Source organism: Miscanthus floridulus, chromosome 6 (assembly GCF_019320115.1).
Source record: "Miscanthus floridulus cultivar M001 chromosome 6, ASM1932011v1, whole genome shotgun sequence".
In the NCBI taxonomy this organism is placed as follows: domain Eukaryota; kingdom Viridiplantae; phylum Streptophyta; class Magnoliopsida; order Poales; family Poaceae; genus Miscanthus; species Miscanthus floridulus.
In genome coordinates, this window is record NC_089585.1 from 106368987 (window position 1) to 106439500 (window position 70514).

The following is a 70514-nucleotide window of genomic DNA, read 5'->3' on the forward strand; positions in this document are numbered from 1 at the left end:
TCCATCTCAAGCCTCTACATGTGAAGGGCCATATCAATGGCACACCAGTCTATAGCATGTTAGTGGATAGTGGGGCGATAGTGAACTTGATGTCGTACCCACTTTACAAGAAGCTCGGTGGCACTGATGAGGAGCTAGTCAAGACCAACATGATGATCAGCGGTGTCAAAGGAGGTGCTCCCATTCCGGCCAGAGGAGTTGCTAACATGGAGCTCACCATTGGAAACAAGACTTTGGCCACGACGTTCTTCGTCACCGATGTGCAAGGTAGCTATAACTTGATACTTGGGCATGATTGGATCCATGCCAATCGTTGCGTGCCATCTAGCTTGCACCAATTTCTCATCCAATGGGTGGGAGATGCCATTGAGGTTGTGCATTCAGATTCATCGGCTGATGTTGCTGTAGCCGATGCTCCTACACTCGGGGGGCATGATGCTATTGCTTGCTTATCTGGTAGAGGTCTTTCTAGTTTTAAATTTATTAGTGTTACCAGGCAAGGTTTTGTTCCTGTGTCCTTGAAGCCAATTGATAATCGGCTCAATATCATCATGTAATCATTATTATAATGGATGCTAACATTGAATGGTTAAAACATCGTGTTGAACAGTATCAGGCTAATAAGACCGATGCCTATGAGCCTATTGATGATTTTGATGAGCTCAATAAGTTGGGCCAAGGTTTTACGTCGGCCGACCCTTTGGAACAAGTTGATATTGGGGATGGCTCTATGCCCTGGCCGATGTTTATTAATCAAAATTTGGAAGCCGATTACAAAGTTGAGTTAATCGCGCTTCTCAAGGAATATGTTGATTGTTTTGCATGGGATTATATATAGAGATGCCTGGATTGAGCCGAGAGCTTGTTGAGCATCGGCTCCCTATTAAGAAAGGATTCAGGCCTTTCAAGCAAAAATCCTATCGATTTAATTCTACAATTTATGATAGGATTAAAGAAGAGATTAATCAACTGTTGCAAGCGGGGTTTATACAGCCATGCAGGTATGTAGAGTGGGTCTCTAATATTGTGCCTGTTGAGAAGAAGGATTCTAGAAAGATCAGAGTATGTATTGATTTTAGAGATCTGAATAGAGCTACTCCGAAAGATGAGTATCCTATGCCTATAGCCGATATGCTTATCAATGATGCTTCAGGACATCGGGTTATTAGCTTTCTTGATGGTAATGCCAGTTATAATCAGATTTTCATGGCTGAGGAAGATATGTCTAAGACGACCTTCATATGTCCTGGGTTTGTTGGTCTTTTGAGTGGGTTGTGATGACATTTGGGCTAAAGAATGCAGGTGCTACTTATCAAAGAGCTATGAATTTGATTTTTCATGATTTAATTGGGGTGATTATGGAGGTGTACATTGATGATATTGTGATCAAATCGGCCGCCCATAAATCTCATTTGGCCAATTTGCGTCTTGCTTTTGAGAGGATGCGCCGCTATGGATTGAAGATGAACCCACTCAAATGTGTTTTTGGGGTATCGGCTGGAAAGTTTTTAGGCTTCATAATTCATGATAAGGGCATAGAGGTTGATCCTAAGAGGATAGAGAAGATCAAGAAAGTTAAGGCACCTGCGTGCAAGAAGGACTTGCAAAAGTTCTTGGGAAAAGTGAACTACTTGAGAAGATTTATTGCTAACTTGTCCAGGAAAATTATTCCTTTCACCCCTGTATTGAAGCTGAAGGATGAATCTGAATTCACTTGGGGGCAAAACAACAAGAGGCATTTGAAAAGATAAAGGAATATTTGTCAACACCACTGGTTCTTCGTGCACCTAGGAGAGGAGTTCCTTTCAAGTTATATATTGCTGCCGAAGAGAAGGTAATCGGGGTTGTTTTGACTCAAGAAGACAAAAGTAAAGAATATGTGATTGCTTATCTTGGTTGCCGTCTTTTTTATCCCGAGACAAGATATGCCCATATAGAAAAATTATGCTTATCACTGTACTATGCTTGTACTAAGATGAGACATTATCTTTTGTCTAGTACATGTGTTGTTGCTTGCCAGGCCGATGTGATAAACCACATGTTATATCGGCCAATTCTTCGTGGAAGGATAGGCAAATGGGCATACGCACTAATAGAATATGACTTGACTTTTGAACCATTGAAAACATTAAGAGATCAAGTTCTTGCTGATTTTATTGTTGAGCATGGTATTGATTTGGATGATGAAGTCAATTACCTTACTTTTACTCCATGGAAATTATACTTTGATGGATCGGTTTGTAAAGATGGCCAAGGTGTTGGTATTATTCTTATTTCTTCTAATGGTATTGAAATTGGAATGTCAAGCCGATTAGATTTCTCTTGTACCAACAATCAAACCGAATATGAAGCTCTATTATTCGGGTTGATCATGTTGCGGTCCATGGAAGTAAAACATGTTGAAGCTTATGGTGATTCTTTGCTGATAGTACAACAAGTTGCTGGTGAATTTCAATGTTTAGAAGGATCACTGAGAGCTTGTCTTGATGCTTGCCTTGATGTTATTGATTATTTTGCCAAATTTCAAATTCGGCATATTCCGAGACTTGAAAATCAAAAGGCCAACATGTTAGCTCATCAAGCATCTGGCTATGATGTCAGTGGACATAATTTCCATATTCAAGAACAGTCGATGCATGAAGATTTCAATTTTTCCTATGTAGGTACAGACCAGTCAGCTCAGCCGACTGCCCTAGTTGGCCAAGCCGACATCTCTAAATCGGCTAAGCCTATCGGCCTAGTTGGTTTAGTCGACTCCCCTGTGACCAGCCCGGTCAATTCACCTGAGAAGCTATCAAATCAGCCCGATATAACTTTTAGTGATGTTGGGGCTGATTTAGAAGATTGGAGGACTCCCTTGTTGAGATATCTACGTGATTCAAGTGCCAAAATTGATAAAAGTGTTCGGTGGAGCGCTTTCAAATATGTATTGCATGATGATGAGCTCTATCGAAGAACCACCGAAGATTTTCTACTTAAGTGCTTGGGATTAGATCAGGCAATAGTGGCTATGGGAGAAGTCCATGAAGGCATCTGTGGTAGGTATCAATCGACCCCGAAGATGAAGTGGTTATTGCGTAGAGTCGGTTTCTATTGGCCTACTATGATGGCCGATTGTTTTCGCTACTATAAAAGTTGCGAAGAGTGCCAGAAGTTTAGAAATATTTAGCTTGTGCCTGCTGTTGTGATTCATCCTATCATCAAACCATGGCCTTTTCATGGTTGGGGGTTAGACTTCATTGGCCAAATATATCCCCCATCTTCGAAGGGACACCGATTCATGTTAGTTGCTACATATTACTTTACTAAATGGACCGAAGGAGTTCCTTTGAAGAATATGACACACAAGAAAGTAATTGAGTTCATTACTGAGCATATTATTCATAGATTCGGCATCCCTCAAACATTAACTATAGATCAAGGGACATCGTTTGTGTCTAAAGAGGTGAGGGAATTTGCTGAATTATATAAGATCAAGTTCTTAATTCATATCCATACTATGCTCAAGCCAATGGCCAAGCTGAGTCTAGTAATAAGACTTTGATCAAGCTCATCAAAAAGAAAATTGAGGAGAATCCAAGGAGATGGCATGAAGTTTTGTCTGAGGCTCTATGGGCACATCACATTTCAAGGCATGGTGCTATAAAGGTTACTCCTTTTGAGTTAGTATATGGCCAAGAGGCCATGTTGCCTATCGAAGTGAATTTGGATGCATACAAGCTTGCTAAACAAAATGATTTATCAGCTGTTGTGTATCATGATTTGATGATGGATAATATCGATGAGGTGACTGATGTGAGATTAAAAGCTCTCAAGGAAATAGAGAAAGATAAAGCTCGAGTTGCCAAAGCATACAACAAGAAAGTCAGGAGTAAATCCTTTCAAGTGGGAGAATTGGTGTGGAAAACCATACTACCAATTGGATCGAAGAGCAATCAGTTTGGCAAGTGGTCACCGAATTGGGAAGGTCCTTACAAAGTGGTCAAAGTTATATTCAGAAATTCATATGTGCTAGAGACATTGCAAGGTGAATGTCTCACGAGCATTCAATGGGAGGTACTTAAAAAAGGTACTTTTCAAGTGTTTGACAAGAAGCCTAAGTGCTCACCAAACAATGGCCGATACATGTATCGCCCTTAGAAAAAATGGCCGATGTATACATCGCCTTAGCCACTGAGCAACAGATGAAATGAGAATCGTTGCTGTTTGGTTTTAATTTATTTGATTAAGTGTTTTTAGGTTTATACATCATTCACCTGAAAACAGGGGGGCATATGTTGACAACAAAAAATGTTCATTTTATGAAGTTGTCAAAATATGAAACAGACTTCGCCATTACATTCCTCTCATCGAGACGGTCAAAAAACATATATGGAATATCTAATTCAGAGTCCGGATGAAAAAGTTATGCCCTTAGAAAGATGCCTCGTTGTCAGGAGTTCCGACCTAAGTCGGGACTTCCGACTGTCGGAAGTTCTGATGGGTGTCGGGACTTCTGGGAAGCCTAAAAAATTTGCCCGAGTGTCTGAGGTTATCCCTACATCGGGAGTTCCGACAAAAGTCGGAAGTTCCGACTGTCGGGAGTTCCGACCCAAGTTGAGACTTCCGACATACCTGACAGAAAATCCTGTCCGGATCTGGCCTTTTGGATTCCGATCTGAACTATTCCAAACTCATGGGAAACTTAGAAAATAAGGCTTGGAGAGGTTTTCTATTGGGATAAGACCACCCCCCTCTATATATATGAGAGGATCATGGCCGATTGAGATCCCATCTATCCAATCGCCACACAAATCAATCTATCAACTCCTTATGCCCTAATTCCCCTCTCTCAACCCCTTTTGCTGTTCGTTGAGTTTCCCGGCGAGATTCAGCAACATCCTAGGTGGCCTTGCTGGTCCTAGGAGATCCTCCACGTGCTCCTCCCTGACGGGTCTTCCCGGGAGAGGTTCGGGAGCTTTTCTAGCCAAGAACAGGCTCTACATTGGTCTCATCGGTCTTCAGATTGGTTTGATCAATTACGTCGCGTTCTTGCTGCGTTGTAGGTTGTGTGCAATCTTTTTGGGCGTCCAAGGCCCTACTGGTGTGTTGGTTTGGGGTCATCCTCAACGTCAACAAGTTGCCGCCGCTGCTGCCGCCAAAAGTACAACGAACAAACTTTTTATACCAAACTACAGAACTACATCCCTTGACTCGCAATATATCCCTTCCAACTCAGTGGCGGAGCTTGAAGGAGATTCAAGAGGGGGCCAACAATATTCATGTTATCTCTAGTGGGTAAATCTCTAAGACTCCCTAAGAGTTAACCATAAACATCATTAAGAAAAAAATCAATTGCCAAGGGGGGCCATGACCCACTTTGGCCTCCATGTAGCTCCGCTAGTGTTTCCAAGATCACGGAAGCGTAGAAGCAGCAGCTGTGACTCTTTCTTCTATCTCGAATCACTATAGTGACAACAATTGCTGCTTATTTCTGTAGCTGAACACCTTGATTAGAGTAGAGCTATATAGATTTTCTCAAATATAGTCTACTTAAAACTTTTGTCGTCCTTAAAAAAGGTTCTATGCTGCAAAGTGAATGGACACGTCGACTGAAGTGTTTCAGCCAAAAAATGAAAATTATACTTGGGTCATGCTAAATTTCTATAAAATCCACATGATTTAAATATCATATAGAGCAAGTATAATGAGTGATGAGTGGCTATAGCCACGTTACATGACATATTTTGCCTACATGGAGGAAAGAGACAAAAAAAAGAGATAACCCTGCGGCTCTCTCTATTCAGAAATATAACACATATATTGAGTAGGAGAAAGATAAATTTTGTAAGTTTTAACCGACATATAGTCAAATTTTATGCAAAGGACACAAAATCTTGCACTAATAGATTTGGATTCCATGTGTCTTTGAGGTGTTGATTTTTTATCGGTTAACAACATGTTGTAAGATAAACTAAGGGCCAAATTTATTTTGTACGACTTTTTCCTAGTTAGAATATGTCATTCATTCCTCTAGCGTGGTGGGGGACGTGGCGACCTCAGCCTAGGCTCTAGTTGCCAGACTCATCACCCACCCTTAGCCATCATCCTCTTTGAATACTATTGTGTTGGCTTTCTTCTGCCCTTTCTACTTCAAAATATCCATCGAGAAACTGATGTTGGTTGCTAGGCGTCAATATGATCCGATTTCCTCATCGGGAATGATAAGTCCTCTAGCTTGAAATCCCTTGTCTTCGCCGACTCTTTCTAAACCTAGAACAACTTACCTAAGGAGGAGACTGTAGGAACCAAGATTTAGATAGCAGGAACAAGGATTGGATAGCCTAGAGTTGGCCAAAAGATTCCACACTCTCTTCGTTCTTATGGATTTTGACTCCCTCCTGATGTCCATTGTTAACCCGGGATAGAGCCCCACGAGTCAGATTTTGCGCTCCATCTCTCTGCCAGTGGGGGAGCCGAGGATCCCCAGTAACCCTCAGACCCAGGCACTAGGGCTGAGTCGACAGCCACAGAGGATCCGACCAAGGTGGTGGCGGGTCAAGCTCCAGCACCATCGCCCGCTCTCGGAGTTCTCAGGTCATGGCGGCAGATTCTTCTAACAAGGTATGAAGGTGCGCAAGGGTGTGGATGCCTTTAGTGAAGCCGAGGAGTCCTTATCACCGATGGACACAAAAGGCCACAGCTCGCACACCGCCTCCATTGGGTGGACACTTCCTTCTTCAATTATGGCAAAGGCAAAGCCACATGCCCAAAATTTTACAAATTTTAACCAACAAATAGTCAAATTTTATGCAAAGGACATAATAACTTGCACTAATAGATTTGTATTTAAAGTGTCTTTTAGTTGTTTTTTATCGATTGACAAGATAAATTAATGGTCAAATTTATTTTGTACAACTTTTTTCTAGTCAGAATACATCTTTGCATTCCTAGATATACGGAGTCATTTTATGAGTGATAATTAATACTAGCTCTAGATGGCATGTCCACGTTAATCAAAAGCTGGCTAATACAATAATGCTCAGATGGTCAACTGGTTTCAGCATAAGAAAATCACAAGTAATCGTATGGCCTCATTTTACGATAGGGGATTATTCGTTTCCTATAGGAATTTGGTCCCGTTCGGCTTGCTGAATCTTGACTGAAAGTGACTGAAAAATACTGTTCTGGTTGAAAAAACAAGCTGAATAGTACCGATTTTGGGATAAGCCGAACGGGGCCTTTAAGGTTTCGATGAATTTCCATCACCGAAGAAAAGAAAGAAATCATGGTTATATATCTTAAGACAAGTTTGGTAGAGCTACACACTTCTTTGATTTTGTGATGGAGTGATTTTGGTTAAAAACAGAGCGAGGAGCAAGGGAAAAGTTATTCTGAAGTGTTTCTGGTGGAGAAAATGCTCATGTCAGATTCTCAAGCACACGAATAGGGCGCGTACAGTTGGCCGGAATTTCGATGAGCAAAGTTTACATAGTGTCAGATTCTCTACTGTAGCATTTCGTTTGTATTTGATAATAATTATCTAATCGTTGACTAATTAGGCTCAAAATGTTTGTCTCACAAAGTATAACTAAACTGTGCAATTAGTTTTTAATTTCATCTACTTTTAATATTCCATACATATATCACAAATTTAATGTGACTGAGAAATTTTTTTTTGCATAGTGCTAAAGTTGGCAACTATCCGAGGGCTAGACTGCTCTTTTACCCCACGAAATTTGTGCTGGGCTAATCGGCAGGAGTGTAGCACTAGTACGTGCTAGTAGCAGTAGAACTAGCTGGTCGTACTACAGACCTACAGTGAGTCCAGTACACTGTTGATGATTAATATAGTTGTGCATTTGCGTGGGCCGGCCCACCGTGCTCGCCTCCTCCCTCATCCTCATATATTGCTCTCCCGTTGCGCCTTCCTCTTTCGTCGGCTCGGCTCCCGCTCGGGCGCCTTTCCCCAGAGATTCCAAAGCCACCCCCAAAATCCATCCAGCCATCAGTCGATCGCGTCTCCTCTGCGAGCATTGGACTGTTCCGGGGGCCGCGCTGGAAAGCGGCTTCTGATTGGGTCGGCGATGAGGGGCGGCGCCGCCCCGGGCCACCAGCGATGGAGCGGCTCGGCGGGGACGACGCCGCGGTCGCTCAGCACGGGCTCCTCGCCGCGGGGCTCCACACGCAGCTCCGACGACGGGGAGGAGCTGGTCGAGGTCACGCTCGACCTGCAGGAGGACGACACCATCATTCTGCGGAGCGTCGAGCCGGCCGCGGCGGGGGCCACCACCGGGCTGCCGCTGGGCGCGCGCGGGGACCATGCGGGCGGCGCGTCGTCGTCGTCGCGGTCCCGGTCGCCGTCGATCAGGCGGACCTCGTCGCACCGGCTGCTGCAGTTCTCGCAGGAGCTCAAGGCGGAGGCCATGTCCATCGCGCGCCAGTTCTCGCAGGACCTCACCAAGCGCTTCGGCCGCACCCAGAGCCGCGCGGAAGGGCAGGGGCATCAGCAGCAGCAGCCGTCGTCAGGCATCGAGTCGGCCCTCGCTGCCCGCGCCGCGAGGCGGCAGCGCGCGCAGCTCGACCGCACGCGCTTCGGCGCGCACAAGGCGCTCCGCGGCCTCCGCTTCATCAGCAGCAACAAGGCCAACAACGCCTGGATGGAGGTGCAGGCCAACTTCGACCGCCTCGCCTGCGACGGTTTCCTCTCCCGCTCCGACTTCGCGGAATGCATTGGTACCACCACGCCGCGCTGCCTCCCCTCGACTTTCTCCCCCATTTCCCTTCGCCGTTGAAACATTGGGAGCTGCACGTGCACGTGCAGGGATGACGGAATCGAAAGAGTTCGCGCTCGAGCTGTTTGACACATTGAGCCGCCGCCGTCAGATGCAGGTCGACAAAATCAACAAGGAGGAGCTGCGCGAGATCTGGCAGCAGATCACGGACAACAGCTTCGATTCCCGCCTCCAGATCTTCTTCGACATGTATACCATCCCGCTACCATGCCCACCATTACGCCACTCTTAGCTAGCTACTTTGAGACTCGTCTATTGTTTTCAATAACCGTATTGATTTTGCCATTTTTTAATTAGGGTGGATAAGAACGCGGACGGCCGGATTGGGGAGGAGGAGGTGAAAGAGGTAAGCAACAAACACCCATGCCCATGGCTGTGCTTGGAGTTGGTGGTGCTGCACTACAAGCAGTTTCTTTCCTTTTCTTTCGTCCATTCTTTTTCTGATTTGCTATTTGGGGATATCAAACTCGGATCATTTAGGCGTCCTTTGACGGCAAGAGTTTTATATTTGGTCCATTGAGCTGTCTAATTTCTCGGCACTGCCACAGCAATATCTGTTTTTGTTCTCCGAATAGGTAGCGCATCCATATCGCAGACCTTACGGATTACTATTGTTTCTTAATTATTTTTGAGTGGTGGAGAAATCTTAGTTAACCTGTGATAATCCGACAAGAGGAGGGTTTTGCAGGAAATCCTCGCAGGGTTGAAGGGTGTACGCGAAAAGTATTTGCGTCTAATCGTAGTCGGTGAGCGAAACCGGCGTGGAAAGCATCACGCCATTACCCACTCCTACCTGCTAGTTTTAGGACACTCGTTTTTTTCTTAGCCTTCAGGAGAGGGGCACCCTTCTTTCTAGAACGTGTGAGGGCATTCCAGTAAATTTTCAGTGGATGGCAGTCTGCAGTCTAGCGGCAGTAGGTAAGGGGCATTTCCGACAGGCCAGCTAATCTTTTTTTCTTGCATCCGCTGAAGCAATGCGTTGAATGGTGACTTGGTGAGCTAAGTAGCTTTTGAAAGGCATGTGGGTGCCTTTCGACGATGTCACTGTTAGGAACTGAATCAGCCATATGCTGTTATGGGTTACTTTCCAGTGGTTTGGTAAAATATGAGATCACGCTGAGTTTGCGCTCCATGCCTCCAACACTGTACTAACTGGTGTTTATCTTTCCACTGTTCCAGATTATCATGTTAAGTGCATCTGCCAACAAGCTGTCCAGGCTTAAGGAGCAAGCTGAAGAGTATGCCGCCCTGATCATGGAGGAGCTTGATCCTGAAGGACTTGGCTACATTGAGGTAAGCTAACATTGTTAGCAATCAATCACACGATTATGCAGTGAAACAGTTTGACTCTTGACCACATGTTTATTGCCAGCAACAGTGGTGACAATAGTTAGGTGAAAGAAGTGTCAGTATTTGGTTAGCCTCATAGAGGATTTTGGCAGCTAGTTCACGTACATGTTGATCAGTGCACACTGCACCTTGAGAAGTAGCTGACTGCGGCTTTGTCTCTTATGACACGATAGTGGATTAGTACCAAGCATTATAAGACTTGTCTTTGATTATCTAAACTTCATTTTCTATCGCATTACTAGGCGCTACCGCATTATAACCAGCCAAAGAGGCTGCCCATTACTGTGGTAGCAATAAAATTTTGCCCCTGGAAATGTTAGTGTCTGAGTACATGCAGTTAATCTACTGTTCGATACAAAAAAACAAATGGGAAGTGGTACCCAATAAAATCCTTTTTCCCATCATCATTTATGTCGAAGTTGGTGAGCAGCTATGGATCAGCTTGCATGCATTTCTTATGTTTCATTCATTTGCCGTGTTCAATGTCATCCTTGCTGCTCACAGTTCACAGCTTGTTGCCCCCACCACGTCCTCATGGCCATTGACCTCCTTTTCTTTTAAAGAGTGCTGTAATCTGTCTACTTCCTCAGTCCCCAAAAGACTTCAACTCTCTTGAGGAGTCAAACAGTTTTAGTTAACATTTAAGCTACCAAAAAAGTATCATTATATAATTATAGAATATATTTTCATAGAAAACCTGTTTAGAGGCATAAATGTTGATACTATTTTCCATGCATAAACTTAATTAGACTTAAGAAAATTTGACTTGTTCTAAACCTAGAATTGCATTGTTTTTCGAACAGTGGTAGTATAGTAAAAATAATAGTAATACGCTCCAAAGGAAGCGGTCAAAACAATTCATCAGTGCTCCATGATTGTTTCATATATTGAAAGGCACAAGGTTTGGCATGCTGATTTCAGCAGATTAGCCGCCACAACGGGCTAATTATGAGAGTCAATTGTGGTGTTTCTATCCTTCTCCCCCCTTTCCTTGACATAGTATGGGAGTGTACTGTCTGCTGGGCCATGATGCTCTCATTGGGCATTGGCCTTTTTGGTTTCTGTGGTACGTGTCATGTTAGACCACATTCATAGTGGGCAGGGGTAGACCAGTCTTGGTCATCCTTTGCACCAGGTGATTCAAGTCCAATCCACACTTTCTCTAGACATAATAATTATTTAAATGGGCATCACAAAAAACTTTGGATATCGTGGTCACATGAGCCATGTGCAGCACCAGGTACTGCTAGTGTAAACGTTACAACCAAAGAGGGCTACAGTGATATAATTGCTTTTATGTTCTGTAGAAGAAAAAGAGAATGAGTACAACACGTACACCCCCTCCCTAGAAGAACTAGAACGTATGCGCCACTGCTCAAGAGTGGATGGCCACAACACACAGGTCCACACGAACTTTGTTTACTAGACTTGTTAGGTTTAGTCCCACATTGGTAATTGATGGTGGAGGAGCACAACATATAAGGTAGGGCAACCCCCACGTGTCTTTCGGGTTGTAGCTCTCAGAGCTTGGGTTTCTTGTGGGCTTCGGTGTCCTAGGCCTGAAGAGCCCATGGTCGAAAAACCTAGAAAATCTCAAGGGTCATATGGTGACACTGACAGGGGAGCCTGTTAACATATCGGAGGGTCACATGGGCTGTGTGTGATATGAGTGTTGGACTAAGGGGCCTGGAGCTCCTTGGCCCTGCAGCACACCACAAAACGCCATCTTTCTCGACTGCCAGAGCATTCAGAGAGATGCTATTAAAAACACACATCATGATGTTTTGCTAGTTCCCAAGCAATAAGAATAATAGGTCAATTAGGGCCTTGTTTATTTCAGCTATAGATTCTGGAATGCAGCTTGTGTAACTTGGATTGTGAAAACCTAGATTATGGAAAGCTTGAGGGTCCAAAAAGCAAAAGCTAATGGCTGTTTGGCAACCGAGATCCAAGGCGGGTTGGATTGCTTTTTGTGGATGCCAAAAGTATGTAATGTCCTCAATCTTTTTGGGTGGCGTGTTTGTCCTTTTGTGAAAAGTTTGCAGCTCATTTATAAAAAAATTATTGGAATCCATAAATGATAATGTGCAATCAAAATACATTATTCATACAAACTTGAACTTTTGTCCATACAAACTTGCATCAGCTGAGTGGGACGTGGTGAGTGAGCGACCTGGATAAAGAGGCAAATTGCGAGGGCATGCCACATGCAGGAGGAGGTGTGTGGGGGTTGGGGTGAGGTCCGGTTGCAAAGGTGGGAAAAACTCTTGTGAAGTCTAGATAAGTGCATGAATGTTTTATTTCACAAGGCAACTTACTCTGAATGACTATACCATGTCCTCCTCTTGGCATTTTATAGGTGTTCCTGAATATTTGAGCATATTTTTCTTAGCCCAGAAGCATCTCCATGAATCTGAAGTATTTGCTGGATCAAATTCAATTCCTCCTCCCTTTGGCAGAAGGAAGAGAATTACATCATTAGCATACAGAGATACCCTAAGTTGCACACCTCGCACTGGTAGTCGCTGTAATAATCCTGCCGCACTGGCTGAGTGTTTCAAGGAATTCAATACAATACATCCATGAATAGGATGAACTACATAGGTGAAAGGGAGTCACCCTTCCAGTGGCCAATGCGATGTTGGATTTCTTCACCTATTTCCCCATTGGATTTCTTTGTATTATACTTTAGTACACTCACTTTATGGTACGCCTTTTATAAATCCTAGTGGTGTGTGTTGGTGTGGCTTTGTATGGGATCTATTCCCATTTTTTCTCTTAATATAATGATACCAGTTGTCATGTGGGGACGCACATATGCCAGGAATAGAAGGGCCCGGGATGCCAGGCGTGCAGCAGCGTGCCAGGGCAGCAGCGCTGACGTGGTCACCCTGGCAGGCGCCAGCCAGGGGTCGGTTTAGGTAATAGCTAGAATAAAGGAAAGAGATCCTATAATTTAGGAATGATTTGTTAGAGTCTATCAAGGCTATAGCCTATAAGAGTCCTTGTAATCCATCATTGGAGGATAAGCAAGTTATTATTCATCTAATCTCTCTCGCTCTCCTCCAACCAAGCCTAGCCGGCCGAGGGGAAAAACCTCAGCCCTAGACGACAACGGCAGGAGACTACGAACTCCGTAGTCGAGGGCCAGCTACCCTAGGGCACGACGCCCTTGACAACCTGGTATCACGATCCCGGCGATCCTCGCCTACACGCTCCACCCCGCCAGTCCCACCCCCAGCCGCCGCGCCGTCCTTCGTCTCGCCGCCGCCGCCGCTTCACGCTGATTCCGGCCATCCAGATCCACCTCCAGCCGACGTCATGGGTGAACAGCCCAACGCCGCCCTTCAGGCCACCCTGGACGCGTTAGCCGCCACCCTGAAGTCGCTCCAGACCTCCGTCGACGCCAATTCCCGGGCGATCCAGCGCCTAAGCGAGGAGCGTTCCTCGGGGTCGTCCTCTTCCAAGAACGGGACTGGCGAACATCATCAGGATCGACCGCCGCGGTTCCAGAAGCTTGACTTTCCGCGCTATGATGGCAAGTCCGATCCGCTGATCTTCATCAATAGGTGCGAGTCCTACTTCCACCAGCAGCGGATCATGGAGGAAGAGAAGGTGTGGATGGCTTCCTACAACCTGGAAGAGGGCGCCCAGATGTGGTACATCCAGGTCCAGGAAGACGAGGGCATCCCCTCGTGGCGCCGCTTCAAGGACCTTCTCCATCTCCGCTATGGGCCACCGCTGCGCTCCAACCCCCTCCACGAGTTGGCCTCATGCAACCGCACCGGCACCGTCGCGGACTACCAGGACCGCTTCCAAGCGCTCCTCCCCCGGGCTGGCCACCTCGACGAGGAACAGCGCGACCAGCTCTTCGTCAAGCGCGCCAAGTGCGCCTTCGGCGTCGCCTCTGTCGCGTACCTCGGCCACGTCATCTCGGAGGCAGGCGTCGCCATGGACCCAGCCAAGGTGCAGGCCATTCACGACTGGCCAGTACCTCGCTCGGCGCGGGCGGTGCGGGGCTTCCTCGGCTTGGCGGGGTACTACCGCAAATTCGTCCACAACTACGGCACTATCGCTGCGCCACTCACAACCCTCCTCAAAAAGGACAGTTTCTCCTAGAATGAGGAGGCGGCCGCGGCGTTCGAAGCGCTCAAGACCGCGGTCACCACGGGTCCGGTCCTCGCCATGCCGGACTTCGCCAAGATGTTCGTCGTCGAGTGCGACGCCTCGTCGCACGGGTTCGGCGCGGTGCTCGTTCAGGACAGCCACCCGGTGGCGTTCTTCAGCTGCCCCGTCGCGTCCCGCCATCGCGCCCTCGCTGCTTATGAGCGGGAGCTCATCGGCCTCGTCCACGCCGTTCGACACTGGCGTTCGTACCTGTGGGGCCGCCGCTTCCTCGTCAAGACGGACCATTACAGCCTCAAGTACTTGCTCGATCAGCGGCTCGTGACCATCCCCCAACACCACTGGGTGGGGAAGCTTTTGGGTTTTGACTTCTCCGTCGAGTACAAGCCCGGGACGGCGAACGCGGTGGCCGACGCTCTCTCGCGCCGCGACACGGAGGACGAAGGGTCCATACTGGCCCTGTCCGCCCCTCACTTCGACTTCATCACACGTCTCCGCCAGGCACAGCTCACCGACCCGGCCCTCGTCGCTATCCAGGACGAAGTGCGCGCGGGCTCCCGCAGGGCACCGTGGACGGTCGTCGACAACATGGTGCAGTTCGCTGGCCACCTGTACATTCCCCCGGCGCCCCCCTCCTTCAGGAGATCGTGGCCGCTGTCCATGAGGATGGACATGAAGGAGTGCGCACGCTGCACAGACTGCGCCGCGACTTTCATTTTCCTAACATGAAGCAGTTCGTGCAGGATTTTGTGCGTGCGTGCGCCACTTGTCAGAGGTACAAGTCGGAGCACTTACATCCAGCTGGGCTCCTCCTGCCGCTGCTCGTGCCGCAGGGGGTCTGGACGGACATTGCCCTTGATTTCGTCGAAGCTCTGCCTCGTGTTCGGGGCAAGTCGGTCATCCTGACGGTGGTGGACAGATTCAGCAAGTACTGCCACTTCATTCCCTTGGCGCATCCGTACTCCGCCGAGTCCGTCGCACAAGCATTCTTCGCCGACATCGTCCGTCTACACGGCGTTCCCCAGTCCATGGTGTCTGACCGTGATCCAGTCTTCACCTCAACTTTCTGGCGTGAGCTCATGCGTTTGATGGGCACCAAGCTACACATGACAAACGCCTTCCACCCCCAGTCGGATGGGCAGTCGGAGGCCGCCAACCGTGTCATCATCATGTACCTGCGCTGCCTTACGGGGGATCGACCGCGCCAGTGGCTGCGATGGCTTCCGTGGGCGGAGTTCGTCTTCAACACCGCTTACCAGACGTCGCTGCGGGACACACCGTTCCGCGTTGTCTACGGCCGTGACCCACCATCTATCCGGTCTTATGAACCGGGGGACACGCGCGTGGCCGCCGTCGCCAAGAGCATGGAGGAGCGCGAGGAGTTCCTGGCGGATATTCGTTATCGCCTTGAACAGGCTTAGGCACTACAGAAGAAGCACTATGACAAGACGCACCGCGACGTGTCGTATCAGGTCGGCGACTGGGTTCTGCTCCGCCTACGCCAGCGCGCGGCTGCGTCACTACCCCAGGCGGTCACCGGCAAGCTCAAGCCTCGGTACTACGGTCCCTACCGCGTCACGACGCTCATCAATGAGGTTGCCGTCCGCCTGGCTCTTCCTCCGGGAGCCTGTCTCCATGATGTCTTCCACATCGGCCTCCTCAGGAAGTTCAACGGACAGCCACCGGATGCCCCACCGCCTTTGCCGCCCATTCACCATGGTGCTGCCGCTCCAGAGCCGGAACGCGCCGTCCAGTCGCGTCTGGCACGAGGTGTGCGCCAGGTCCTCGTGCAGTGGAATGGGGAGTCGCCTGCCTTGGCTACGTGGGAAAACGTGGAGCCGTTCGTTGCCAAATATCCGGCCTTCCAGCTCGAGGACGAGCTGCCCCTCGAGGGGGGGAGAGATGTCATGTGGGGACGTACATATGCCAGGAATAGAAGGGCTCGGGATGCCAGGCGTGCAGCAGCGTGCCAGGGCAGCAGCGCCGACGCGGTCACCTTGGCAGTCGCCAGCCAGGGGTCGGTTTAGGTAATAGCTAGAATAAAGGAAAGAGATCCTATAATTTAGGAATAATTTGTTAGAGTCTGTCAAGGCTATAGCCTATAAGAGTCCTTGTAATCCATCATTGGAGGATAAGCAAGTTATTATTCATCTAATCTCTCTCTCGCTCTCCTCCAACCAAGCCTAGCCGGCCGAGGGGAAAAACCTCAGCCCTAGACGACAACGGCAGGAGACTACGAACTCCGTAGTCGAGGGCCAGCTACCCTAGGGCACGACGCCCTTGACACCAGTTCTCCTGTTTGAGGAAAAAATATTTCTTTTGTAAATGCCATTTTTTTATTGACGTGATGTGCTAAAATATTCATACAGTACAGTAAGGCCACTTCAATTTTTGGTGTCTTTCAAGGGAAAAGTCCCTTAATAACTTGTGTAGATGTTTCTTTTCCATAATTGTGCGTTTACTTCCTTTTGAAGAATTATTTTAATTCTATGTACACATAATCTTTTGGGATACATTATGGATTTGCTTTTATTCATATAAATCTTGTTTCTCTAGAGCACGAGTTGTTCAGCTGATGAGGGCATTTTTTCTGTTTTATAATATAGAACACTTTATTTAACTTGTACTCCTGTAGTAGTTACATCAGCCTTAGTTGTCTCCAGATGTGCGCTTAGCAGCTTTTTATTATAAATGCATGATATTCCTTCTTGACCACTTGTATGAAACAATGGCCTATTATTTGTTAAAAGAGTATTATTTTTATTAATCTAGAGTATTATTTTTATTAATCTAACCCATTACTGTTAATGAAGATGTTAGCCATAGAATCAAAGCAGGGTGGATAAAGTGGCGCCAAGCATTTGGTGTCCTATGTGACAAAAGGGTACCACAAAAGCTGAAAGGCAAGTTTTATAGGACGGCGATTAGACCTGCTATGTTGTATGGTGCAGAATGTTGGCCTACGAAAAGACCACATGTTCAACAGATAAGTGTCGCGGAAATGCGTATGCTGCGTTGGATTTGCGGTCATACAAGAAGGGATCGAGTTCGGAACGATGATATACGTGATAGATTAGGGGGAGCACCAATTGAAGAAAAGCTTGTCCAACACCGGTTGAGATGGTTTGGACATGTCCAACGGAGACCTCTAGAGGCACCGGTGCGTAGTGAAATCCTAAGCCAGGATAGTAACGTGAAGAGAGGCAGAGGAAGACCGAAGTTGACTTGGGTAGAGGCAATAAAAGGAGACTTGAAAGGATAGAATATACCCAAAAACTTAGCCTTAGATAGGAGTGCTTGGAAAACATCTATTCACGTGCCTGAACCTTGATTGCTTCTGCTGGGTTTCAAATCTAGCCTACCCCAACTTGTTTGGGACTTAAAGGCTTTGTTGTTGTTGTTGTAACCCATTACTATTAAAGTAGCCTTTATTTTTTTCCTAAAGAATGTGTGGGTTTTATTGGTATTGCAGTTGTGGCAGTTGGAGACCCTTCTGTTGCAGAAGGATACCTACATGAACTACAGTCAGGCGCTAAGTTACACAAGCCAAGCACTAAGTCAGAACCTAGCAGGCTTAAGGAAAAAGAGTCCAATTCGCAAGATAAGTACTACGTTGAGTTACTACTTGGAGGATAATTGGAAACGCCTATGGGTACTTGCATTATGGATTGGAATAATGGCCGGACTGTTCACTTGGAAGTTCATGCAGTATCGCAACAGGTATGTCTTTAATGTGATGGGCTACTGCGTGACCACTGCAAAAGGTGCTGCTGAAACCCTGAAGCTGAACATGGCAATTATCCTCCTCCCAGTATGCCGTAACACCATTACTTGGTTGAGAAATACAAGGGCTGCACGGGCATTACCATTTGATGATAATATAAACTTCCACAAGGTTAGTCATTAGTTTGTCAGGGCCTCTTTTTATCCTGCCAATATAGTTTCAGAGTTTCATGTTAATGAGTTAATTTGTACCTAAATCAGTTAATTTAGGACTGAAAGGAAGTAAATGGGCATTTGCATCATCTGTTCATGTTGATGCAGGATATTCAACTTTATTTTCACGTACTTAACCTTATTTTTCTAAAAAAAAGGATCATGTACTTAGTGAGTCTGAATATAGGTGTTTTTTTTAGCTGAAAATACAGCAGGGGATTCCCCCACCGTAGAAGTCTGAATATAGGTGTTTGCCCTTCTTGTACCTTTTATTCTATGTGTGTACTTATTGTACTAATTCATTGTGAGCCAAATAAATTTATTCAGTTTATCTGAAAAAAAGTATGTTCAGTTACTCATGTCCAGTGGGATGCTTAATTCTGTAACAGTTTATTTATGAATTATATGCAGAGCATAACAATTATGCAAAACACAAAATGTATTCTGGTTGATGAAGTGATCCATCCTCTCTGTACAGAAACACATCTAGTATTTCCTTTTTTTTTTGCCTTCAATGATAAAATATGCTTGCTCATCTCCAACTACCAAAGAATAGCTTTATCATAGTAGAAGATGGCCTATACTTAGTGGCTACAGGGATTTGAATTACATGGAAAGTTACTCACTAGATGCAGCATATGAAATATGAGACTTTGACTAAGAAAACTAACAAAATAATTTGTTTTATTGTTTTAATGGGCAGACTATTGCAGCAGCAATCGTTGTTGGTATAATCCTCCATGCAGGGAACCACCTTGTGTGTGATTTTCCACGGCTTATACATTCATCAAATGAGAAGTACGCTCCTCTGGGCCAGTACTTCGGTGAAACAAAGCCAACATACTTTACATTGGTCAAAGGAGTGGAAGGCATCACTGGTGTAATTATGGTTATCTGTATGGTTATTGCTTTCACTTTAGCAACACGATGGTTCCGCCGTAGCCTAGTGAAGCTTCCAAAACCATTTGACAAACTGACTGGCTTCAATGCCTTCTGGTACTCTCATCACTTATTCATAATTGTGTATTTGGCTCTCATTGTTCATGGCCAGTTCCTGTACCTCATTCATGTCTGGTACCGAAAAACGGTGAGTTTTTTTTTTATTTGTTTTCATTCTTTGCACATGAAATAATCAAAGTTTGAGCCCTAAGGTTCTTGTATTTTGTTACTGATGCAGACATGGATGTATCTGGCAGTGCCTGTTTGCTTGTATGTAGGGGAGAGGGTGCTGAGGTTCTTCAGGTCTGGCAGTTATTCTGTCAGGCTATTGAAGGTCGATAAAAAAGACATGAGAAACTTGAGCATTCATTTTCTGTGGACCTACTAATGTAGTTATTGTTATTTTTCCTTTCAGGTGGCCATATATCCTGGTAATGTGTTGACACTGCAAATGTCCAAGCCTCCTGCTTTCCGGTACAAGAGTGGGCAATATATGTTTGTTCAATGTCCAGCAGTGTCACCCTTTGAGTGGTAATTTGTACTTGTAGCAATAAATTTTGATTGAATTATGCCCTTGCTTGGATAGAAACTACCAACTTTCATGAACGCTTCATAAATAGTCTCGATGAAGCCCATTGAGCACTGAGCATTTCCATTGTCTTCATAGGCATCCTTTCTCAATTACTTCAGCGCCTGGGGACGATTATCTCAGCATTCATGTTCGACAACTTGGTGACTGGACACGAGAGCTCAAGAGGGTTTTCGCAGCAGCTTGTGAACCCCCAGTGGGTGGTAAAAGTGGCCTTCTTAGAGCAGATGAGACAACCAAGAAAGTGTATGAGCCCTCAATCATAAAGGCTTGATTTTGTGTGTAATAGGTCTTTAATAAATTACATGTTATAATGTTTGTCTTTTGATAATGCAGCTTACCAAAACTTCTGATTGATGGACCTTATGGTTCTCCTGCTCAGGATTACAGCAAGTATGATGTTCTTCTACTTGTTGGATTAGGAATTGGTGCAACTCCTTTTATCAGCATACTGAAAGATCTTCTTAACAATATCATAAGGATGGAGGAAGAGGAGGTAATTTACTATCTTCTGCATCTTCACTTTGTCACCATCGGACCTTCCTAATCCCATTAGTGAAATAACAGATCACATATAAAAAATATTCTTTCGGCATTTTGCAAACAACAATTCTGTTTTATGTGTGTGTGCTCGTGTTGGCAGGATGCTTCCACTGATCTTTATCCTCCAGTTGGTCCGAATAAGCCGCACATTGATCTGAGCACACTTATGACAGTCACATCAAGACCAAAGAGGGTTCTAAGGACCACAAACGCCTACTTTTATTGGGTTACACGTGAGCAAGGTTCTTTTGATTGGTTCAAGGGAGTCATGAATGAGATTGCTGAACTGGACCAAAGGGTACACCAATTGACCACTTGTTTTGTTCGAATTGCATTTTTTAATTGTCAGAATTAATATGTTCCCTTAAGTGGGTTTTACTTACAGTTTGCCTTTGCTCCATTCTAGAATATCATTGAGATGCACAACTACCTCACGAGTGTTTATGAGGAAGGGGATGCTCGGTCAGCGCTCATCACCATGCTTCAAGCTTTGAACCACGCAAAGAATGGCGTTGACATTGTCTCTGGAACTAAAGTAAGTAGAGCAATTAACAGCTCCACTCTCAGTTAAGTCAGTAATGTTAGAATGCTGAGTTTTCTACCTGTCATCTGTTAGCATAAATGATTAAAACAGTGTACAATCACCTTTTAAGGTATAAGCTAATACTCCCATCATCATCCGTATGCTGATTATGCAGGTCCGGACACACTTTGCAAGACCAAATTGGAAAAAAGTCCTGTCTAAAATTGCCTCCAAGCATCCATATGCCAAGATAGGTTAGTCTACATACTACATTGCCAGATATTCTGGTTAAGCTTCTCAGTTTTCTTTTATAGAGTCATGCACATATTTATGAATGACTTTTATGTCCTTTATCAAAACTTCATCTGTGTTAAACACACCGCTGCATAAAGATGCAGATGCATTAACAATTTATAGCAATTAAGCTTTGGCCTGCATGATTGAGCGAAACAGTGAGAATAACCAGCTCAGTTTTATTTAGAATTCCATTTCCATGAACAAACTTTACAAGGGTGTGTGGGGTGCATTGTAATCAAGCTATTTCTATATTAATTAATGGCAATATTAGTATAATGGCACAGTTATCGTGTGTGTTCCAGAAAAGAAAATAAATTATGTACCTTCTATACATTTTTTATTTTTTTTAAATGATTTGGTTGCACGCAGGTGTATTCTACTGTGGAGCTCCAGTTCTTGCACAAGAACTAAACAAACTGTGCCACGAATTCAATGGGAAAAGCACAACGAAATTTGAGTTCCACAAGGAGCATTTCTGAATTCCAGTAAATACTTGGTGGGCAGAAAGGATATATTATGTATGTGTACAGCATTTTTGTCTTTGGTATATTCATCTGGAGTTCTGGACGAAGGACAGCTGACGCCCTGCACTTTTTGCTAACTGCTCCTAAATGAACCACAGCACAAAGGAGGGGAATTTTTGTGTACATGTACATGTGATGTCCAATCTTCCATCTGCAGATTGGGCCCCCAATGTCCAGTGGAACTGTGAAGAGATTCCTCCCAGGTGGTCACCAATGTACAGAGCACACACGAAGAAGTTTGAGTAGTTGGGATTGTCGGTAGCATGGTATTCGTATAGGGCATATGAGGGATATACCACTGGTCACAACTCACAAGGCTATTTAATTGTATATTTTTCATGCAGCTGATGCCCTGCACTTTCTGCTGGTGCCCAAGGCGGCAAGGCCAGAAGCATTTTTTTTCCTATTTGTACCCGCATACAGAAAAAAGCAAAACAAAAAAGAGGTGAAAGGGAAAATAGCATTTTAGCACACTTCTGCGTCCCTCGGTTTATTTGTCCCTGAGGTGCTACGAGGGAGGAGAAAAAGTTGAAGAGAAAGCAAAACTGACCATTCTAACACACTTGTATGGTATAATAAACTAATAGTATTTTGAGGGTTGCTTAAACTTTAGACAACATTTTAGACTATCTATTTAGAGCCTCAGGAGCTAAAGTTTAATGGCTAAACTTTAGATTATATATGCAACAAAAGGATAAACTAAATTTACTGACATCTGCGCCAGATGATTTTTTTTGAAAAAAATTAAAATATGTAGTTGCCAAACTAAGTATTTAAATTAAATTTCAATTGCACCATTGTGTTTCTTACTATAACTCTTTCAAAATAAGATTAACACTTGGATATATTTAGATAAAATTTCATTGAAGATCATTTTTCTCATTGTTAAGCAAGACAATTTTCTAGATTCAGGAATTAACGTTTCGCCTTCATAAGGAAAATGTTATAGGTTCAAAAGAACAATATTCTAGATTTAGAATAACATGTAAATACTATTCCATAATACTCGTGTCTAGTATTTGAAAATGAGAAGATTTCATGCCTAATGAGAATATTTAAATTATACCATCAAAGGTCCCATGGATACTAGGCAAACATTTTAAAATATATTGTAGAACATCTCATAGACGCTGTGTGAACAATTGAAAATACATTGTGGAACATCCCATATAGAGTAATAGTAACCAACAACAAAACATACACCATAGAACATCTCACGGGTACTCTTGGAATATTGAAAATACACCACATACGGAACATGATATACTTTGGAAAAATCCAGTATATCATGGAACATCTCAAACCATAAGTGAACAATCCAGAATACCCATCGTTAAACATTTCAAGAATACTATAATGATAATTTAGAATGTTGTCTAACAAATAATATGAGAATAATCTTATTATGCTATAGAAAAAAAATGTTCAAGTGAATATCACCACAAGACCATGGAGAGAAAAATAATGCTATAAAATATATAGGAAAAATAGAAAAAATAAACAAGAAAAAACAAAAAATACATATATCAGAGGAAACAAATACAATATGAAATACAAAAAGGAAATTATAAGAAAGAAAAATACATTTTAAAATAATGATAAAAGGTGAATAAGTAAAAGAAAAAAATAAATATACCACAGAACATGTTATGGGTGAAAGGTCCTAATATGGCTAGAGGGGGGGTGAATAGCCTATTTAAAAATCTACAAATCAACTAGAGCAATTTGATTAGTATGACAAATAGCGTAATGCAAACTTGCTCTAGCTCTACAAGGGTTGCAAGCCACCTATCCAACAATTCTAGTTGCAATGAATACTTAGGCACACAAACTTGCTATGTTATTACTCACTAAGAGCTCTCAACCTTGCTACTCTAAAGAGCTCAACTAGATGAATGTAAATAATAAAGCAAGCTCTCAATTCTAATTACACTAAAGAGCTTGTATCAACTAGTTTGCAAGAATGTAAATGAGTGAGTAGAGTGATTATACCGACGTGTAGGGGATGAACCAATCACAAGATGAATATATAGCCAATCATCGGGAGAATGCCAAAGAAGAGAGACAATCGATTTTCTCCCGAGGTTCACGTGCTTGCCAACACGCTACGTCCCCGTTGTGTCGACCAACACTTGGTGGTTCGGCGGCTAAGAGGTGTTCCACAAACCTCGTCCACACGATTGGACACCGCAAGAACCGACCCACAAGTGAGGTAACTCAATGACACGAGCAATTTACTAGAGTTACCTTTCGGTACTCCGCCGGAGAAGGTACAACTCCCCTTACAATCACCGGAGACGGCCACGAACAATCACCAACTCGTGCCGATCCTTCACCGCTGCTCCAACCGTCTAGGTGGTGGCAACCACCAAGAGAAACAAGCGAAATCCGCAGCGCAACACGAATACCAAGTGCCTCTAGATGCAATCACTCAAGCAATGCACTTGGATTCTCTCCCAATCTCACAATGATGATGGATCAATGATGGAGATGAGTGGGAGGGCTTTGGCTAAACTCACAAGGATGCTATGTCAATGAAAATGTGCAAGAGATGTCCTTTGAGCCGGCCATGGGGCTATAAATAGAGCCCCCATCAAATAGAGCCGTTATACCCCTTCACTGGGCAAAACGCGCTCTGACCGGACGCTCCGGTCATACTGACCGGACGCTGGCCCTCAGCGTCCGGTCGCCCGATGGACGCCACGCGTCACCGGCTTCAAACGCTGTTCATCAGATTTCAACGGCTACGAAGCTGACCGGACGCTCCGGTCAAAACTGACCGGACGCTGAAGCCCCAGCGTCCGGTCGTTTCCAGTAAGCTCCCTGAGCCATGTTTTTTCGACCGGACGCGTCCGGTCCACCTTGACCGGACGCAGACCAGCGTCCGGTGCTCAACCCTAGCGACTGTGCCGTCTGACAGCTCGACCGGACGCAGCCCTTCAGCGTCCGGTCGCTGAGTGACCCAGCGTCCGGTCAGTAGACCGACGCCAGCATCATTTCGATCAACTCCATTTCAACTCTAACTTCTTCACCCTTGCTTAAGTGTGCCAACCACCAAGAATTTTGCATCCGGCGCAATAGAAAAAAGATATTTCATTTTTCTAAAAGCGCCGAATCCCGCCTCGCAAGCTCGGCGGGAGGGAGAGAGGGACCCAAACCCATCTCAACGCTGCAAACACCTTGCGCACATGTGTTAGCATATTTTCACAAATATTTTCAAGGGTGTTAGCACTCCACTAGATCCTAAATGCATATGCAATGAGTTAGAGCATCTAGTGGCACTTTGATAACCGCATTCCGATACGAGTTTCACTCCTCTTAATAGTACGGCTATCTATCCTAAATGTGATCACACTCACTAAGTGTCTTGATCACTAAAACAAAATGGCTCCTACATTTTATACCTTTGCCTTGAGCCTTTTGTTTTTCTCTTTCTTCTTTTCCAAGTTCAAGCATTTGATCATCACCATGCTATCACCATTGTCATGATCTTCGTCATTGCTTCATCACTTGGAGTAGTGCTACCTATCTCATAATCACTTTGATAAACTAGGTTAGCACTTAGGGTTTCATCAATTAACCAAAACCAAACTAGAGCTTTCAATGGGCACCGATGGTACCATGTGAACAGTAAAAATATATCATGGACAACCTAAAATATATTATAAAATATCTCACGGGCATTGGGTAGTTTGTGAATGACCAATAAAAAAATATATTGTAAAACATTCTATGGATATACTATGTAAAAGATGCAAAATATACTATGGAACATTTCATGCGTCCTATCCTATGGATACTACATAAAGAACAAAAATATTCATGAAGCATCTTACAAATACAACAAGTACAGAAATAAAAAATAAAAATTGAAAGGAAAATAAAAAATAAAAAACTTGTACCAAAGGAAAAATAGAAACAAAGATAGGATAAAAGAAATAGAGAAAAAAAGGAAATTCTTGTAATGGCCTAAAACACACATTCGAGACGGCCTTTTTAACTAAACAATTGGGGCCTACTTTCGTAGAAGAAATAAATTGGATCCAACAGTTAGGTCAAATTAAGGGTCTTTTTAGCATGGCTCGCTCTGAGATCTATGGTGGGTTGTAGCTTCTAGACTATATATACTTATATTTTATCTAAACTATAAAAGAAATAAATTATATAAATGCACTTAATATATCTACATCTCTATATCTAGGATTTCACTAGAGCTCCACATATCCAGTTCTAAGAAATTGGGGTAAAGCTTTGCTAAACAGGGCTTAACATGGGAGAAATCGAGCCCACTGGTCGATTGTGATCACCCACCAGCCACCACCCATCATGGTTGAATTAGAATGGGCTGACTATTTCCATGGACTGTTTTTTTTATGCTACACATGGGTTGAGTTAGACTAGGACGACTGTTTCATAGGCTGTTTTCACTTGGAATAAGTCCAATTTACATTACTCAACTATCGCGGTCGTCCAATTTTTCTCTATGATGGTGCTTTTGCTAATATAACGTCGTGTTAGAGGGGTAAACCAGTCTAAGTTGAAAGTTGAGGAAGGTAAATTTTTTTTCCAAAAATATCCAAAAAATAATAAAAATAAGTTTTCAAAAATTTATCTAAATATTTTTACAAGGAAAACAATGAAATTAAAAATCCTAAAAAACTGGTTTAATCTTAGAAAATTCATAGGAAATTTGTTCCCTGCCATTGCTCCCGGAGAGGACGAGAACTAGAGGAGCGGGTGCGTTTATGCCAAAGTCAAATGGGTGGGAGGTGATGGCGGGGTGGTAGGAGAATAATGCTACTGTTGATGATGATGAGGAGGAGGACGAGGTGGTGTTGGTGGTGGTGGAGGAGGAGGAGGAGGAGGAGTGCCCGGCACCATAGATCTACGAGGAGGACAATGGACAAACTAGGAAGAGGAAGAGGCATTTGGAGGCAATGGCTTTCTTTCTTCGTTTGTTCAACAACCTCGAGAAAGGTGCGAGCAGATGGAAAGGTGGAGTGCTCGTGTAGTCATGCGGAGAGCTGCAAGGGTGATCTGCTGCAAGGGTGATTTTTTTTATCGCAGACCTGTTTTCCAAGCTCGGCAATAAATACAAAGACTCTAGTGCCACTAGGTGTTGAGTAGTGATGAAAAGTGCGCGATGAAGGCTTTTAGAGGGCAGTGATTCCCGCGCGAATGAAGCTTTAGTTACATGAGCCTAGTTGAGTCAAGATTGAGTCCCTCCATAAGCTTTGGCTAGATCTCGGGCTTGAGTTGGCTAGATCTCGGGCTTGAGTTGTGCTCGAGCTTGAGGTACCAGGCTTGCTCAAACTTTGGCTCGTTTACACACTCAAGGCAAAAGGTTTTATTTCTCGAACTATTTTGCCAAAATTTCACTGTTAATCGTTGATTTTTTCCCCAAATGCTCAAACCTAATTTTCAATCTTCATGAATTCTACTCTCTTGTATCAACATCCAGCTCTTATGAGTTGAGGTGTATGTATTTGCCTCTTTGGTACAAGAGTCTACAATGCTGTTGAAAAATAGTTACACTCCTTTGGTATTCCTTTTGTTTCATTTATATACGAATGTATTGTGCGTCCTTTTTTTTTTATCTTTGCGAGGACATTAATTCGTTAACTGAATGATCGCACCGTCAGCCGCTAAACCCGTTCCGAAACACAGCAACAAAGCGGCGCCATCTAGAAAGCTCCTCGCGTCTTGCTCATACAAAGCTCTCGTATTTCGTCATCCATAGCGTCAGCATCTTTTGGCCTCTTCTTAGTTTTTTTTTTTTTTAAACAAGCCTCTTCTTAGTTGTTGCCTAGCAGGTCACGGAGACCTCGTATTTCGTCATCCATAGCGTAAGCATCCTTAGTCTCCGTTCGCTGGTCTAAAAATCTGAAAAAAAATTATTCCAGCTAAATTATTATAAGAAAAAAGTATTATTTTAATTTAAAAAAAGAAGTCAAACAAATAGAATATAGGGTAAGCCGGGCCTTAGCCGTGCAGCCAGCCCCACCCGCAAGCCGCAAAGACGCCGACACCTGCAGCGTCACGGCTGACGTTGGTGCTCCCGCACACACAAGTGCCTGATGTTTCACGGAGTATAGCGTACGGTGCGTGCTGCGCGGTGATTCGTTCAATGACTTCACCCTCGAGAAGCAACGTATCCTCTCCTTTCGTGCACTATCCTATCCACCGCGCGACCATTGCCCAGACATCATGAATTGGTCCATCCAGGGCGACCCTACCAATACATCATACATGACATCCGCGCCGGGCCATTTTATACGCCATGGTCTGCGTCGCGAATTCCAGATTCCAAGGGACATACATTTCATTCACCAATCCAGCGCTCTCGAGCACACGTACCTGCGTAGGTCCGTCCGCGAGTGTGCCATAGCGGCGGCGGCGGCAGCAGCAGCAGCAGGGAGTTCTGAGTTCTGAGGTGCGAGTCGTCCAGCGATGAACAAGCAGAAGAGCGTGGTTCTGTACCCGGGCCTCGGCGTCGGCCACCTGACGCCGATGGTCGAGCTGGCCAAACTGTTTACCCAGCACGGCGTCGCCGTCACAGTCGCGCTCGCCGAGCCGCCCACCAAGTCCTCCGACTTCTCCGCAGCGGCCGCCCGCGCCGCGGCCTCCAATCCGTCCGTGAACTTCCACGTCCTGCCGCCGCCTGACCCCGCTGATTCCAGTTCCAGCTCGGATGACACGCATTCGGACCGCGTCGTCCAGATGTTCGGCTACCTCAAGGCCATGAACGCGCCGCTGCGCGACCTCCTCCGCTCGCTGCCAGCCGTCGACGCGCTCGTCGTCGACATGTTCTGCGGCGACGCGCTCGGCGTCGCTGCCGAGCTCAACCTGCCCGTCTACTACTTCTACGCCTCGGCCGCCAGCTCGTTGGCCGTCTTCCTCAACCTGCCTCGCATGATGGCCACGGGTTTCCAGCTGGAGACCACCGGCGACGACTCCGTCCTCTCTCTCCCTGGCGCTCCTCCGTTCAAAGCTTCGGAACTGCCCGAACTGATTCTGAATGGCAGCCAGTCAGGAAAAGCCGTCCTCCGCATGCTCTACCTGTTCCCAGAGGCCAGCGGGATTCTCGTCAACACCTTCGAGTCGCTGGAGACGCAGGCTGTGCGCGCTCTGAGGGACGGCCTGTGCGTTCCCGACCGTTCCACGCCGCCGGTGTACTGCATCGGGCCGCTGGTTTCGGGAGGCGGAGACAAGGAGCACGAGTGCCTCCGGTGGCTGGACATGCAGCCAGACAACAGCGTCGTGTTTCTCTCCTTTGGGAGCTTGGGCACGTTCCCAAAGAAGCAACTTGAGGAGATGGCTATTGGGCTCGAGAAGTCAGGGCAGAGGTTTCTATGGGTAGTGCGGAGCCCACGAAACAACCCTGGGTACGCGTTGAGTCAGCCACTCCCGGAGCCGGACCTCGAGGCCCTCCTTCCAGAGGGGTTCTTGGAGAGGACCAAGGACAGAGGGCTTGTGCTCAAGTCTTGGGCACCACAAGTGGATGTGCTACGCCATAAAGCGACGGGCGCATTTGTTACGCACTGTGGGTGGAACTCGACACTGGAGGGCATCATGGCAGGGTTGCCCCTGCTGTGCTGGCCACTGTATGCGGAGCAGAGGATGAACAAGGTGTTTATTGTGGAAGATATGAAGATCGGGGTGGAAATGAACGGCTATGATGAAGAAATGGTGAAGGCGGAGGAGGTGGAGACGAAGGTTAAGTGGGTGATGGAGTCTCAAGGTGGGCGAGCACTCCGAGAGAGACTGGCGGAGGTAAAAGATAGAGCAGTCAAGGCACTCAAAGAAGGCGGCTCATCTTATGCTGCTTTTGTCGATTTCTTGAAGGATATCGATAGCATGGCTCATCTTCATCCTAAGGGAGGCTCATCTTAGGACACGACATGTTTAATTCTTCGAAGATTTCAAGGCTCACAATTACACGACACTGTATCCTATCTTATAGGTCATACATGTATTTTTTTTTTGTTTCACATATTCTCTCCCATGTCATCTGTGTGACCCACTAGTCACTGGTTTTTGTACGTCTACATGAGGCCGTATTTTTTGCAATTTAATTCTTTTTTGTCAAAATTTCATATTTATACCCTTGGACGTAAAAACCTCATCTTTAGATCCTGAGCTCGGCGCCATGGTTGATGTGGCTGGTGATGTGACGCTGACATGGCTAGAGGTCGGCGCCATGATTCATGTTGGAGCACTCAGCCCTTGACATCGGTGGAGCACTTAGAACCTAGGTCGCTGCCCATCCCTAAGCACCACGAAGCTGTCGAAGCCAAGGCCAATGGTGAAGATGGGGCTGCTCTTGGCCTCGATGGAGAACATGCGCGGAGGGGGATTCTAGTCAAGGTCCCGATGTTAGAACGCTATGGTGGTGTTGTAGCAGTGCATCAACTTATCGGTCCTACTGTTAGTCCTGATTTCTTTTACGGCTTATGAAGTTGATTAGAATATTCAAATATGACTAATCGACTCTCGTCACCATTTGGCATAGTATGCTTGTTATTTTTATATCTCAATCTCTAGACCTCCGATCAGCGTGATTTCAGTTGTGATAGTCCATAAGTTTTATATATTTTAATGTCACAAAGTTTGAGGTCAGTCCAAGTTACGGTTTTTGTAGACATCAGTTATAGTGGAGATGTAGTGTTCTATCCAGAACTCAAAATGTGAGCTAATTAGATTTTATGTAGAGGGAAGTGTTAAAAAATATTTTTAGCTTAATCATTTACTTCCCTCTGATTGCGTGCCTATCCTTATGCGAATTCATCCTACGGGATGTTAATTCATTGCTACCTCTGGATCCAAGCACCGATTTTACTACTGCTAGTCATGATTTCAATGGAAGATCATCGCATCGAAGAAAATTCAAGCATCGACAACTGGACAGTAAAAGATGGTTTGTCTTCTCCGCATCTATACAACATGCTCGGATGCTTCAACTCGGAGCTTGTTTGATATAAGAGCTAATAGGTGGACTATTTTTTTAACCAAATGTCCAACTCAGAGCGTTATTATGTTGCTTCCACCATATTTTTTTTAAATTCATATATATAATGTACCTGAAATGAATGTGCGACCACAAAAAAGTGGTAGCGATGGACTACTATCCATCTGTTTTTTTTTTCTTTTATTTATACTCTGTGATGCTTATAGTGCAAGCATAGCCAACCTCCTCGGACTACCATTCAAACTTCGGACAAGTGTTCTATCGCCTTCAGCTGGTGGATATATCTAGGAAGCATCGACCATCTCCCGTGCCCAGGGCCACTGCTTAGGAGTTCAATTAGGACTCAGACACTCAGTTCCTTGATCTGTAAGCTAGGTGAGTCTTGCCTTTCGTTCTCAAACCGCAAAACTCTGTACGCTAGGTGAGTCTTGCCTTTCGTTCTCAAAAACTGCAAAACTCAGCACTGGCAGTTTGTCGAGCAGATCGAGGCAATTTCCACCGTTCGACAGCTCTCAGGGGTACTGAGTGATGGTCAATAGGTCAATTGCTTCGCCGGCAAGGCTGCGCAGCTATATACAATTGAGCCCCGCAGGCACCCATTTTGCACAGCATCTCCGAAGCCACACCACAGCACAGTGCCCCATTCGTTTGTCACGGCTGAAAGTAGGGTTGGCTGATTTACTGTAAGAGAAAAATATCGTTCCATAATTGAAAAGGTACGGCTTATAAGCCGAGCGAATTGCCTCCAATAATTGACCGACCAGCGCGCCGGCCGCTGACATGGACAGCGTAGTATCCGCGAAGCAGACCGTCGTTCTGTACCCCGGCGGCGGCGCCGGGCACGTCGGGCCGATGACGCAGCTCGCCAAGGTCTTCCTCCACCACGGCTACGACGTCACCATGGTGCTCCTGGAGCCGCCCTTCACGTCGATCGCCTCCGGCGCCAGCTTCATCGAGGGCCTCGCCGCCTCCAACCCGTCCATAACCTTCCACCTCCTCCCGCCGATCCCGCCCCCTGACTTCGCCAGCGCCACGAAGCACCCTTTCCTCCTCATGCTGGAGCTGCTGCGCCAGTACAACGACAAGCTCGAGAGCTTCCTCCGCTCCATCCCCCGGGAGCGCCTGCACTCCCTCGTCATCGACATGTTCTGCACCGAGGCCATCGACGTGGCCGCAAAGGTGGGCGTCCCCGTCTACACGTTCTTCGCGGCGAACGCTGGAGCTCTGGCCGTCCTAACCCAGACGGCGGCGCTGCTTGCCGGTCGGCAAACGGGCCTGAAGGAGCTTGGGGACACGCCCATCGAGTTCCTTGGCGTCCCGCCGATGCCGGCGTCCCATATCATCAGGGAGATGCTCGAGGACCCGGAGGACGAGGTGTGCAAGACCATGACGAAGATCTGGAAGCGCAACACGGACACCCGGGGAGTCCTGATCAACACCTTCTACTCACTGGAGGGCTGGGCCCTGCAGGCGTTCAGCGACCCGCTGTGCGTCCCCGGCAAAGTGTTGCCTCCTGTTTACTCCATCGGGCCGTTGGTTGGCGAGGGCGGGACACACAGAGAGGAAGCGGAGAGGCACGAGTGCCTCACCTGGCTCGACGCACAGCCGGAGCGCAGCGTCGTGTTCCTCTGCTGGGGGAGCAGGGGCTTGCTGTCCGGGGAGCAGCTCAAGCAGATCGCCGCTGGCCTAGACCAGTCCGGGCAGCGGTTCCTCTGGGTGGTGCGCACGCCGGCCAGCGACCCGAAACGACGCTGGGAGCCACGCCCGGAGCCGGACCTTGACACCCTCCTGCCGGAGGGGTTCTTGGAGCGGACCAGGGACCGCGGCCTCGTCATCAAGTCGTGGGCACCGCAGGTGGATGTGCTCAACAACCCCGCTATTGGCGCGTTTGTCACCCACTGCGGGTGGAACTCGACGCTTGAGGCCATCGCAGCGGGGGTGCCGATGCTGTGCTGGCCACTGGACGCAGAGCAGAAGATCAACAAGGTACTTATGACCGAGGCCATGGGCATCGGGCTGGAGCTGGAGGGGTACAACACAGGTTTCATCAAGGCTGAGGAGATCGAGACCAAGGTGAGGCTTGTGTTGGAGTCCGAGGAGGGGAGGGAGATTAGGACGCGAGCAGCAGAGCTGAAGAAAGAAGCACACGAGGCGTTGGAATACGGGGGATCGTCACAGGCGGCATTTCTCCAATTCTTGTCAGATGTTAAGAATATTAGTGAGCAGCTCCGGGAATGACGAATCTTTAGCCACTTTTGGTGTTTGTCCAGCCTTTTGTCATTCCTAGTGTACTCACTACTCCAACAAAGAACATTTTGTGCCTTTTCTTAAGAAGCATAACCATCATATAAGCTGATGCATTGCTTATTGGGTAACAAAACAGCAGTGCATATTACTACCTAATCTTCTTCGAATTACTTCTCTGCGTCATAGTTGGCTTCTCTGGACCAATGGTCATCCAGCATCTCATCACTATCGATCGAAGAATAGTCCATATGTTCAGTGCCTTCACCGGACAGGAACTTTTGTTCCATCGCATCTGTGAGACTGAATTTCTCCAGCTGATCCTGCATTTCTTCAGAGGATAACATTTGGCTGATAGTCCTAGCTGCAGAGTCTTCCCCATTGGTGCAGCCTCATTTGCAGCCAGCTGCCATTATGTTCAATTGCAACAAACTCATCTCCTGCAACTGCAAGGGAAGTGCATCAAAAGGAAGAATCACACTTTGATAAAGTTCAACCAAAATTTTGAGGCACTCTTGACGTCCTTGTAGGTGAAATAACAAATGGCTCAAGCAAGATGACATAGAGCCATAGAGGTCCCAAAACTAAAATGGAGCACACCTCAAATATGTGGTTTTCATTGTGAACTACATCGAGTCTCTACATCACCGATATGTGGTTTTAATTGTGAACTACCCTGACGAAAATGCGTCGATCAATCCCTGTAACACTGATATGTTCACTTGTAAAACAGAGTCGAGGGAATTTATGTACCGCGAAAAATTTGTGCAGCGCTAACTGGACGAGGGAAACACAGACAGACTTAAGTGTACCATTTGACTTCAAAATGACAATTTACAACACTTGGCAAAATATTGATTCAATCTTTTCCTAAGGAAGCATTAGTTTCAAAATGAATGACCGTACATCCATTCCAGGAACTGACAGCAAGCAGGGTTTCACGAGCATGTACTGCCTAAGTTACCATCTTCCAGATAGGCGCAACAAAACTTTACACGAACGAGCAAGCTAGTAGGAGTACTAACTTTAGAGCTATGAGCAATTGAGAGACGGAGAGACCACTAACAGTTCCTTACAAACGATCTAGAGAACATGAAGGCCATCAGTCTGAAATACAGACCAGGTAACAACAAAACAAGTTCTGTGGACAATGTGGATCCTGTCTGATTTTGTTTATAAAAAATGGACCGATAGATGTTTCTGCTGATAGTGATCAAGCTCAGTAATTTCAAGGATCTGGTTACTACTAGAGAAACTGCAAGTTGTTTGCTTGTTTGGCAAGGAGAAAGAAAAAGACCGAGGAGCTAGCTGATTGGTTGCAAATTCCTGTCTTCTAGAAGTCGAAGAACACACTGGAGACTTGACAGCGCAAGCTTGATCAAAATATGAAGAAAACAAAACAGAGTGTGCTAATCATACGAGCATAAGTAAGCAGGATGACAAGAGCGAGTGGGTGGAATGGTATAAAAATTAATTTCACAACGACAAAAGCTCGTGCTTGATCTTCAGCATCTACTTAAAAATTGCAAAATTTTTAGAGGTCCATGTCCTTTGTTTTGGATCGAAATAAAATAGCTTAACCGAAAGCTCAATTATAGATTCCTAAAAAATTACTTTAAAATTTTAAAATGCTATGAGACCCCAAAATCCAAATCCAAGAAAATAGGTCATGTTTGATATTTAGCATCTGAATGAAAATTTTCAAGATTTTTGGAGGTTCCTAGGTCCTTCGCTTTGAATTGACAAAAAAAAAAGGTCTAGAACAGTCACGCCAAGCAAGACGACGTCACTAAGCCTATGTCACGTCAGCAACAAACGTAGAAAGTGTTCACGGTGTTGTCATCGTTGTGTATATACTTACCCCTGTTCTTCATTTTTTCTCGCACAACAAATTAGCATCAGCATCCGCAGCAGTCACGTTAATAGTTGTTGTATGATGGTATTTATTTATACCGCATGTCTCTTGGCTTGACAAAAAGATTAGTTTGGCACATGATGTTATTAAAATATTAGTTTTTAAGTGAGATTACAAATTGCATAATGAACTTTTTCAGCTTTGGATTTATATCATTTAAGGTCCCCTTTGGATTGTAGGAAAAATTTCTATTTCCTATGCTTTTCCTGTAAAATGAACTAATTCATGTGGAATTTCTCTATAATTCCTGCTTCATTCCTGCATTCCAAAATAGGTCCAAAAGTGTAATGGAGTTGCAAATTGGGCATAGCTCGGTTGGTTAAATTCGAAACTATTTGGGTTCAAGTCATGCGAGCATGGACTTTGATCGTGAATTGGGTCACTATAGTTTTAGCCAAATAGTACTAAACAGTTCTTATGTACACTTATAAATAGTCAAATACACTTGCCCCTCTATCTTTGTCTTTAGATGTAAGAGTCTTGGCTTTCGTTGTCAAAACTACAAATGCCAGAACTCCAGGTCCACGGATATACTTCATCCGTTCTAAATTATAAATCGCTTTGATTTTTTTTTGTTCATCTATTTTGCTATGCATCTAGACATATTACTATCTAGTAAAATAGATGTAAAAAAAGTCAAAACGGCTTATAATTTGGAACGAAAGGAGTATTATTTTAACGCAAGTAGCCAAGCAGAACTCAACTTCCACTTCTACACTGCCTGCCGCCTGCCACAGATCGAGGAAATCTCAAGGTCAAAGTAGATTCCCAAATCCTAATCCAGATTTCCATCTCCATCCGTGGAGCAGCTAGCAATCTCATCCTGTCCAGCAAGAATAAATTAGTCAGCTACTTCGCCGTCAGTGCAGTGAGCAGCTATAGAAAAAAGTGACACCGAAGCTAGCAAAGCCATCTCCACAGCAGCTCTGACCTCTGAGGCCACGGCAGCAAACAGCAGTTCCTGTCTTATCTTCCTTCCCTGGTTGACCAGCCGTGCGCCCGTGCCTCAGAGATGGACGACGGATCCGTGAAGCAGATCGCCGTTCTGTACCCCGTCGGCGGCGTCGGGCACATCGGACCGATGACGCAGCTCGCCAAGGTCTTCCTCCACCACGGCTACGATGTCACCATGGTGCTCATCGAGCCGCCCATCAAGTCGACCGACTCCGGCGCCGGCTTCATCGAGCGTGTCGCCGCCTCCAACCCGTCCATCACCTTCCACGTCCTGCCGCTGATCCCTCCCCCGGACTTGGCCAGCTCCACCAAGCACCCTTTCCTCCTCATACTGGAGCTGATGCGTTGGTACAACGAGGAGCTCGAGAGCTTCCTCCGCTCCATCCCCCGGGAGCGCCTGCACTCCCTCGTCATCGACCTGTTCTGCACCCACGCCATCGACGTGGCGACGAAGGAGGGCGTCCCTGTCTACAAGTTCTTCGCCTCAGGCGCCGGGACTCTGGCGATCTTCACCCAGTTGCCGGCGCTGCTTGCCGGCAGACAGACGGGCCTCAAAGAACTTGGGGACACGCCCCTCGAGTTCCTTGGGGTCCCGTCCATGCCGGCGTCCCATCTCGTCACGTCGCTGCTGGAGAGTCCGGAGGACGAGCTGTGCAGGACCATGATGAAGATCTTGGAGCGCAATGCGGACACCCACGGCGTTCTGGTCAACACGTTCGAGTCGCTGGAGAGCCGGGCCCTGCCGGCGTTGAGGGATCCCCTATGCGTTCCCGGCCAGGTGCTGCCTCCAGTTTACTCCGTCGGGCCGTTGGTTGGCACGGGCGGGACGACGGACAAGCAGGAAGGAGGTTCTAGGCACGAATGCCTCGCGTGGCTCGACGCGCAGCCAGAGCGCAGCGTGGTGTTCCTCTGCTGGGGGAGCAAGGGCGCCCTCCCCAAGGAGCAGCTCGAGGAGATCGCCGATGGCCTGGAAAGATGTGGGCAACGGTTCCTATGGGTCGTGCGCACGCCGGCAGGCAGCGACGGCCCCAAAAGATACTGGGAGCAGCGTGGCGAGGCGGATCTGGACGCGCTCTTGCCGGAGGGGTTCTTGGAGCGGACCAAGGGCCGTGGCCTCGTCGTCACGTCATGGGCACCGCAGGTGGATGTGCTCAACCACCCCGCTACGGGCGTATTCGTCACCCACTGCGGGTGGAACTCGACGCTGGAGGCGATCGCAGCGGGGGTGCCGATGCTGTGTTGGCCATTGGCGGGCGCGGAGCAGAGGATGAACAAGGTGTTTATAACCGACGACATGGGCGTCGGGGTGGAGATGGAGGGCTACATGACAGGTTTCATCAAGGCTGAAGAAATAGAGGGGAAGGTGAGGCAAGTATTAGAGGCCGGAGAAGGGACGAGGCTTAGGAAACGAGCACTGCAGCTGAAGAAAGAAACGGAGGAAGCGCTGGAGGACGGTGGCTCGTCGCAGGCGGCATTTCTCCGATTCTTGTCAGATGTTGCAAATCTTAGAGAGTAGCTTCGGAAGCAATGTATTCGCTCGTCACATCACCGGTCGACACCGCCACAAAATAGAATGTCCATTGTCATGGCGAGCGACGCCTAATTTTAGATCAAAGGCATTCATCCAGCTTTATCAAAAACGTAACAAGCGCCAACGATCCGAGAACTGGGTTACCAGTTTTACAGAATTCGCACCAAAAAGAGTTTAACAGCCCTCAACATTCACCCTTACTGCTAACTCAACAACCTAATGCTATGTTCGACTACCATTATAAGCCAGCTTATAAGTCGTTTTATCAGTCATGGTATAGTATTTTTCTCTCCCAACAAATCAGCCGTACAAATCAGCACAAGCGGCTTATAGACCAGCCAAACAGAGCCTAAGCTTCTAAGCAACTAACAATCCATTAAACCACCACCCAAAAGAAGATTACAGCAAACGGAAAGCATAGACTCATGAAGCTCGGTGCGCGTTTGCCGCGATCAGGCTAATCATTTTCTCTGTCATCGAACTCAGCTTCGGTTTCACCGGGGACTCCATGTCTTGATCAACATCAGCGTTTTGTATACTGTCATCACCTTCTTGTTGAAGACCTGATCATTACGAGTTTTCCAGATGGTCCATAAAGCACCTGCACATATGAATAAGATGACCTTTTGATTTTTTTCTTCTTCTACATTTATCAACAAACTCTATAAGGAAGTCTTCACAGTTGGTTGGCGACTTCTGCCACCAAAAGGTATTTCTCAAGAATGACCACAAAACTACAGCAATGGGGACATTGAAATAAGGATTATTTGGATCCGTGCCATTACAATTTTTGAAGTTTGAAGAAACACCACTACAATTCACCTATTCGGAAATATACCATTATAATTAAGGATGTTTGGATTCTCGCCATTATAATTTTCCAACTTTTGAAAAACGTCATTACAATTCATCTTATTGGATATTTGCTATTACTATTTTGCTTCCCCTCACCCTTGCCCTCTTTCTACGTCTGGAGCGTAGCTAGGCCCACCTACAGGTGCCGTATTTCCGTATGGGCCCGTATTGCCCCTATACGAGAGGATAAGGCTAAGCAGCACGCCCCGTTCTTCTCTGACGCCCCCGTTCTTCTCTCGCACTCTTCCTCATTCTTCCTCCTTCTCTGTCGCACGCCCGCGCCACCTGCCATTGCCGTCGTCGCCTTCTGTGCATCTCGCCGTCGACGCCCGCACCACCTGCCATTGCCGCAGATGAGTGGAAGCCAGGTTAGTGGAGCGGCGGCGGTCGGCTCTAGCTCGGCGGACTGGGGGATCTAGAGCCCGCCGCTGCACCCACTCGTAGAGTGCCCGGATTGTCGAGTTCAGTTGGTACGAATCAAAAGCAAACAACGTGCCACTTATGGTCAGACCTTCGTCAAGTTCCCAAACAATATCAAAATAAGTCAATTTGTGTTCAATTTGGAGTTTCTTAGTTGTTTTTCATGCGGCTAGGGTTTTGTGGGATGCAGGGTGACCCAACAACATGTGGCATCATAATGTCCAAGGCGCAGTACGATGCATTCTTAAGCAACTCAGAGCAGCAGCAGCAGAATCGATCGAAGAAGGTGAGCCATTTGAGTTCAGGAGAAGGTGGACATGGGTCCGTCAACCTCATTTTGGACCTGAAGCTAGAACTCAATGAAATGAAGCAGAAACTTACAGATTTGTGACTGATCCTTCGATGGTGAAGGCGCAAGTTCAGACGATCAAGATGGATTATGTTGTTATAGCAGCAGTCTGTGTAGGTGTAGCCATTGGTTGTCTTATGAGCAAACTTTGAAAGTAGTGAATTGTATGCAATGTAGCTTCTGTTGGTCTTAGCAAGTAGGAGATGAAATAAAAAAAAGGAAAGCATGAACTTTTGGGGGATAACTCACCTAACAGTACATGAATGTCTGAATAATGCTATGGCGCCACCTGCAAGTGCCCAGTATGGAATCTGGCAACATGATCAAGTGCCTAGCAAAGCATATTGACAGCATGAATTCACAGGCATACTGAAAATGACAACAACATACTAACAATAGTAATGACAATAGCATTTCAGCTTGTTCAAGTACTCAAGCATTACAGGCATTTAGTAATTCAACATCTAGAAAATAGACCACTAACAGTACATCCAGTTCAAAGGCCATGACATGCATCCAATATCTAAACTAAGCATTACAGGCGTCCAGAAATTCATCAATTCAGCTTGTTCTAGTTTTCAAGCGTTACAGGTAACCTGAAATTCATAGGCCATCAAAGGCACCTGACAACCTTTTCCAACTAACCATTACATAACAAAAGCATTTCACCAAATAGCTTCACATCCACCGTTAGGTTCACTGTCCATCATCAGCAAATAGGTCCTTCAGGCTTCTGACAACCTTTGGTGGAGGAGCAGCTACATCCTTCTTCTGTTTCTTCTTCAAGGGTGTTTTTTTTTCTTTGGAGTTTTCTTTTTCTTAGTTGCCTTCTTTTTATTCCCCTTGGATGGTCCAGCATCATCAGCTGTGCAATCTGTCCTCTTCCTGTACATGCATTTTCCCCCAGTAAATAATAGTAAATAATTCAAAGTAAAGATAACCATAATTCAACTAAAATGCAAATAACAGTAAATAATTCAAAGTAAAGCTAACCTTTTCTTTGTTGTAGCAGTTTCACCATCCTCTCCAACCATATCAAGCTTGCATGTCTTAGAGAAGTGTCCAAAACCTCCACACCGTTTGCATCTCACTTTCTTTTTGTTGGCATTTTTCTCTAGATAATCCCTTTGCCTTTGCACCTTTGGCTGACCTGGTGGTCTTCCCAGCAAAGGTGGGTAAACCTTGAACCCAAGATTAACCTTTGGCCACTGGGATCTGTCTGTCATTGGTTCAACTCTGCCTTCATAGGTAGCTCTGAACCGTGCAACTGAGTAATACTCATGCACAAAGTCAGCTATCTACATACCTCTGTTAGAAAGTATCCATGCCAAAGCATGCTTGCATGGCTTGCCAATTATTTGCCACTCCCTGCATGAACACTTCTTGTTTTTTAGATCCACTGTGTTCCTCCTATGCTTGTTCCATTCATCGATCAAGATCACTTCTGCAAAGTCCTCATCACTGACTGTAACCTTGACCACCTTTAGATTGTTGCTTATAAGATTCAGTTCCTTCATAACACTTGGTAGGATTCCATCTCCCCATTGCTGTGCAATCTTCTTTCTGATGTACCTTTTCTCCATTATGAGCTCCCTTATCCTATCAACTAGCTCATGGATATGAAGTCCTTTCAAGTGCTTGATCTGAGCATTAAAACTCTCAGACACATTATTAGTCAAATAGTCACATTTGCTTTCCTTAGAGAAGCCACTTCTGTACCATATCCTAGCATGATGTTGTTCAAGGTAGTCAATTGTAGCTGGAGCAAACTAAAAAATTCTCTTCATATGCCACCTGAACATATATTTAGTGTAGCTCCTGGCTGTAGGGTATAGATGGTCAGTAAAAACATCCCCTGAGTAGTGTTTCATGAAGTTGCTGTACATGTGCCTCATGCACTCCCTATTTTCAGCTTGTGGAAAAACAGCCCTTACTGCTTTCTCTAAACCTTTACAAGCATCTAAACATAAGACTAGTCCTAGTGGGTCTCCTATGACTTTGTGCAAATTTTCTAGGAACCACTTCCAGTTATCCTTAGTCTCTGAGTCAAATACAACATATGCTATATGGTACAACCAGTTATGCCCATCAACACCAGTTGCTGAAGCCAAATGTACAGTGTACTTTCCATGCAAAAAAAGATGCATCTACTCCTATGAAGGGTCTACAACCAGCAAGGAATCCATCAATGCATGGCTTCAAAGCAACAAAACCCTCTTGAACCTATTCTTTTTACCAATCTTCTCTAACTCTATTTCTACATGACTTCCAGGTGAACTTTGTTGTAGTTGAGCAGCCCAATTGAAAAGAAGTTGGAAGCTTTCCTCATACTTACCATGAATTTGATCCAAGGTTACCTTCAATCCAAACCAATCTTTTGAGTACTTCAGCTTTATTCCAAAGTCACCCTCCAGTTTGTCTTTTGCATCCTTTGCTCTCTTTATTGGATTCTTCTTAACCCAATCTCCAAGCCTATCTGCACACCAGCCCTGACTAGCCATTTTCCCTTCTCTAAGCTTGGTGGTAGGACAATTGTGCTCTGCATGAAGCTTTTTGATCTATAGAAAGGCAGATAGAAATTTATTCCAAATATGTGCATGCTGCAATAATTAAACACAACATAGAAAAAAATACAATATGTACCTGTACTGTTTTCTTGTCAAAAATGGTGGAAGCATGAATTCTCCAAGGGCCACCCTCAGCAGCATACTTTGCTATGAATCTTGTCTTGTCTGCCTTGTAACCAATAGCAAACTCAAATCCAGTCTTCACTGCATAGTGCCTTATTGCTTTTCTAAATGCAATGATACCAGGAAACAACTCCCCCTTCACTATTTTGGGATTCTCAGGATCATGCAGTACATGGACCTCCAAAGGGTTAGCATCATCCACCTCTACCTCAACATGGACAAAAATATCAGATGGTGCAGCAGAAGCATAAGTGTTAGCATTGTCACCATCAACTCTAGAGAATGCGCACCGGTGGCTAGGGTGTACAGTCGTCGGCGCTGACCTCCAATCGCCGTAGCCCGACACCAATCGCCACCCGTTGGATACAGTCGCACTGCTAGGGTTCGTCATAGGAGAATGAGGAAGAACACAGGGAGGAAGAGAGAAGAACGGGGGAGGCAGCTTCACTTTCCTTATCCACATGGCCAGGGGCAATACACAAATACATGACGTGCAAGTGGGCCTAGGAACACGCCGGACATAGAAAAGGGCAAGGGTGAGGGAGAAGCAGAATAGTAATGGCAAATATCCAATAAGGTGAATTGTAATGCCGTTTTTCAAAAGTTGAAAAATTGTAATGGCGAGAATCCAAAAATCCCAAATAATTATTTCGTTCTTCGAAGTATGCCATTATGTATGTTTTGGACACGGTTGGACCCATTTGCATGCCAACCTATTTTCGTATTGCCCAGAATACCCCTCTACCCCCTCTCTCTACAACACTGATGCATGACCCCACATGTCATCTTCTTCATCTTTTTCCCCATCTTCCCTGGCCACGGCCATCGCACGCTGCTGCCCCGCCGCCACGCCTCCATATTCATCCTGCTACTCCTCATCGGATGCTGCTACTAGGGTGCTTTCAGCACCAGGACGGTCACGGAGGATGGAGGGCGTCCTTTTTTCTTCCCTAACGTTGTTGGGATAGCACGCGGCTTCGCACGACAGCGCGGTGACAGCTTTGGCGATGCGAGTTAGTGGCGCAGCGCAGTAGTCGATCAGGCCGCAAACGCAACGGGCGTGACGGCAACGGCAACGCCTAACAGCAGTCGATCAGGCGAGCGCGATGGCAACGGGCGCCGATGCCGCAGCCTCGTCGCGGTAACCCAGTGGCAGTGCGGCGGTGAGGTCGAACGAGTCCCTTCTAGCTGGACGAGACAAATTTCCACGTAGCCCAATGATCACCGGCACGATAGCACATCGTTTGCACATCAGCACGCCTAGCCCCGCACATCATTTCTTGCGGCTAGCTCCACCATGATAGACGTTGAAGGATCGGGTGCGCTTCTGCTACGAGGGTCGAGTCACCGGGATGGGGTGGGGTACTCATGGCACGACCCCATCTTGGCAACGACATGATTCTACTCGAGCCTGCTCGGTATCCAGCTAGAAAACCGAAGTAGACCGACGTCGTCGCAAGCCTCGCCATGCGGTTCTTCAACCCGCTCATGCCAACCGATGCGCTACCGCTCTGTAAGGATCCACTCTAAGCTAGAGTCATCTGTCGGCGCCGAGGCCAACGGTAGTGTTCGACCGGATGCTCCACTGCCTCGACGTGTTTCAAACAACGCCTCATGTGTGCCGGCCCATAGCCGCTGTGGTCCAACGAATCCGCGATGGAGGCAGAGAGGAGGAAGAAAATGACAAGTGGAGCCCACATGTTAGTGAGGACGAGAGAGTAGGGTAGATGGGTATTTTGGGCAATACGGAAATGCAAATGGGCCCAATCATGTTTAAAGCGTCCATAATGGTATATTTTAGAGAATAGAAGAATTATAATGGCACTTCTCCAAATAGGTGAATTGTAGTGGTGTTTCTCCAAACTTCAAAAATTATAATGACACTGATCCAAATAATCCTTGAAATAAAATATGGTAAGTGGTTTCAGTCTTGTCACAAGTAGCGCACTCCTCTGGCCTCGACCATTGCTTTTTCTTCGGCTGAACAACAGACTAGATTCTATCATGCGCCGCCATCCACAACAACAACAATAACAAAGCCTTTAAGTCCCAAACAAGTTGGGATAGGCTAGAGTTGAAACCCAGCAGAAGTAATCAAGGTTCAGGCACGTGAATAGCTGTTTTCCAAGCACTCCTATCTAAGGCTAAGTCTTTGGGTATATTCTATCCTTTCAAGTCTCCTTTTATTGCCTCTACCTAAGTCAACTTCGGTCTTTCTCTGTCTCTCTTCACGTTACTATCCTGGCTTAGGATTCCACTACGCACCGGTGCCTCTGGAGGTCTCTGTTAGACATGTCCAAACCATCTCAATCGGTGTTGGACAAGCTTTTCTTCAATTGGTGCTACCCCTAATCTATCACGTATATCATCATTTCGAACTCGATCCCTTCTTGTATGACCGCAAATCCAACGCAACATACGTATTTTCGCGACACTTATCTATTGAACATGTTGTCTTTTCATAGGCCAACATTTTACACCATACAACATAGCAGGTCTAATTATCGTCCTATAAAACTTACCTTTTAGCTTCCATGGTACCCTTTTGTCACATAGGACACTAGATGCTTGACGCCACTTCATCCACCCTGCTTTGATTCTATGGCTAACATCTTCATTAATATCCCCGTCTCTATGTAGCATTGATCCTAAATATCAAAAAGTATCCTTCCTAGGCACTACTTGACTTTCCAAACTAATATCTTCCTCCTCCCGAGTAGTAGTGCCGAAGTCACATCTCATATACTCAGTTTTAGTTCTACTGAGTCTAAAACCTTTGGACTCCAAAGTCTCCCACCATAACTCTAGTTTCTGATTCACTCATGTCCGACTTTCATCAACTAGCACTACATCGTTCGTGAAAAGCATACACCAAGGGATGTCCCCTTGTATGTCCCTTGTGACCTCATCCATCACTAAGGCAAATAGATAAGGACTCAAAGTTGACCCTTGATATAGTCCTATCCTAATTGAGAAGTCATCCGTGTCTCCATCACTTGTTCGAACACTAGTCACAACATTGTTGTACATGTCCTTAATGAGACCGATGTATTTCATTGGGACTTTATGTTTGTCCAAAGCCCACCGCATAACATTCCTTGGTATTTTATTATAAGCCTTCTTCCAGTCAATAAAAACCATGTGTAGGTCCTTCTTCTTCTCCCTATACCGCTCCATAACTTGTCTTATTAAGAAAATGGCTTTCATGGTTGACCTTCCGGCCATGAAACCAAATTGGTTCATAGAGACCCGCGTTACCGCTCTCAAGCGATGCTCGACAACTCTCTCCTATAGCTTCATAGTATGGCTCATCAACTTAATTCCCTGGTAACTAGTACAACTTTAAATATACCCTTTATTCTTGTAGATCGGTACCAATAAACTTCTTCTCCACTTGTCAGGCATCTTGTTCGATCAAAAAATATGGTTAAACAGCTTGGTTAGCCATACTATAGCTATGTCCTCAAGGCATCTCTACATCTCGATTGGGATACCATCCGGTCCCATGGCCTTACCTCCTTTCATCCTTTTCAACGCCTCTTTGACCCCAGATTCTTGGATTTTCCGCACAAAGCGCCTATTGGTGTCATCAAAAGAGTCATCCAACTGAAAGGTTGTGTCTGTATTCTCACCATTGAACAATTTGTCAAAATACTCTTGCCATCAATGTCAGATCTCATCCTCCTTCACCAAGAGATGCTCCCTTTCATCCTTAATGCACTTAATTTGGTTGAAGCCCCTTGTCTTTCTCTCACGAACCCACCGCCATCCAAATGAAAATTTTCACTTTTAGAGGAATGTTACATTTCCACATTGTCAACATTCGACTATCTCTAACACCCCATGTAGTCATGGCTTTGTATAGGGATCTTGTTGAATACTCTCTAGATGGTTCTAATGCCGAGGAAACTTTGTCTCTACCTTCCCAGCAGTGTTTGGAGTTGAACCCATTCTGCAGTGTGTTGCTCATTGAATAAGATTTTTAAACTATGAAAAATATGTCTAAACTTATTAAAATTTTGAGAGAAGTCCTAGGGATATATTGGGACCTATAAACCTAGATAAAGTATTTAGAGGTCATGAAAAATATATCTAGAAGCTTCCAAGAATTATATTTAACTCTAGCAGTGGAAAGAATATCCAGGAAAATCTCAAAAAGAAAATATAAAACATTCTAATCAATATCTAAATGTGTTTCCAAAACTTTGCAAAACAAAAACATGAGATGCAGCTAATACAAATGCATTCAACATTAATCTAGGTTTTCATGTTAGTCGTATCTCATGTTTTATTGTGAAAAGTTTTAAACACACATTTAAACATTGATTAAATTATTTTTGGGGGATTGTTAAGTTTTTTGAATATTTTTCTCTTTTGTATAGATAAATCTAATTTTTGGAAGCCTCTAGATATATTTTCATGATTTTTAAATATTTTGTTTGGGTTTCTTGTTTCTCGTTCTATCTCTAAGATTTTTCTCGAATGCTTTAGAAGTTTAAGAGCATCTCCAAGTGTACCCAATATTTTCTTCCAAAAAACAGAGAGTTTTACAACTCCTAAAACAAGTATTGGAAGGAATAAAGAAGGCCATCTCCAAAAATTTCTAATAATCCAGTCCTAAAATATAGAAGATAATTTTACATCAAGAATCATATACTATTTCTAAATTATTCTAACCACTTTTATATATTATTTTTCTTTTGTACATTTGTATCAGGAACTCTTTCCTACTCTTTATTCTTTCCACGCCCTTTCACCTTTAGATTGGTCGACAAACACGCGCGGGGAGAGAAGATACGCGCGACGCGTAACTTTACGTGGAACATGATAACTTTTGCTAAGTTCTAAAAGATTAGGAGGATGGATTAGGAGTTGTTGGAAAGGAGTTTTTTTCTCATCTCGCTAAAAACCAAGGATTAGGAAGGGATTTAGAAAACTCTTGGAGATAGAGATCATTTTTGTGATTTAAAAACCTCATTAAGTGTTTATCATAACTTTTTAATTAAAAAACACCTCTAGTCGGAGCAAGAAGGTAACTTGAGCAGTTTGAGATTTGAGGCAGGCGAGGTGAGAACCTGAACTAGGATGGTATTTTAGTTTTAGAGCATCTCCAAGAGCCTTCACTTTCTAAATCATCATTTGGAGAGCCATTTGCATAAAAATAGCTTTGTATATCTTTTCACTCTCCAACAATTTTTCTATATCTCATTCGCACTCTAGAGAGCCATTCTCGTCTTCTATTTTTGGTTAGCGAAAAATTCGGAATAGAAGATGACTATATTTAGATGATCATTTAGAGAAGCTGTTGGAGGGTAGCTTTTCACTAAAATATCTATTACTAGCATTTAGAAAGGATATGGAAAGTCTCTTATAGAGAAGAGGCAAAAATGACCTCCCCATCAATAATCGGCCCATTACATTTTCCTTAGAGATTTAAGCCCGCTGGATGGAAATCAGATTCGGCAAAGCCCACTAAGATCTGCACTCTGAGACACTACGGGGAACGGGAGCTTTGTCGTGTGGCACACACTCGGCAAAGGACACACGACAAAAATCCTGCCGTCAAACTAACTTTGCCGAGTGTTTTTTGTCGGGCAAGTGCACAAAAAACACTTGGTAAACAAATTTTTCAGAAAAAATAAAAAACCAAGCTGCCGTCTTCTCCTTGCCGCGCCGCCACCACGCCGCACCACCACCACACCGTGCCGCCACCATGCCCAGGCCGCCACCACACGGGGGCCAGATCTGGTGGAGGCGGTGGAGGAGCATCGCCGGTAGATCCGCCGCCAGGAAAGGGAGAGGCAGGGGGAGCGCCGCCATGCCAAGAGAGGAAGGGGGGAGGGCGCCACCGCCGAGAAAAGGAGGGGGAGGGCGCCGAAGCGCTGGGAGAGGGAGAGGGCAGGGCGCCGTCGCACCAGGAGAGGGAGGGGGCAGGGCACCGCCGCGCCGGAAGAGGGAGGGGGGGGGGGGCGCCACCACGCCGGGAGAGGAGGGCCACGCGCCAGATCCGTCCGCCCACGCTGGGGCCGGATCCAGCCTCCCCGTGCGCCATCGTCGCCGGATTCGCCCGTGTCAGAGTCGGATCTGGTGGAGGCGGTGGAGGAGCGCCGTCGGTAGATCCGCCACTCGCACAGGGAGAGGGAGGGAGGTGCGCCGCCACGTAGGGAGAGGCAGGAGGAGCGCTGCCATGCCGAGAGAGGAAGGGGGGAGGGCGCCACCGCCAGGAAAGGGAGGGGGAGGGCACCACCGCGCTGGGAGAGGGAGAGGGCAGGGCGTCGCCGCGCAGGGAGAGGGAGGGGACAGGGCGCCGCCGCGCTGGAAGAGGGAGGGGGAGGGCACCGCCGCACCGGGAGAGGAGGGCCGTGCGCGGTGCGCTCGGGAGAGGACCGCCGCCACCACGCACAGAGAGGGAGGAGGGGAGGGCGGGGCCGAGGGGGTGGCCGTAGGGGAAGAACAAGAGGGAGGGGTGGGGCGCCCGCTGGGGCCGGTTAAAAAAAGATTTTTTCCTTTGCCGAGTGTCCTAGATCTGGGCACTTGGCAAAGTTTTTTTTTAATTTTTTTTCTTCTCCTTCTTTCCTAGAAAAAAGATTTTTTTTTTCCTTTGTCGAGTGTCCTAGATCTGGGCACTCGGCAAAGTTTTTTTTTCATTTTTTTTCTTCTCCTTCTTTCTCAGAAAAAAGATTTTTTTTTGCTTTGCCGAGTATCCTAGATCTGGGCACTCGTTTTTTTCATTTTTTTTCTTCTCCTTCTTTCCCATAAAAAATATTTTATTTCTTTGTCGAGTGTTAAAAAAACACTCGGCAAACCCCCTCTTTGTCGAGTGATTTTTTTTACACTCGACAAACCTCCGTGTTTTTTTTGTCGAGTGTTTTTAACGCAGCACTTAGCAAATAACTTATTTGCCAAGTGTACGAGAAAATACACTCGGCAAATTTAACGTTTCAGAGATGCGTCTTATCTGGCCTGTCGTCTCTCTTTGTTCCCCGATTGCCGAGCGTCGATCCAGGGACCACACCAGCTCCGGCCCACTGATCCTCCACAGCAATGGAGCAGTAAAATTAGCTCCCTCCAGCTCGAGGAATGGCTTCAATTGGAAGTCAAAACTCAAAACACATGGGAACAACGGCAGCCATTCAATGAGAAGTGCCCCCTCATGCTTTTAAATAGAGAATGGCGGCCCCCGTACGTATGTCTATCTATTCTCGTCTCGTGTTCCATTGCACAGTTCCATCTCGCGGCATTCCCACGTCGAGAAGTGCCTCATGGCCGTCATGGCGCAGAAGACCGTGATCCTCTACCCTTCTCTGGGAGTCGGCCATCTGAACCCCATGGTGGAGCTGGCCAAGGTCTTCCTCCGCCGCGGCCTAGCCGTCATCATCGCCGTCGTCGACATGCCCGACAAGGACTCTGTGTCGGCTGAGGCGCTGGCTCGCCTCGCCGCCGCCAACCCGGACATCGCGTTCCGCCTCCTCCCCGTCCCGTCCTACGGCACGGAGCCTTGCTCTCACCCGGTCATGCGCACCATCGACGTGCTCCGCGTCGCCAACCCCGCGCTTCTGGGCTTCCTGCGCGCGCTCCCCGCTGTCGACGCCATCGTGCTCGACATGTTCTGCATGGACGCGCTCGACGTCGCCGCCGACCTCAACATCCCGGCATACATCTTCTTCTCCTCCGCGCTAGGCGACCTCGCCATCATGCTCCACATGCCGTACTACTACCCTACCGCCCCGTCCTCGTTCAAGGACATGCCCAAGACCGTGCTGCACTTCCCTGGCGTGCCACCGATCCGCGCGCTCGACATGGGGGCGGCGATGCAGGACCGGGACAGCGACGTCGCCAAGGCACGCCTGTCCCAGTGCGCGCGCATGCTCGAAGCGAGGGGCATTCTCGTGAACAGCTTCGACTGGCTGGAGGCACGGGCCCTGGAAGCGCTGAGCCGTGGCCTCTGCACGCCGGGGAGCTCGGCTCCGCCAGTCCACTGCATCGGGCCGCTTGTCCTTCCCGGAAACAGGGGAGGGGCCAGCGAGAGGCACGCGTGTCTGGAGTGGCTGGACGCCCAGCCGGACCAGAGCGTTGTTTTCCTCAGCTTCGGCAGCCTGGGGATGTTCTCAGCGCCGCAGCTGAGAGAGATAGCACATGGGCTGGAGAACTCCGGGCAGAGGTTCCTGTGGGTCGTTCGGAACCCGCCTGAGCACCGGAGCAACTCCGTCGAGCCGGACCTGGAGTCGTTGCTTCCCGAGGGTTTCTTGGAGCGTACTAGGGAAAGGGGCTTCATGGTGAAGAACTGGGCGCCGCAGAGCGAGGTGCTACGGCACCGATCCATCGCCGTGTTCGTGACGCATTGTGGGTGGAACTCGGCGCTAGAGGGCATCGCGTCTGGCGTGCCGATGATCTGCTGGCCGTTATACGCGGAGCAGAAGATGAATAAGGTGCACATGGTCGAGGAGATAAAGGTTGGCGTGGTGATGGAGGGGTACGAGGAGGAGCTGGTAAAGGCAGAGGAGGTGGAAGAAAAGGTGAGGCTGATGATGGCGCCTGGGTCCGGCGACGGGAAGGAGCTTAGGCAGAGGCTCTTGACGGCCAAGGAGATGACTGTAGAGGTTCTCAAGGAAGGTGGCTCATCTGACGTGGCGTTTGACGCGTTCTTGACAGACTTGCTGAAGAATACCTGTACGGATAAAAGTGGCTTGTGAGATGTGCAACGGGGGGCGGGGAGGGATCACAAGCTGAAAAGTGAAAGAATCATTTTCCCCGCCCCAGGTCCGGAAAAGAATCAAGAATCATTTTCCCCGCCACAGGTCCGGCCGTCCGGGTGCTCGTCTATGGGTCTGGACATGCGCTACATTTTCTTTTTGCGAATTTGGACATGCACTACATCGTCAATAGATTCTGCAATTCTAGCGATAAGATTTTAAACGACTTTCATAGAGGCACTTTGATGTGCTGCTAACCTGTCATTTACATTTTGCATATATGTTGAGGATGCTACGTGCACAACGGAAAATCCAGGGTGTATCATTATTCTTTTTTTTTTAAGATCCGGAGTTTCATGTATTAATAAGAAGAAGAGAGATGGTCTAGTCTATAAGGAAAATCGAACCCGAAAACCATACAACCACTATCTAAAAACTATATTGTCTGCAACTATCATAACGAACGACGAAGCCTAGTATGTGTCATTGTTGCCAAGCTTTGCCCAACGATAAGCAGTTTCGACTTCACAGCGAAGGTCCTCAGCCTTGTCTTAAAGCTTAGAGCAACCCTGAGACAAAAGCTTCGTCGAAGCACCAAGTGGCTACCAAGTACAACACGACCAAATACGAAATCTACCACCAAAGTTCTTGACAGATTGATGAAGAACGCCTGTACAGAGAATAGTGGCTTGTGAGATGTGCAACGGTTCTCTGTTTTTGGATTTTGATTGCCTTTCCCAGATTGTCCAAGAAAACGCTGGGAAGTGAAAGAATCATTTTCCCCGCCCCGGGTCCGGGTGCCCGTGTATGGGCCTGGACATGGGCTACATTAGCGCAATAGATTTTGCAATTGTGCCCGTGTATGTGTTGCTAACCTGTCATTTACATTTTGCATATATGTAGAGGATGCTACGTGCGCAAGGAAAAACAATCCAGGGTCGCTTTTTTTAAGATCCGGAATTTCCAGTATATGTATTAGTAAGAAGAAGAGGATTGGTCCAGTTTATGAGCAGAATGGCGCCAACCCGTCACAAGGTGCCTTTCCCGAATTGTCCAAAAGGGGGGAAACCACAAGCTGGAAAGTGAAAGAATCATTTTCCCCGCCTCGGGGGCTGGGTCCGGGTGCCCGTGTATAGGCCTAGACATGCGCTGCATTTTTTTTGCGCATTTAGACATGCGCTACATTGTCAATAGATTCTGTAATTCCGTTTTTTCTTAAATAATAGATTCTGCAATTCTAGCGATAAGATTTGAAACGACTTTCATAGAAGCACTTTGATGTGCTGCTAACCTGTCCTTTACATTTTGCATATATGTTGAGGATGCTACGTGCACAAGGAAAAATCCAGAGTGTATCGTTATTCTTTTTTGAAAGATCTGGAATTTCTAGCATGTATTAATAACAAGAAGAGAGTTGGTCTAGTCTATAAGGGAAATCAAACCCGAAAACCGTATAACCACTATCTAAAAACTACATTGTCTACAGCTATCATAAGTTCATAACAAACGACAGCCTACTATGTGTCATTGTTGCCAAGCTTTGCACAACAGTTTCGACTTCACAGCGAAGTCCTCAGCCTTGTCTTAAAGCTTAGAGAAACCTTGAGACAAAAGCTTTGTCCAAGCACCAAGTGGCTACCAAGTCCAACATGGCCAAAAACGAAGTCTACCACCAAAGTCCTTGTTTTCAACCATTCTCCAAGACCAATCACAAATATGAGTCATCGTTGCCGAGCCTGTTGACACCTCAACGCAAGAGCTCCAACTTAAAACATTGTAATCAGGCACGACCATCAGTCGAGAGGACCCAAGCACGATGCAGGATTCCACAACAATGCCTTTAGGAAGAAGACGATGCTGCCATCGCTAGCCCATAAATGGCTATGTTATAGCCCATCGAAACCTAGCAATGTAGGATGGGGTGAATGGAGGAAGTGGTGCCCACAGGTATTGCCGTCCAGATTTTCACCCTAACCTCAACTGACCAACCCTTGTAGAAAGCAGTTGGGGCTCAACCATGCTAGTAGTAAGGTTGCATACCAACTATCATCTGCGGGAAAAACACCCTCGGTGGCAGAAACAGCACAACATAGGGAGAGGGAACAAAAAGGACCCAATGGAGACCATGGTGTTGACGCGTATCCGCTTGATCTGAACCACCCACGGCCGAAGTTGACCAGGAAGGTATCCTTTTATCACTCCGATCATAGTATTTTTAAATCTGGTAGACAGGTAGTTTTACCTCTATGTTAAGCTGAGATCTGTTTTGGATTTTGTTGTGATTCTATAATGTCTTATCTTTGCTACAAATTTGAAAACATGTTTTGTAATAACTCTTGTAATGTATGAAATGGATTCTACAAATTTGGGTAGCCAACAAATATGTGGAGCGAAATATAGATAGCATATTGAAGGTGAGTTTTTTATTTCACTACTCAAATATATAAAGTAGGGTGTCTGTTTAGGTAGCCTGAAAGTCCTCTTTAAGGGGAAGCAAGTCGAGAGAAAGGATGTACATGGATTTTCATACGTTTGCGGAAGGCATATAAGGCATGTTTGCTTGTTATTTTTGGGAACTCACCTGGCCCTGACAAATCCCCTAGGTTCAATTTTCAACGTCGGTTGTGGGATCAAACTGTCTAGCTGAAGCCTCCTGAACCATGATATCAACCAAACAACCCCATAGTTCTTGATGTGCCATGATCTGATCCCATGCTAACCATAAAAAAATGCGAGTTTGAAGAAGTGATGATGGATGGTAACAAAAGAAACTATTGGTGTGTTTGATTTGTGGAATCATCCCTTGCTTCATGAGGTGGTGCATCATGAGTACATCCCATAAATTTTGGTGGAATTAACTCATTTCTCATGCATATGCTAATTATCAACTTGTGAGGAATAAAGTGGTGATGGATCAACCCATTTCATTCAATAAACCAAACAAAAAAGTGGAGAAGTGAGAAAAGATGGACCACCTCATTTCTCAAACAAATACACCAATATAAATGGTTTCTATGAAAAACAAAGACGAGTCTTCCTTCTCTAAATTAACAAAACAAACATGCGCACACAAAACAAGATAGAATAACATTGTGGCTAGAAACCAACCAGCCTTGAGGTACGGTGATGGCACTGGTTAGCTACTAGCTACCTACATTTTGTGGTGGGTCGTGCAGAGTTCAGCACGAGTGCAGGACGTTTTTTTTTTACAACAGTGCAGGACGTTGAGGACTCTGAATGTGCTGACGCGGATAATTCTGCCATCCACCACGTTCAGAGCAGTTTAGCCTTCAATTCATGCCAAAAAAAAGACCGGGCAACAGAGAAGTAGCCAAAAGGAAATTAATGGCCATCGATCTATTTTCCTTTCTTGTTTCTTCTCTTGTCTAGAAAGGTAACATGGTGTTTTTATCTTTGTTTGAGAAACGTGAAGGCAAACGGTAACAGTATCTGAAAGCAGCGGATCAGCGGGATATGAAACAAAGTAAACACAGTCTTTATTTCGTTCACAAAAAACACTCGTCAGGCTCTCTCCCATAGCCATTGCCCATCGACACCTGAAAGCAACTGCATGAACTCAACGGCAATCAACAACATGCAACCTGTTCGGCTGGTGCTGATACAATCATGGATTATTACTGCTGGCTGGTTTGGTATGAAAGAAAAATACTGTTCTTGCTTATAATCCATGATTGTTTACGACCAAACAAACAGGCTGATAAGCCGTGACACTCAGGGTGGAAGACGCACGACTTCCCGGCGACGACAAGGAATGACTACTGCAAACACAAGAGTCGTCTTATTCTACACTACCAGGAAAAAAAATAGTGCCTGAAAAATAGTGCAGCAGTCACGAACTCTTATGTTTGCAGTAGTCATGTACATGAATAGTGCGAAGTGCGAACAATGGTACAACTCTGACTATTGCAAACATAAGAGTCGTCTTATTCTACACTACCAGCAAAAAAATAGTGAGCAGCGTACAACACATCATCTTTATGAATTACAAGAGATGATGAGTACCAATTGTAACGGGGACCTTTTTCTCTCCCGTAAACAGGAAAACGTGATCAATACAGAAACAAATGGCGCATTTTCTGGATAGATAAAAAAAATCTTTTCTAATGGATTTACATATATAAGACAGGCAAAATTTAGTTCATGGTATAACAGCATAACTAGCTGCTTCTATCTCAACTCTGCTTTCAATTTATCTTTCACAGCTTCCCTGACATTCAACTGCAATTGAATTGCACAGATGATCAGATTAAGAATCAAGATAACATAAAACAACGTCACTCCATGAGAATTGTTGCATGTACCTGAAGATTATTAATCTCCTCATCTGTGAGTGAACGTTCCATTGACCTATAGCCTATTCTGTAGCAGTGACTTGTCATGCCTTTCTTGTTGGTGAAATTATCAATAAGTTTTACCTGCAAACAAAAAAAGTTAATCTCAAAATACTCTGAAGAGTTTTAAATTCCATTATATGACCAAACTACAAATTGTAGATTGGATGCACAGATTAGGTTCCTCATATTAACCAAATGGATACTGGTGTTTGAAGGTAATGAGATCAAAACTCCATATCATGCCTGAAAAGGAGTTACACTATACGCATGCATGTATGTGGGCACTGGAAGGAGTCAGCTAATCATTTAATCGAACTATAAATAACCCAAGGAAAGGTGAATCATTACCAGCAGTACAGGACACTGGCAATAAGCTTGTATAGATCAGAAGTACTCAATCCGTTCCAAATTATAAGACGTTTTGGCTTTTCTAGATTCATAACTTTTGCTACGCACTTAGATATACACTATGTCTACATATATAGTGAAAGCAATGTATCTAAAAAAGTCAAAACGTCTTATAATTTGGAACGGAGGGAGTAATACTTTCACCTAATTTGAGGCTTTCCTACTAATAAATAGCCATGGATCTAAAATGATCCATTTAATCCTTATCGCTTATGCTATTTTTTGAATTCAGTTATTATACAAAATGACAACAGGAAAGCTGAAGGATCTTATAAACTTGAAATGACTAAGCTAAGCCAATATGCATCAAATACACTGTTGTCATACCTCCTCAACAAGATCGCCAGCAATTCCTCTGACAACCTCACATAAGTTGTTCTCTGTAAATGCATCATTGATCCAGAAACTCATATCCTTGTAACAAGGAGGAAACTAAACAAACAAATAAACTGTAAGTCAGCATAATTGACACCAAGATGAAGATTATTTTCTCAAAAAATAAAGTGTAGATTAAACAAGAAACAGAAACGTAGAGAGTAGAGACTATACCTTTGAAAATGGCTTGAACTTGACACCAAGCTTGCCTTCTGAGAACTGGGTAGCATGAATGAATGTCTTAGAAATTAATGTTGCTGAGAGTAAATACAAACCAAGACAAACATGGCATCTCTTGTTAATACTATGTTAGATCAACATATTGTACATATTAATGGATGGGAATGGAGAGACCTGGCCCTGGCCTTGGACCCGGCCCCGTGGCCTCAAGGCCAATTTTAGGGGACACATTTCACCTAAAGACCATGGCCTTATTGGCCCAATGGGTAGTATGGGTCAACCCAAATATTTTTTGCTATCATGGGACATGAGCACTATCAACACTTCAAGAGAAGATAAGATATAAGATTGAAAAGTATCATGATGACATATTAAGGTTATTAGCAATGCATCAAAATAAATAAGTTTGCAAATGAACCATGATTTTAATTTTATCTATTTTCATTTCCAAAATATGATATTGCTTCCTTGATGTACTTCCAAGCATAGATGTACTTACGAGTTATGACCAACCATGCTTCAACAACAACAACAACAACAACAAAGCCTTTAAGTCCCAAACAAGTTGGGGTAGACTAGAGTTGAAACCCAGCAGAAGCAATCAAGGTTCAGGCACGTGAATAGTTGTCTTCCAAGCACTCCTATGTAAGGCTAAGTCTTTGGATATATTCCATCCTTTCAAGTCTCCTTTTATTGCCTCTACCCAAGTCAACTTCGGTCTTCCTCTGCCTCTCTTCACATTACTATCGTGGCTTAGGATTCCACTACGCACCGGTGCCTCTGGAGGTCTCCGTTGGACATGTCCAAATCATCTCAACCGGTGTTGGACAAGCTTTTCTTTAATTGGTGCTACCCCTAATCTATCACGTATATCATCGTTCCGAACTTGATCCCTTCTTGTACGACCGCAAATCCAATGCAACATACGCATTTCTGCGACACTTATCTGTTGAACATGTCGTCTTTTCGTAGGCCAACATTATGCACCATACAACATAGCAGGTCTAATCGCCGTCTTATAAAACTTGTCTTTTAGCTTCTGTGGTACCCTTTTGTCACATAGGACACCAGATGTTTGCCGCCACTTCATCCACCCTGCTTTGATTCTATGGCTAACATCTTCATCAATATCCCCGTCTCTCTGTAGCATTGATCCTAAATATCGAAAGGTATCATTCCTAGTCACTACTTGACCTTCCAAACTAATATCTTCCTCCTCCTGAGTAGTAGTGCCGAAGTCACATCTCATAAACTCAGTTTTAGTTCTACTGAGTCTAAAACCTTTGGACTCCAAAGTCTCCCGCCATAACTCCAGTTTCTGATTCACTCCTGTCCGGCTTTCATCAACTAGCACTACATCGTCTGCGAAAAGTATACACCAAGGGATGTCCCCTTGTATGTCCCTTGTGACCTCATCCATCACTAAGGCAAACAATTAAGAATATGGGCTCAAAGCTGACCCTTGATGTAGTCCTATCCTAATCGGGAAGTCATCCGTGTCTCCATCACTTGTTCGAACTCTAGTCACAACATTGTTATATATGTCCTTAATGAGCCCGACGTACTTCGTTGGGACTTTATGTTTGTCCAAAGCCCACCACATAACATTCATTGGTATTTTATCATAAGCCTTCTCCAAATCAATAAAAACCATATGTAGGTCCTTCTTCTTCTCCCTATACCGCTCCATAACTTGTCTTATTAAGAAAATGGCTTCCATGGTTGACCTTCCAGGCATGAAACCAAATTGGTTCATAGAGACCAGCGTTATTGCTCTCAAGCGATGCTCGATAACTCTCTCCCATAGCTTTATAGTGTGGCTCATCAACTTAATTCCCCGGTAATTAGTACAACTTTGAATATCTCATTTATTCTTGTAGATCGGTACCAATATACTTCCTCCACTCATCAGGCATCTTATTCGATCGAAAAATATGGTTGAACAACTTGGTTAGCCATACTATAGCTATGTCCCTGAGGCATCTCCACACCTCGATTGGGGTACCATCCGGTCCCATCGCCTTACCTCCTTTCATCATTTTCAACGCCTCTCTGACCTCAGATTCTTGGATTCTCCGCACAAAGCGCCTATTGGTGTCATCAAAAGAGTCATCCAACTGAAAGGTTGTGTCTATATTCTCACCATTGAACAATTTGTCAAAATACTCTTGCCATCGATGTCGGATCTCATCCTCCTTCACCAAGAGATGCTCCCTTTCATCTTTAATGCACTTAACTTGGTTGAAGTCCCTTATCTTTCTCTCACGAACCCTAGCCATCCTATAAATATCCTTCTCTCCTTCCTTCATACTCAAATGTTGGTAAAGATCCTCGTACGCTCTACCCTTTGCCACATTTACAGCTCGCTTTGCAGTCTTCTTTGCCACCTTGTACTTCTCTATGTTGTCCACACTCCTGTCATGGCAACCATGCTTATGCGAAAAAAATGAAGAAGAACAACAAATTAAAGAAAAAGATTGTTATGTTACGAGTGGGTTGACCCATATTACCCATTGGGTCAATAGGTTCCGGCCCTGTCGCCCCATTTTAGACTTTGAGGCCGGCCCCTATGACCCATTGGCCTTACTTTCCTGGGTCGGGTCAACTACCCAATGGGTCAACCCAACCATTCCCATCCTAATTGATGTAACAAGCCAATAAGAATAAAAATATGAACTAAACAATCAAATAAAGTTAGTATTTTCAATCTTTAAGTGTTGCCAAAACCAAAGTTTATCAGTTGTAATTTTTTAACTACATCAGGAAACAAATGATTCCTAAACATTAATCAATAACAGTTGTTACTAGCACATTTAACTTGACAAATCAAGCTCTTGATCCTTAATTTTTTTTTAAAAAAAATAACCCTCAAAATATTTGAGATAAAAAAAGAGGAGTGAGTTTTGCAGAAAGTAAATATGATTGAGCAGATGTTGTAGCCTTCTCGAACATGGTAAACAGGTCACTATAAGCTAACACAAAAATTAAACTACCCAAGTAGTTCCATAGCCAAATTGTAGTAGCAGTACCTGGGACGTGAACCGTTTATCATTCGACCAGAAGAGTCGAATATCTGGAATGTCAAAAAGGACCATTGCAAGGCGCTCCAATCCCAATCCAAAGGCCCATGCCACATGGTCTCTCCTGCCACTTCTTTTCAAAATTTCCTGCTCGGTGACTCCACACCCCAAAACCTCCAACCAATCATCCTTACAAGACCAGAAACTTATTCAGGCTCATTCACGTCAATGTGACTTGTGCAATATGTTTTACTTGGGCTTATGACTATCAAAAAAAGTTGAATACATCCAACATGCCTGAAAGTATATTTCGAGCTCGAAGGATGGGTTGGTAAATGGGAAGTAAGTGTCAACCCATCGCATCTCTACAGCACCTGCAGATGACATTTTTCTAGAGTTTAGCTCAAACAAAGATCTATTTCTTCATCCCCTCAAATGACAAGGAACAAGCTACAAGTGATTTACCAAATAGATGTCTTGCCAAGCCTTCCAGCGTTTTCTTGAGTTCTGCAGCTGCATATGCTGTCCCATCCATGCCAGAACCTGACCATTCATCAGGAGAGAAGACACAGAACCCTTCCATCTGCATGTGTTAAAGATTATCAGAACAAACCTCATTGAGAAAGATTTAAGTGAATATGGCAAAATAAAGTTACCTGATGGAAGACAGGATAGTGAGTTGAATCAATGGAATCCCTCCGGTAAACATCTCCAGTTACAAGAAAGTGTGTATGCCCATCCCTTAGCAGCTCAGCTTGATGAGCACTGGTATGACACCTTAAGACTGTTTGACCATCAACATAATACGTGTCATTGTAACTCCGACTTACATGGTCAGAAGGGACCAAGACATCATCAAAATTCTGCAGCAAAGAACATTTATTGGTCAGCCAGAGGCCAAAAACTACCACATACTATTTTCCCTGAAGGTGTATGAATCTGAAGAACAAACACACAGCACATCCATATGCCAATTCACTAATATCAGGGAAGAAGCCACAAGAGGGAAGGAATGAGCAATCAAAGTATTGAGCTATACCAAAATATGCATTGTACCAGTCTTTTCACCCTTACCCAACTAGCATTGTGTGTTGTACCTTGTTAAGGGTATACTACTACTGCAGTCAATTATTAGCAGAAGCAAAATAGCATATATCCATTCAATATTACTACATGCAATTTGTACGGTTGTACCTCATACCTGCTTGACAGAAACAAGGGGGCAAAGGTCATCAAACTTGTCAAACTGTCCAGTGAAGTTCTTGTCAAAGTAATCATAAATTGTGTTCTTCAGGATCCCAAGAGGATGGTTATCCCTCCTGTGCAGCTGCAGGCCGATCTTTGAAAAGATAGTGTCTGGCACGTTGTTTGTCGGGTCATCCTCCTTCACAACATCTACCGAGGACATCCAAAATGAGCCAAATCATGACAGTAAAAATCAGAACATACTAATTGCACAAAATGCATGGTACATTTCAAGTCAATTTTCATTAATTCGACTGGAATATAAACACACATGCCACTGTAGAAACATTTTGGTCTCAAAGTGCGCCACTAAAATGCAAGGTAATGACTGTCAGAGCAATTCCACTGCCAAGAATCTACTGAAGAACGCAATTACGCAGCCAGTGATTCAGGAATTTGAGCTACCGATTCATAGCACACCAACATATTAGTCATTATGATATCTCCAATGCATCATGAATGCATGGAACCTCCCAAAACACTACCAGTAGTAGCCCAAGCATAGCGCATTTGAACTCTCAAAATCCAACTCAGGAAAAGTGGAAGCAATCCAACCATCCAACCAAAGAAAACCCTGCTCAAAACCCCGGCCATCCTACCAAGATCCCGCCTTTACATCATCACAGCTTGGGGCCCCGAGGGTCCCCACTCACCCTCGCGCGCGATCTTGACGCCGCCCACCTCAACGGCGGAGGCCGTCGCTCGCAGCCCTTTCGCCCGGGCCGGCGCCAGCGCGGCGGAGAAGAAGCGGGCGAGGAGGAGGCGGTGAGAACGCGAAGGGGAGTAGAGGGGGCGGGTGGTGAAGGAGGAGATGGCGGCGGCGTGGGGCGCCATCGGAAGCGTGGCCATGGCGCGAACACGCGCGCGGAGGAGCCAGCAGCGAGCGGTTCGGATAAGCGGCCGCATGCCTGCGGCGCGGCGGATTCTTGTGGGCTGCTGAGGAAGAGTGAAAGCGAAAGGGGGGAGAAGACGACGACCAAGTGTACAACCCCAGAACATGAATACATGATTATATATGATATGATGATGGCATTGTACTGAATTTTGCTTGTAATCAGGTGGAAATTGAATCGCTATTTTCACTCTTTTTTTATCAGCCTAATTGTTGATTAAAGATTATTAAGTTTCAATTTTGAAATATGTTGTTCAGAATGGATGAAGTATCATCAATCCGGCTCCAACCCGTAATGACAAGTGATTGCTTGCTCGCTATATAGTTATAGTGTCATCTTTGTAACATATATATACAATAATATTAATAGCATATCTAGAGTTCCTTAAAAACCATTTACTAAACATTGATTTATACAAATGAACAAAATGAATAGAGCCTCTTTTTTCCCCTCTCTACAATGGTTATCTTCATAAAAATAAAAAGATGCACAAGTTACTTTTGCTTGGTCCTCTCCGTATCGTTCTTGCGCCACTACCCTTGCCGGTTATCCTCCGCGTCCAGCTTAACGGCGGCATCCCATAGCTAGACGTTGTCAGATTGGAGCTAGTCGCCACGATCCCTAGCTAGGACAAATGTATTAGGGTGACATTTTTTCATTCTACAACTACACACTTCCTTCCGAAGTTAAAAAAAAAACTTTAGCATCTCCCTTAATACTAGTTTTTTTTGGCGATTTTTGTCCTACTTATATAGACACCCCTCTGCTCTTTTGTGCCATAGCCACAACGCTCCCCATCCTCCTACCACTCTCTCTTCCTCAGTGGCGCGGCCTCTCTATCTTTCTTGACACTACCTTCATCAAATCTGTTGCTGACATTCTTTAGTCTAACAGATAAATTCACAAACTTACGGATATCGATGTGACTTTTATCCATATAAGTATTTCAAGGTAACAATTTCCACGGTGAACATGATGTGTAGTAAACTTCAGCTCATTTTTTCCGGGGGTAATGGCATCAAAGGGGGGGGCAAAAAGATGGGTAGAGAGAGTACTTGAACGGTAAACTAGTTCTTCTACAAACTAAGCAAATCAAAGCTCACTCATGTTGTTTACTTTACGCCCGCGATCAGCCAACTCATAGAAAAGGACGAGAAGAGAGCAGCGAGTCCACCGCTAAGTTCTGCAGAACCGAACTAATGCTATACCACAGGTAAAAAAAAGTGTCGGATGTGAGTCACTAAAAGCGACAAGATAACGATGGACGGTCCATTGGTAAAAGTTCTTTCTTTGTTCCGTACTAGCGACCCAGGCAAGAGGTTGAAAGTGCATTTGCCTCATATATGGGCTTTGGTGTATTGATGACATTCAAATTAGGGACTAATGAGATCTTAATGAGATATATTGCAGCTTTAGTTCCTTGAAAGTTTTAAAGAGTTGATCTAAGATGAAATGATATTCCTCAATTCTTCAAGTGCAAAAAACGGACCAACCCAAAGCGCGCTCCAAAGCTTTTATATTTTGGTTTGGGTTTAGGTATATCGTACTATAAAGAGGGATGCAAGTTTAGGTGGTCTAAGGAAGATAGAGTGCTCAAGCACAAAAATAAAATCAAAAGAGAGACACAAAATCACCTCATGAACACTTAGACATAGTTTGTGGACTTTTGGTAGTCGGAAATCCCGACGTTTGGTGCTGCAAGTCCCAGCGCTTGCTGACCTTGCGGCTAGCTCACCTGCGCACCTTCGCCCGTCGGAAGTCCCGGCTCCCGCTGGAGTCCCGATGCCCTGGGACTTAGTCCCCTGGCTCGGCTGTGCGTCGAGAGTCCCGACGAAAGTCAGAAGTCCCGACTGCCGGAAGTTTCGACGTTCCACCAGGAGTTCCTGCTCTGGCTGTGTTGACAACCTTTGACTGCGCCATGAACAGTGTTTTATAGAAGGGCCGGAAGTTCTGGTGATCTGTGTCAGAACTTCCGATGCAGATCTGAACGGTTGGATTCTACTATGAGTATCAATAGCTCTTTCCTCTCTTCTAACTGTTAACCACTCATACATTGCTCAGCAACCTTCGTCCAAAGCAGCTCCCAAGCATTTAAGGCGCCCCTCTCCTCTCCCCTTTGCTCCAATCTTTGATTCTCCTAGGGTTTTGAGTGAAAGGAGAGTGGATTGAGTGAGAGAATCACTTTGGCAAGCTTTAGCACTTGATTTCTTCGTCAAACCGGTTGAATTTGCGTCTATTACTCTTGGGTTCTTGGAACCCTAGCCGGCTAGGCGTCGCCCAAGAGCTTTCATCTTGTGGAACAACCTTGGGAAGTTTATATTACCCTCGATTTCTTATTGGAAAGCTCGAGTGACCTTTGTGGATGCTTTGAGAGAGGCAAGGAGGTGGAAGAGACTCCGACCTTTGTGGTCACCTCAACAACGAGGACGTAGGAGCTCCTTTGTGGGGTTGCCGAACCTCGGGATAAATCCTTATGTCCCACGTGCTTGTTGTTGTTGAGATTTGTGCTATCATATTTGTTCTTATTGGTTTGTCTTCCACCCCAACACTCCTCTTAGGGTTTGGACTCGATCGATGGAGTGGTGTCCTTCTAGCTTCAAAGGAGCAGCCCCAACACTTCATCTTACCACTAGGAAGTGGGTTGTAAGATATCTTGCACTCAAAGTTCATTTTAGCACTTGTAGTGAAATTCTCGTAGGTGCCGAAACTCTCGACTGTTTGTGTCGGAACTTCCGACTGTCACTAACATTTGACTTTGAGATTGCGTAGAAATTTTTAGATATGCCTATTCACCTCTCCCTCTAGGCATTGTTTAGATCCTTTCAGAGGTTGATGATGAGGTCATCAGTGTGGCCACCGCCCACCGGTGGCTTCGATGACGGGGAGGCCAGCGGGAGGAGGGACAATTATTAGAGAAGAGAAGATGCGAGAAACAAGAAGAGGCAAGGAAAAAAGAAGAAGAAATGAAGCTACTAACTGAAATGATGCGCGGACATGCACCAAGTCCGCCTTCCCCAATTTCATGTTGGCGGTCGTTCACTGGTTTCTTTTCTAGCGAACGCACTAACCGTGCCTCTCCTTTCCTTTTCCCATCCTATTCCCTTTCCTTTTCCATCTAGTGTCCACGAGCCATGTGACAATCAAATTTCATTCTGAAATATTCCCCCCTCCCCCTTCCACGCGCCTACCCAACGAAGCAGGCAATTTTGAATAGTGTTGTTCATCTTCTTCCTCATCGCGGCTCTGCCCTACGCGACCACCACGGGCTCATCGGCTCCGACCCCAACCTCGGCTCCTATGCCGGCGCCGGCCTCTTCTCCCCACTGATCGCTACCGGCCTCTTCTCCTTGTTGCTCCTCTCGTCCTAGCTTTCCTCCCCTACCCTACACGGCCACCTCTTCGAGCGGCCTTGTCGGGATTCGATTCGAGGTGTCACATATGGATGTTCTCCATGATTCGTCACAGGTATTGCTGAGATCCCGTCTCTCTTGTTTCGTCGTGATATGCATTAACGGGGGTTTTGATTCGAGGTTGTATCAAGTAGTTTTCTAGGTCTTCTATTTCCCCGCTCCTCCTCTTTTGGCCGCCGCGGGTTCACCATCCTCGGCCCTGACCTCGGCTCTTGAGTCGGCGCCACGCGTTGTCCGAGCATGGTTGACCGCCACCGCCCTTTTCTCGCTGCTCCTCCTCTCTTTCTAGGTCCCTTCGCTGCCCTACGTGGCCACCGTGGGTTCATCGGCCCCGTCTCCGACCCCGGCTCCCGTGTTGTAACACCCCTAGTGTTATGAGCTTGTTTAGCATCGAGATTGAGGCCTAAGAGAGATTAGCCAAACAAGTTTTTGGGTTTTAAAATTTTAAAACGCACAGGAAATGATAAGTGAATCCTATGTGACTCACTTTTGTGGACTCAACTAAATATCTAAGTTAACTTACTTGGTGCGCAAAAGTGCTAATGAAAATTCTAACGAGAAAAATGGGATAAGTTGTTCTAATTGTTTGCCCCAAAAAACAGTTTATATAAACAAAAATAAAATATAACTTGTGTGTAGTACTTAAGTAAAGATGATGAGCAAGTGGTGTAGTTGAAAATGCAACTTTATTTTTTGAAAACAAATGTTGTTAACTAGTGTTCTTGAGATCTCAAAAATCGAATCTGAAACTAAAAATCAGCCTTTTCGTTGAATCGGCAAGAATTTGAATTTATGTTTAAAATGTCATTTTTGGCAAATTATATTGAGTAAAATAGTTAAATAGTGCTTAAGTATTTTGTTCCTATGGTTTAGTGTAAAGTATGGGCTATCGCATGTAGTAATTCTTGGTTGAAGTTAATAAGGTATAGACCTCTTAAAATTTGTGGCAACAAGTGTTTATGGATGTTAAGTCCAATTGAACCCTCGTCTTTTCTAAGTCGGAAAAGAGTGTTGGATAATGCTATTTTGGCATTTGAGTTCTAACTAAAATACTTAAACACTAGTTTCATGATTTGGTGTTGTTGGTTGCCTCTAAGTGAGCACTTGATCAGGGTGTAGGCCGAAGTGGTGATGAATATCACTTTGCTTGTTTTAAATTGGCTCGAACTTCCTCAGAACGCGTTGTGTCCATGCTGTTAGCGCTCTGTTCATGGGCCAACGCTCAGCGTGACGAACCCACATTGGCACCTCCCTATCTCCCTCGCTGGTCACCTTCCGACCATGCCTGTTGCTTGGATACGAAGCCCTTAGGGTCTACTAGAGTCTTGAGCTTTTGTTTTAATCTCAACCGAGCTCTAATCGGTTGATTTTCACGCTTTAAGATCTGTGCACGACATCGCCTTAGGCTGGCTGGCCGAGTGTGCATGGTCACCGCACTTAGGTGCGACGTCATGCATTGGTGCACCCACCGCCGCAAGCGTGCACCACATCACGCATGGCCTTGCCGGTGGTCGTCTCGTCACCGCCCCATGCTACGCGTCGGCCTGAGCCAGCCATGGCCATCGTTGTTGAGCCGGCCGAGCTGTGCCTAGGCCTCACATGCGCATGAGCACTGTGCCGCTGCGCAACTGTAGGGTCGAGATGGTGGACTAGAGGGGGGGGTGAATAGTCCTTTTTAAAATTAATCGTGATAGCTAACCGAAACAAATACAAAATTAGAACTATCGGTCTAGCCAAGACTACACCCCTCTATCTATGTTCTCTAGCACCTTCCAACGATACAAATTAAGCAACAAAGATGCCGGGCTAGCTAGAGCTCACCTAACCAATTCTAGGAGCAAGGTCACACAAACCTATGCCACTATTACTTTAAGCAACAAGGGAGCTCCTACACATGCTAGTAAGCAAAAGCACAAAGCCAACTAAGCTCACTAGCAATGCTCAATAACAAGGCAACCAATGCCAAATTAGAGAGCGCAAATACTTAGCTACACAAACTAAGCAAAGTGACTAACAAGGTTACACAAACCTAATTAGCCACGCAAGGGAGCTACTTCTATGCTATACAAGCAAGAAGGTAACTAGTAAGCTACACAAGCTAACTAATTACAAGAGCAACTACACAAGCACAATGTATATGAAAGTAATTACAAGCTTGTATAACGAGGATGCAAACCAACAGGAAGAACAAGGTTGACACGATGATTTTTCTCCCGAGGTTCACGTGCTTACCAACACGCTATGTCCCCATTGTGTCGACCGCTCACTTGGTGGTTCGGTGGCTAATTGGCATCACCCGCCAAGCCCGCATGTCGGGCACCATAAGAACCTACCCCGAAAGTGAGGGTAGCTCAATGACACGCTCAACTAGAGTTGCTCTTCGTGGCTCCCGCGGGGCGAGCACAATGCCCCTCACAAAGCTCTTCTCTAGAGCACCGCACAACCTTCTTGCAGGCTTTGATGGAGACCGCCACCAAGCTGTCTAGGAGGTGGCAACCTCCAAGAGTAACAAGCACCACCGGCTTGCAACTCGATCACCTAGTGCCACTCGATGCAACCTCACGATGCAATCGCACTAGAATCGCTCTCACACAATCGAATGATCACTATCAAGTATATGTGAGATGGAGGGCTCCCAAGCACTACTACACAAGCCACCAAGGCTCTAGTGTGCTCAGCTGCTGGGCCAAGGCCGACTATGGCTTCTATTTATAACCCTTCGAATAAATAGAGCCGTTACCCCTTTACTGGACAAAACTCGTGATGACCGGACGCTCTGGTCTGATTGACCAGACGCTGGACCCAAGCGTCTGGTCGTGTGATGCACGCCACGTGTCCCTTCTTCAAACGCTATTCGTAGGATCCCAACAGTCATCTATCGACTGGACGTAGTAGCTTGAACTGACCAGACACAACAACCCTAGTGTCCGGTCGTTTCCAGTAAGGTACCAGACATGACCGGACGTGTTCGGTCGATCATGATCGGACGCAGCACCAGCGTTCGATCATTCTCTAGCCTTTCTGCTCTACCTACGTCACCACGCGTCACCCTGACCAGACGCACACAGTCAGCGTCTAGTCACTTCCAGCGCCAGCGTCCGGTCGATGACTGACGCTTGGACGCTGTCTGCCATCACTGACCAGACGTTGGAACCTAGCGTCTGGTCACCATGTGACCAGCATCCGATGCACTCTATGAGACCCTATCTTTTCTGTCTAGTGCACCGGTGGCACCGTCGGACTATACGCACTCTATGAGCGGACACTCTGCCGGTGGAGTTTCAAACCCTTCTCACCTCCGTTCCATCGCCGAGTTGATCCACATCAACTCCAACTTCTTCTCCTTTGTAAATGTACCAACACCACCAAGTGTACATCACCATGTGTATGTGTGTTAGCATTTTCACAATCATTTTCTAAAGGATTAGCCACTCAACTTGCCATGCCACTCAATCCTAGCGATGATGCAAAGTTAGATCACTCAAGTGGCACTAGATGACTGATATGCAAACAAGTTTACCCCTCTTGATAGTACGGCCATCTATCCTAAACCCGGTCACAAACTTCTCTACACACCTATGATCGGTGAAATGAAATGCCCTAGGTTATACCTTTGCCTTGCGTGTTCCATTCTATCTCCTCCAATGTTGATGCAACACATGCACCAACATGATCAACAATGATATGATCCACTTCATATCATTACGTGATCATATTGGTTCATCGATCTTGACTTCATTTGCTTTTCATCGTTGCCTTCGTCCATTGGCGCCAAGTCTTGCTCAAGCTTCACCGCCATGTGGTCCATTGCTCCAAAGCCTCCGACTTGCCCTTCACGCTTGCAACCGGTCCATCAAGCCAAGTCTTGTCTTGATCTTCTCCACCTTGATCACATGACTCAATGTCATGTCTCATGTGCAATGAGCTCCTTCATCATCACATGTGTGAGCTTTGCCACATCTCCAAGCCATTTTCACCTTCATGGCATATGTTGCTCACACATATGTACCTGTAGACTAATCACCTGTGTATCTCACATAAACACAATTAGTCCACCTAGGTTGTCATTCAATTACCAAAACCACACAAGGACCTTTCAATCTCTCCCTTTTTGGTAATTGATGACAACTATATAAAGATATAGAAATTAAGGTCTTTTAGATTCATGTTGCTTGCCCAAGCAATTTTACCATGTGTAAATAATTTTGGACAAGTACCACAAACTCGAAATGGTAGTATTAGCTCCCCCTACATATGTGCTAGAGTGTTTGATTTGAAGGTCGCACATATGCATAGATTAAAATTGTGGGAGAGTAATTACTATAAAATGATGCTAAGGTGTATAGAATAAACCTGTGAAGCATGTACCAATCGGAGTTGCACCTTTAAGTTCATTCTTAGCACCATGGTTAGCTAGATATCACTTGGAAATAAAAGCACTAGATACCTTGTGGGATCAACATTAAAAGCAAGGTACTAACATTACTTGAAAAGCATACCAAGTGTCTAGCTATCATCCTATGCATGCTAGTTATCAAATCATCATTCAAGTATTACAACTAGCATACACTACACAAGCATGCATATTGAATTTGAAAGCTTATGCAATGCAAGCAAGCATATGAATATGCACATATTAAATGCAATCAGTCAAAGTTCTTGAGCTTGCTCCCCCTACTTGTGTGCTTCTCTTATCCAAGAATTTTGATCCATCTCTTTTCTTCAATGTTGCTCCCTCTTTGTCCACATCCATGTCCAACCTCTCAATTTCTCCCAAAACTTTCATATCTTGTCTCTCCCCCTTGTACAACCATAATCTCAAAGCTTTCATATCTTTATACAATCTCTCCCCCTTTGTCATCAATTTCCATAAAAGGTGTGCTTCTCATTAATGCAAAGATATGCATTTGGGGTAGATGGTTGAGGCTTGAATCTTGTATTTTTGATGGACATCACTTGATTGTTGGAATGACACCATCTGTAAATACCACTTGTAACTTGTACCACTTGTATCTTGTGTAGGGCTCCTTGAGATACCACACATAAGATTTTTGATCTTGAGATCAATTTATGGGACACCTCCCTCTATGTGATAGCATGGGTCATCCATTTGATACACTTGAGCTCTTATAGGTGAAGGATGCATTCTTCATTTGATGATCACTTAAAGTTGAGGATTACTTATGGAACCATCATCTTGCATGATTGATACCATGTGTAGATGTGATACCACTTGAAAGAATCTTTTAGTATGGAACCACTTGTTGGATTTTTCAATAAAAACCATTTCTTGAACATTTGCTATCTTCATGAGTACCACTTATAGGATATCACTTGTGAGTTGATTTAAATATCATTTGTAGATTCTTGATAAAATATTTGAGTCTAGATACCATTTGAAACAAACAAACTAGATATCCATTTGCATTGTTGTCTTATGCTTGTACTCTTATCACTATCATGAGCTTCTATGATTGACTTGAACTAAATTGATTTGCCTAAGCTTCCAAGTCTGGTTTGAACCAATGACAAGCTTGTCACTTGTTAGCAATCCAAATTGAGTCAAGTACTTGGATTCACTAGCTCATGAACAAATTCATGTACTAACCACTAGATCAAGTAATCATTCAAACAATAGTGGTAGGCTATGAATTTAAACATTTCATTTGTTATGCATGATCCTATGAAGCATGCACTATATGCACTAACCGCATACTAGTAAGGGATGAAATGATCATGCATATTACAATGATACCTTTGCTATGTTGGAGTAGAGGATAGTCACATAGATTCTAATTCATTACTCTAATAGCAATGTGAAGTCCAATTATAAGCTTGGTGAAGACCAATAGATACCATGTTGAATTTTATTCTTCACCCATATGAAATGAATACTACTTATGATCAAGTGCACTTTCTTGTTGTGGTTGGCTTGCTTTATCTTTTGATCTTTACTTGCATGAGAGCATCAATTTGAGAATACCACTTGAAATATCATGACTAGCTTTCTTTTGGGTGTTGCTTGCTTTTCTTGATCAATCCTTTTGATTGCTTCAACTAAGCATCTCAAATGTTCCTTGGATCACCACTTCCATGTTAGCCTTCCAAGTACCACACTTGGTTCACCTACACATAGGTGGCAAGCACCTACACAAGAGAGAAGTGGCCTCTCTCCAAGAATTATTCTTGATACTCACTTGAAATGACTTGATTGATTGATCCAAGTGATGGACTTAACTTGATGAGTAACCTTGATTTCTTCTTTAAGTCCTTTTCTTTCTTCTTGTTTAAGTCCTTTTTTTTCTACCAAATGATTTCCAATAGTCACCAGAACTTAAACTTCAACTTCATCTTGAGTTTGATCTTGATCTTCCAATTTGAGTACCAAATATATGCAAAGTACACTCCA

General features: G+C 45.2%; 7 protein-coding genes and 1 pseudogene across 8 annotated transcripts; 6 read left to right on the forward strand and 2 right to left on the reverse strand.

The window, feature by feature from the left end:
- The first annotated feature begins 7903 nt into the window (after positions 1–7903).
- LOC136456500 (respiratory burst oxidase homolog protein A-like) lies at positions 7904–22122 on the forward strand. 2 transcript variants are annotated; one of them, XM_066456401.1, is made up of 15 exons: positions 7904–8715; positions 8804–8963; positions 9072–9120; positions 9954–10067; positions 17722–18144; positions 18889–19272; positions 19363–19458; positions 19540–19655; positions 19792–19959; positions 20050–20209; positions 20357–20554; positions 20663–20791; positions 20955–21033; positions 21446–21594; positions 21758–22122. In XM_066456401.1, the coding sequence occupies exons 1-14, from the start codon at positions 8067–8069 to the stop codon at positions 21553–21555; spliced, it is 2835 nt and encodes a 944-aa protein (XP_066312498.1). In that variant the 5' UTR covers positions 7904–8066; the 3' UTR covers positions 21556–21594; positions 21758–22122. The 2 variants fall into 2 exon arrangements, with proteins under 2 accessions (XP_066312498.1, XP_066312499.1); XM_066456402.1 differs by having other exon boundaries at positions 21446–22119.
- On the forward strand, positions 13422–14243 carry LOC136457294 (uncharacterized). Its single transcript, XM_066457348.1, has one exon. It carries the CDS (start codon positions 13446–13448, stop codon positions 14241–14243), a length of 798 nt encoding a protein of 265 aa, XP_066313445.1. The 5' UTR covers positions 13422–13445.
- A 5756-nt stretch (positions 22123–27878) lies between the features above and the next one.
- On the forward strand, positions 27879–29710 carry LOC136456502 (anthocyanidin 5,3-O-glucosyltransferase-like). Its single transcript, XM_066456404.1, has one exon. It carries the CDS (start codon positions 28051–28053, stop codon positions 29491–29493), a length of 1443 nt encoding a protein of 480 aa, XP_066312501.1. The 5' UTR covers positions 27879–28050; the 3' UTR covers positions 29494–29710.
- A 1041-nt stretch (positions 29711–30751) lies between these two features.
- On the forward strand, positions 30752–33106 carry LOC136456501 (UDP-glycosyltransferase 88A1-like). The gene has a single exon (XM_066456403.1). It carries the CDS (start codon positions 31349–31351, stop codon positions 32804–32806), a length of 1458 nt encoding a protein of 485 aa, XP_066312500.1. The 5' UTR covers positions 30752–31348; the 3' UTR covers positions 32807–33106.
- Positions 33107–35405: 2299 nt separating this feature from the next.
- LOC136458939 (UDP-glycosyltransferase 88A1-like) lies at positions 35406–37368 on the forward strand. The gene has a single exon (XM_066458839.1). It carries the CDS (start codon positions 35740–35742, stop codon positions 37195–37197), a length of 1458 nt encoding a protein of 485 aa, XP_066314936.1. The 5' UTR covers positions 35406–35739; the 3' UTR covers positions 37198–37368.
- A 1745-nt stretch (positions 37369–39113) lies between these two features.
- LOC136460975 (uncharacterized) lies at positions 39114–41337 on the reverse strand (annotated as a pseudogene).
- Positions 41338–48756: 7419 nt separating this feature from the next.
- LOC136458940 (UDP-glycosyltransferase 88B1-like) lies at positions 48757–50219 on the forward strand. The gene has a single exon (XM_066458840.1). The coding sequence runs from the start codon at positions 48789–48791 to the stop codon at positions 50217–50219; it is 1431 nt and encodes a 476-aa protein (XP_066314937.1). The 5' UTR covers positions 48757–48788.
- Positions 50220–54190: 3971 nt separating this feature from the next.
- On the reverse strand, positions 54191–60758 carry LOC136456503 (phenylalanine--tRNA ligase, chloroplastic/mitochondrial-like). Its single transcript, XM_066456405.1, has 10 exons — positions 60456–60758; positions 59759–59952; positions 59214–59420; positions 59023–59140; positions 58855–58931; positions 58567–58746; positions 55532–55576; positions 55310–55414; positions 54542–54655; positions 54191–54458 (listed from the first exon to the last, which is right to left on the reverse strand). Exons 1-10 carry the CDS (start codon positions 60706–60708, stop codon positions 54408–54410), a joined length of 1344 nt encoding a protein of 447 aa, XP_066312502.1. The 5' UTR covers positions 60709–60758; the 3' UTR covers positions 54191–54407.
- Between the last annotated feature and the right edge of the window lie 9756 nt (positions 60759–70514).

Coding starts and splice junctions, on each gene's coding strand:
- LOC136456500 (XM_066456401.1), top strand. CDS start 8,067: ATGAGGGGCGGCGCCGCCCCGGGCCACCAGCGATGGAGCGGCTCGGCG. Junction 8,964..9,071: donor CTCCAGATCTTCTTCGACAT/GTATACCATCCC, acceptor TTTTTTAATTAG/GGTGGATAAGAACGCGGACG. Junction 20,792..20,954: donor ACATTGTCTCTGGAACTAAA/GTAAGTAGAGCA, acceptor CTGATTATGCAG/GTCCGGACACACTTTGCAAG.
- LOC136457294 (XM_066457348.1), top strand. CDS start 13,446: ATGGGTGAACAGCCCAACGCCGCCCTTCAGGCCACCCTGGACGCGTTA.
- LOC136456502 (XM_066456404.1), top strand. CDS start 28,051: ATGAACAAGCAGAAGAGCGTGGTTCTGTACCCGGGCCTCGGCGTCGGC.
- LOC136456501 (XM_066456403.1), top strand. CDS start 31,349: ATGGACAGCGTAGTATCCGCGAAGCAGACCGTCGTTCTGTACCCCGGC.
- LOC136458939 (XM_066458839.1), top strand. CDS start 35,740: ATGGACGACGGATCCGTGAAGCAGATCGCCGTTCTGTACCCCGTCGGC.
- LOC136458940 (XM_066458840.1), top strand. CDS start 48,789: ATGGCCGTCATGGCGCAGAAGACCGTGATCCTCTACCCTTCTCTGGGA.
- LOC136456503 (XM_066456405.1), bottom strand. CDS start 60,708: ATGCGGCCGCTTATCCGAACCGCTCGCTGCTGGCTCCTCCGCGCGCGT. Junction 58,747..58,854: donor AGCTCGAAATATACTTTCAG/GCATGTTGGATG, acceptor TGGTCTTGTAAG/GATGATTGGTTGGAGGTTTT. Junction 55,577..58,566: donor ATAAACGGTTCACGTCCCAG/GTACTGCTACTA, acceptor CATGCTACCCAG/TTCTCAGAAGGCAAGCTTGG.